This window comes from Condylura cristata, unplaced genomic scaffold (assembly GCF_000260355.1).
Source record: "Condylura cristata isolate star-nosed mole 26May11 unplaced genomic scaffold, ConCri1.0 scaffold00004, whole genome shotgun sequence".
Classification (NCBI taxonomy): Eukaryota; Metazoa; Chordata; class Mammalia; order Eulipotyphla; family Talpidae; genus Condylura; species Condylura cristata.
Genome location: NW_004567105.1, coordinates 11,992,563 through 12,064,651, shown reverse-complemented (window position 1 = coordinate 12,064,651; position 72,089 = coordinate 11,992,563). Strand labels below are relative to the sequence as shown.

The 72,089-nt window shown below is 39.1% G+C and overlaps 2 protein-coding genes across 7 annotated transcripts in view; both read left to right on the top strand.

The window, feature by feature from the left end:
• Positions 1-13,686: 13,686 nt before the first annotated feature.
• NR1H4 (nuclear receptor subfamily 1, group H, member 4) lies at positions 13,687-56,987 on the top strand. 5 transcript variants are annotated; one of them, XM_004675764.2, is made up of 9 exons: positions 13,687-13,765; positions 28,892-29,257; positions 40,188-40,328; positions 42,204-42,337; positions 44,466-44,564; positions 44,894-44,993; positions 48,673-48,819; positions 55,812-55,925; positions 56,391-56,638. In XM_004675764.2, the coding sequence occupies exons 1-9, from the start codon at positions 13,687-13,689 to the stop codon at positions 56,627-56,629; spliced, it is 1,419 nt and encodes a 472-aa protein (XP_004675821.1). In that variant the 3' UTR covers positions 56,630-56,638. The 5 variants fall into 5 exon arrangements, with proteins under 5 accessions (XP_004675821.1, XP_004675820.1, XP_004675822.1 ...); XM_004675763.2 differs by having other exon boundaries at positions 40,188-40,340; XM_004675762.1 differs by lacking the exon at positions 13,687-13,765 and adding an exon at positions 22,428-22,558 and having other exon boundaries at positions 56,391-56,987.
• Positions 56,988-63,932: 6,945 nt separating this feature from the next.
• Positions 63,933-72,089, top strand: part of GAS2L3 (growth arrest-specific 2 like 3) — a 23,169-nt gene continuing 15,012 nt past the window's right edge. The window contains exon 1 of one of the 2 annotated variants that reach the window (XM_004675760.2): positions 63,933-64,039. The gene's annotated coding sequence lies outside the window, so the exon portion shown is untranslated. Of the gene's footprint in view, positions 64,040-72,040 lie in introns of those variants that run through there. The other variant, XM_012735054.1, reaches the window with a different exon arrangement.

Below are 72,089 nucleotides of genomic sequence, written 5' to 3'. Positions count from 1 at the left end.
AAAGCAGATTGTGAGCATTTGTGGCAAAATCACTGGGATTTGGAGAGGAGGACTAGAGGCAGAATCCTCCCAGGGCTCTGAAGTTCACGTCCACCTCAGACATCAGAGTGAGTACAGAATTCCCCCGGGGGAGGGGTACCTACTTCAGGGCCACAGAAGGGAGGGAGTCATTTCAGTTTCCCTGTAACACAAGCAAGTTTTGTCAGTGAATGAATTCTAACTTAGCAGAGAGAGTTTGATGTGAAATGCTGAAAACTGAAGGAAGGAAAAGATAGAAACTCAGCACAAAAAGAAGCAGGACTTGGTGGGTCTAATAGTTGCTTATCCTATTGAAGAGTTATTTAGGAAGACCTTTCCATAGTGTGACTGCCCAGGAGCATGAATGGCTGTCACCACTGGAGAATGTTTCTATTCTGATCCATCCCTAACTTGACATGTTTAATGTCCTGTTGTGTCATTTATTAACTCTTGGGAATATTTCATCAGTTGACTTGGAAACCAGAGATAAAACAATGGTGACTATCTTTAATGGAAAAGAAATTTTTTCCTAGGAAAAGAACAGGTTTTAAAAATTTTCTCTTTTGACATTAGTTGCAAGCTCTTCTATTGCTTTCCATTTCTTAATACTAATATCAGAGGGAAATATTTTTAAAAGATGGAAGATAACAGGAAAAACTTTAATATTAAAATTGTCCAAGGTCTAAATATATAGATAGATATCTCTTTGATTCCTGCTTCATGGAATTAGGCAGCTATGAGGTGAGTCTGGGTCATCTCAAGTTTTTATTTAGAAATGTGGGCCGGGTGGATGCACTTACTCACTTTGAGTTCTTTGTTTGAGAACCTTACCTGAGCCTTAAGGAAATCCAGCGTTGCCTCAGATGTCCCTCAGCAGTATGGACAGGGAGGATAGTGACAGCTGTTGGTGGTGTGTGTTGGGGGGAAGGCAGGCATCATTGGATTGCTAGATGTGATTTTACAAAATGATAGACACCTATCTATGATATAATATAAATGATAGACATCTGTGACCACCCTTCACCCTCCAAATTCTGGAGGCATGCCATGTGCACCGTGGACTTTTCTGCTTTGCTGAGAATGTTGCAATATGACTGATGCAACTCCAAGTTAGCTGATGAATTCCTGGCCAGGAACAGTGTTCTCTTGTCCTGAGTCCCTTCCTGGAGATTTGCAGCTTTTTCCCACACCATGTACTTCTTCTACCCCTCTCTCCTGCCCCCAAATTGGAGAGGGAAAGTAGTAAAATCCTTGTCCTTCCTCTTATTTCTACACTTCTAAAATCTGACCAAATTGTAATACAGTACTCAAAAGTGAAGAGGCCCAGAGTACTCTGTAAGGAAGAGTGTGTGTTTGTGTGTGTGTATGTGTGCAGGAGTGTGTAATGGGCTCAGTTGACTGAAAGCCAGTTAAATCACCACAGGCTTTACCTAAATTGCCTGTTTCCTCCTTACAATATTACTGCCGCAAAGTGTTCTTATACTCATTTGACAAATGAGGAAACCAGTATTCAAAGAGGGCAAATAACTTGTCTCCGGTCATACAGCTCTTTCTGACGCCAGAGTTCTTCTCTTGCTTCTCCAGTGTTGTTGGAATAACTTGACATCTGGAAAGACAGGGGAGCAGGCAGAGCCTGATGGGGGTGATTCAGTAATCCCTGCACCAGGGGATTAAACCCTCAGCAGGCATGTTTTCATGTCTGCACCCTAAGTAAGGAAGCGGCAAGTACTCGGCTCTCTCTGCTGCACCACAGGGCCAGGGTGGAAGATGTCCATCAGCAGCCTCTAATTAAGGCCTCTGAAACCCTGCATGGTGCTGTGATTAGGAAGGAACTCAGTGCAAAGTCAGCAGATCACCAGGAGGATGGGTCAGGAGGCTTGCTGTCCTCAGCCTGGCGAGAAAGGAGCCATGCAAGGTGTAGGTTCTAGTCTTGACAGGGAGTTTCACGTCACCTTGCTCCCAGTCTCATCTTTCTCTTAAATCCTAGTAACATGGATCATGGAGGACATAAAAGGAATGGGTTAATTTTCTTCTTCTCAGATATTTCTTATTCTGCCAGTGGAGAGGTGGCCTCAGGGTCTTGCCGTGTGACTGTCTTAGTGCCACACTGCATGGGAGACAGGTATCTGCTGTTGTCCTCTCTCCCAACCTGCTTTTGTCTCATCCATCTCGTCCCATGTCCTAAGTCCTTTTCTCTCCACCTTCTGTTACTTTCTCCCAATTTGGGCAATAAAAGAAAGATCTGTTATTCTCACTTCTTCCTCTTGGTAAACGTGTGTCAATACAATGTTAATACAACACAGCTTGATTGCTAAGTGAATGATTGCCTAGGAAACAATGCTATGATTGAGTCTTTGTTAGGTTTAAGAATGGCAAGTGTCCTGGTGACTAAAATTAATATGCATGAATAGAAAATTATTTCTTACTAATTTTCACTTTTTCAAGATAAAATCACAAAACCTGGACATTTTGGTTCCCCCGCCTAAATAGATTGAGGTCTTTTCTAGTCTTATTGATCCTGGGATAACTTGGATCTCTTATACTTAAGTGAATGCCAGTGATGTGAAGTAAAGGAGAACGGCATAGATTCAGAGTTTGAAGCCTGGGCAGAGGTGACCTGAAGACAGGGAGGTTTTCTGGCTGGTGGAGAGAATGGTCTTACTGGGGGATGTAGTTGCTCAGAGAAAAGCCTACTGTTCTGGAGCTCAGTTGATCCCTGACTGAAACAGAATATTCTGCTGCCACTTCCCAGAAAGCTCCAGAAACTCTCACTGTAGATGCCAGCTCAGTACCAGCACACACCTTAAGGAGTAAAAGCTGGAGGTAGTCCAGGTTTGAGAGGGCAGAGCAGACAATGTCAAGCTGAAGTGGCCAGTGGGTGATCTTTGCTCTGTGGACTGAGGCCACGATGGGACTTCAAGGGGCCAGTGATGGCTTGAGGTGGACTTTAAAAGTGTGTGCCTGTTACAGAGGATTTGTAGGACTATGAAACTATCCTATGTGATACTGAAGTGGTGGGTACATGCCATGATACATTTGAATTCTCGAGCCATAGAGCATACAGCTCCAAAAGGGATGGACCTTGGTGGCTACTGATGTGTCAGTGGAGATTCATCAGTTGTAGCCTCGTACCACTCTGGCAGCGGTGGATAGTGGGAGTTGTGCATTTGTAGGATACCAGGAGTAGTATCTGGGCTCTCTTTGTATTTCCATTCAAGTTTGATGGGAACCTAAAACTGCCTTAAAAAGTAAAGTTTAGGGCCCTCCTTGGTGGCACAGCGGGTTAAAACACAGCACTAAGAAGCTAAAGCCACTTCAGCATGAGTTCAAGCCCCTGCCCCGGTGGTGACCCACATGGTGCGGCAGACCTCTCCTGACCCACCCACTGCTCCCCTCAGCAGTGTACTTTGTTGATCTGCCTGTTCTGTTCCCCACTCTGTCTTTGGTGAAGCCTCTTACCACCTCTGCATCTCTGGCTTGTACCCCAGTTCTGTATGAATAAATAAATCATTTAAAAAAAGTTAAAGTTTAACAATTTTTAAACATCTACATTTTATATTTGCTTTTCTTAGAGAAGCATATAATTCCCATTGATGTGCAAACATGCAGTCCAGTCCTAAAATTGTTGAAACAAACCTCTCACTCAGAGAACCTAAAAGTGCCTGCTTGTTGTAATCAGGCCCTTGTAAAACTAGCAAAATTGGGTTCAGGAGATGTTATCTTCAGACATTGACTTAGCTCAGTGCATTCGTCTCATAAGAAGTTAAGACATTGCCACTAATCCCAAAATCCTTTTTGAACTTTCCCTAAACCTGCTCTACTTTCCTCTCTATGTGTAAAAGTACCCCTTCTTTCAACAGCTGCCTCAGATTTGATTCTGTGGCTTGAGCAACATGCATCTGGCCATTTCACTGCTGCGGGCGTGTAGGTGGTTTCTACTTCCTCTGTTAGCAGTGATGCTAAAATGTACATCCTTGTGCACAGCCACAAAGATTTATTCAGGAAACCTATGGATGGGCAATCTAAGAATGGCGTTTTATTCTACTGCCCAAGCCTCATACGTCCCCCAAAACACTGAAATCTACTAGTGATGTGTGAGGATATATATTTCCCGATATCTTCTCCAACTTCCAGGATTCACAAAGTTAAAAAAAATGATTAGCTGGAAATATCTAATCATATTAATATGCATGTTTCAAATGATTATTTTGTATGTTTTGTATGTTTATCGGCCATTTTTATTCCCTTTTTGTTGAATTTCCTCTTTATGTCCTTTGCCAATTACTCCCTTTGCCAATTATCCTTTGTTTTTATTCATGAGAGTTATTTATGTACTGTTTGTAATAAACTTTTTACTGTTATTTATATTGCAAACATTTATTTCCCAATTTGTTTCATATATTTAGCTTTGTTATAATATCTTGATTTCTGTCTTCTTGATTTTAGTTAAATTTATTGTTTTCCTGTTTATTGCTTATTAAGTCATTACTCCCTAAGTTGATAAATATCATGAGTGTATTTGTCTATATTTTCTCACTGAGTTCATCATTTTGAAAGTCATTGATATACTGTCTTATTTTCAATAATATTGCAAGATAGTAACCTTCATTCTCCACCCTCACCCTTTGCCCCCAAATGAAGTAAAAGTTTCTCAACACTGGGATAGGTGACCCTTCTCTCTAGATGAGAGCAGGATCCATTCACCTGGGGCTTAGATTCTTGCTGCACCAACAGGCAGCCTGCTGGTCTTAGTCCTGTTGACATCCCACTGCACGCCTCGCCTCTGCCTAGGCTCATGCTGACTCCTTTAAGACTAAATTCAAAAGTCGGCCCTCCACCTTCAGGAGGATCTACTCCTTCCCTCCCTCCCCCTAGCCACACCCTGCTTAACCCAGCCCTGATTTTCCTCTAGAATAAAACCCCATATCTTAACCAGATAAGAACTTGGCAAGGCTGAGAGAGAGATGAATTAAGAAACTTTTCATTTTGGGCACATTTTGGATCAAGGTAAAGGATCCAGGGTGTGCTGTGTTATAAAATAAAGACCGTGTTGCATTTCTGGTCTTTCCATCTTACTAAGGGGTCAAAAAAAAAAAAAAAACTTAAAAGGATGTCCTGTAGATTCTTGCATGTAAGACTTCTAAAAATGTCAAGGCATGAGCCCACAGCTTTAGCTTGCCATGTCCATTGTAGAAAGAAGTCTGTCTCAAAAATAATGGGTGTGGATTTTCAGCTCTTACGTGTATTTTCTTTGTTCACTGTCATTTCAGTTCACTAATCATTCTGTGGTGCAAAATGTCTGGCTCGAAAGGTGCTTCTGATAAAGTGTATTATTCATTCATTTGTGTATTTTTATGGCATATCTAACATGTACCTGCAGTGTGGTAGGCTCTGGAGGACCATGGTAAGCTTTCTTGGAGCTGAGGGTCCAATAGGGGAAATAAATTGCTAACTCACCACAAAAACAAAGGGAGAATTACAATTGTGAGAAGCACTATGAAGAAGAGGTACCCAGCACTGCAAAACTTGATTGGAAAAATGTGCTAGTTAAGGATGTCGAGAACCAGGGCTGGGACTACTGCGAGAAATTGAAGTACACAGGATGCAAAATTCAAGGAGAATGTGCTTGCGAGTTCATGGAGTCTACCTCCTTGTGCTTAATTTACATCTAGTCAGTCATTGTTTGGGCCCCTCCCAAGAGTATAGAAACTCAAAAAGTGATAGAGCTCTGGTTAGCTTACGCATTTTGGATATACAACCCACAAAGGAAAAATACCTTTAGATGCAGATTTTAGGAATAGCAAAAGAAGTTTGAGAAGAATCAAAGCTATATAACAGCAAACCCTGTACAAGCTTATTAAATTAATTTGTGCATAGGAACAGCTAATGTTGGATGATTTAGGCAGAAGACCTTGCAGAACTCCCCATTCTGTCTCTGTAGGGGTTGGGAAGTAGCAAGTGACAGTCTCAGGGGGGACAGTTGCACTGAGCAGATATGGGTTTACACCCCCCTCTGGTTATACTAATGGTATGACTGTGAAAAGGTTACTTGACCTTTTTGAGCCTCAGTTTTCTTATCTGCCAAGTGTGTGTTTTACCATCTACATGTTTTCTTATGGAGTAAGTGAGATAACCTACTGTGACGCCTGACACATAGTATATGTACATCGTATGGTTGATATTTCAATACATCTCCAGATGGTAATGGAATGGTTACTAAGATGGTAATAAAGACCACCTTGGTTTTCATCTTTTTTTATTTTTAATTTTTTAAAAGATGTATTTGTTTATGTATATAAGAACTGGGGTTTAGGCCAGAGTTGTGAGGTGGGGGATTGAGAGGAGACCCCGGAGACAGAGTGGGAGCAGACCAGGTGGACCCACTGAGATATCCTGCTGAGGAAGCAGCAGATAAGACAGGAGAGGTCTGCTGCTCCTTGTGGGTCAGCTCCCTGAGGCTCAAATTCATGCCACAGTGACTGACATTATCTTGATAGTGCCAAGACTTTAACCCCTGCACCACCAGGGAGGCCCCATCTGGGTTTTTCAAGCACCACCTTCAGCATGATGTGGTCACACTGGTTATATTGGCTCAAAATCATCCTGCCTGACTTGTGGTCAGTACTGCCCACACACTGTCCTTTAAATCTCTCTGGATTCTAGCAAGGATTTATTTATCCTAAATATATATATTTACCTTAGACATAGAAAGCATGTTTTCCCTAGATTCCATTCCACTTTTCATTTAAGAACATTCTTCCAGTCTTTGGGCTGAATCCAGCCTTTGGACTGGGGATAAAATGATCAAGACTTGCTTGCCTTTAAGAGTGGAATATATTGATGCCTATACACAGTGTATGCTCATCATGAACAACTGGATCCATCTGAGAAAATGTCACCAAACACATTACTACTGGGTGCAAAGAATTCACAGGGCACCAGCCCATGTAACCTGTTTTTGATCTTCATCTTTTGAGAGCTGAGATTCCTTTAGGTCAGAGTCCCAGTGATTTAATTGGAGCTGGGTCTTACCAAGGCCCCTATGTGCAAGTGGTTTATGCTAAATCAGAGACGGTCCACACACCATGAACTTTCTATGACACACAATATCTAAACAAGTAAAAACTGATAACCAGAAAGTGGGAGTCTGAGCTGCCGTGTGTCTTATCACATTAAAAACAAACAGTGCATACCATTTCTGAAATTATTCCTGGGTCCTTAAATTAAGGGTTTGGTTAGAGCATCATCTAAATAAACATAAAGTAAAACAAACATTTTGTCCTTTCTTACCAAATACTCAAGACTTAAACTTGGCATCATCAGGCTTCTTCCTCTTTCCCCCTCCTGTATGTAAGCCCCACTCAGCCCCTTCCTTTCCATATCTGCAGATACCATCCTGCGGTGTGCCTGGCTTTGCTCACGACAGCAATAAATTTCCTAAATGTTTCTCCACCTTTAACTGCTTACTCTTCCACCTCCCTTTCTCCTTAGAACAACCTTTTTGGATGTAGATCTCACTATGTCACTGAAAATGTGTGGTGGTACCTCCTTGGCCAGGCAGCTTATGGAAAGGACTTACTTTCTTCTCAAAGCCTGAAGAATGTGTATGTGCGAGGCCTCTCTGGGTGGTGCAAGGGGTTAAAGTGCATCACCGTGAAGCTATCAGTAGCCACTGCAATATGAGTTCGGTCTCCAGCCCTGGAGCTGACCCACATGGTGCACTTTTCTGTCTTGCTTGCTGCTTTCCTCAGCAGTGTGTTTCAGTTGATCTGCCTGTTCTGCTCCCCACTCTACTATGTGGTGAATCCTCTTACGCCCCACACCTCTAGCCTACACCCCAATTCTTATATTCATAAATAAATAAATATTTTTTTAAAAATGTGCATGTGTGACAGCATGATAGTTTGTACGAGACACAGAATCCCTGTGTGAACTTGCATACCTTTACAGGTGAGGCAGATTTTTATCTATACAATTTCCTTCTATCTTTTCCATTGTGAAATATTTCCAACATGGAAAAACAAAACAAAACAAAACAAAACAAAACAAAACAAAACAAAACAAAACAAAACAAAAACAAAACCAAAAAACTGAGTACTGCAATCACTCCCCTGTATTTATTCTTCAGTTTCACTAGGAGAACATTACAGATGCTGTGGGAACTCCCCGGATTCCTACCCAGTCACATGCTGCACCCGTTTTCTAAATGCAGGTTCATCATTTCCACACCTGTCTCTTGATTGGAGCAGGAGTCACAGGCTGTTTCTAGAAAAGCTACAGTGTGAATATTTTTAGATGCTGCACTCATTGTGACAACCACTTAACTGCCATTGCTATGTGGTAACAGCCATAGACAGTATACACACAAAAGAGCACACCTGGCTCTGAAAGGTGGGCTTGGCTTGTCAGCCATAATTGGCTCCTGTCTGCATTAGAGTAGCAAAGATCGTATGTAGCAATGTTGGCATATCTTTAAAGGCGAAAATTTTATAAAACTGCATTCTGCCATCTGATTCTTTTGTTCAGTGTATCTTTCAATTTATCCATATGAACTTCTCCATCCTTGCCTCATCGCCTTCCCATGCCTCATCCTCTGTGGCATTTTCTTTCTGACTGTTGTTTCTCTGTACGCACAACACAGCTCTGAGGGGGACACAGGAAAAGTAACGTAAACTATGGCTCCTACATCTAGGAGTTCACAACCTCATGATCTAGGGGAAGGCAAAATGATGAATTGAAATCATTGTCTAATGGGATGAAGGAGAAAAAAATGAGAGGCTACATCCAAGGAGAAATTGAGACATACATGGAGAAAAATCATCAAACTTAGTGTTATAAAAGCCCATTTGAGTAAATGGAGACATACTTTCTTCTGCAAGGCAAAAAATGGAATACAATTGAATTGTAAAAATTAACTATTTATACCTCAATATATAGGTTTGGTACTATCTCAATTTCCCAAAGAAGCTTTTTTTTTTTGTGAGGAATGCAATGTCAGATGTGGTCATTTATCATAGAGAATAAGTGAATGAGACCATCTTGGGAAATGGTGAGAAATAATGAACAATGATAGGAAAAAACAATATTGGTTCAAGATAGAACTGCATGATCAATGGAAACTAACTTCAGTTTCAATAAAAGAAGGATGGTAAATCGATTGGGAAGAGTAAAACAAGCAATTTTGAGAAGATTCACCTTGTACTATAAGATAAAAATAGAAAACAATGAATAAGCTTAAAAAAAAAAAACTAATACAATCCCCAGCAACAATGAAAACAAAAGAGAAAATAAATAACCTGGAGTTTATCAAACTAAAAAGCTTCTGCACAAAGAAACTGTAACTAATATGCAAAGACATATGACTGAGTGGAAGAAAATATTTGCACACCATACATCCACAAGAGACTGATAGTAAACATCTATGAAGAACCCATGTAACTCAACAAAGGGAAAACAAATAACACATTTAAAACAATGAGCAACAGAAGCTCTCCAAAGAAGACACACAGCCTGCCAACAGGCAAATGAATGTGTGTCAATAAAACTTTATTTATGAACATTTAAATTTGAATTTTATATTTCATGTGTATTTCTTTTGCCTTTTCCAATCCTGTGAAGATGCAGAACGCTTCTCAGCTTACAGGCTGTACAAAAACACACAGTGGGTCAGCTTTGGTCTATAGACAAACATGCCAAACCCACTTAAGGTGTTAAAGTTGCTAGGGAGGGCAAAGAATCTGAAGGTTACCTAAGAAACTGGCCATTACAACTGTATTTTGTAAGGGAAATGGGAGACAGAGAAGGAAGGAAGACCTTTTTCAGTATATTTGCTTGATATACTGTGCTTGTTTGATTTGTATGTGCTTGTGTTACCGTTTCAAGCATTAAAAGTTCATTTGTTAAAAGTCCTTTCAGAAACTATAATCCCAACACTGACTTCAGTACCCTACCAACTGCCTGTATTCTGAAGCACTCTGTCACTAGCTAATCAGGGGCACAACACCAGGGTGCTTGTCAGGGTTTGGGCTTTCATTTGGGTAAGTGATAAATTATGTCCTAGACCTTTGTGTCAATAAGAGAATGAAATTCTTATCTTGTGCCATTTCTCCAGAAAGAGTATGCCAAATGTCAGGGAATTTGGCAGAACTAAGCAGGAAAAATATTAATACAAATCATTCAATTCAGACAACATTTCCCTCAGGGCCTATTGTGTCCTAGACACTTTAATGGGGGTGCCAAGGTTATATGAACATATAAAATAAAATATATGATATGAATCCAAAATGAAGAGAATATATCTGGAATATATTAGAAAGTTTTAATGTGCTATAGAAATACAGGGGAGCTTGATAAAATAACTGTAAATTTTTAAGACATGTGAAAAGACTATAGAGGAAAACTCTAAGGAGTCACAGAATGAAAAACTTCTGTTTTGTAAAAGACCAGAGAAACTGGGTCTTAAGTGACAGAGGTAAAAATTGGTTTGCATATTAGGTAAAATTCCTGATTCTGGATATTGTGAATTTCTGGAAATTATGAGTAACTATGAAATTTATGATTCCAAAGACAGTAATATAATAGTTTCCTGAATTTGGTGTGTGTGTGGAGGGGGTGGGGGGAGGCATCTCCTCAACCCATTTATTATACAGTATTCAGACACACATACATGGATTATTATCATCATGATATATATACCACCACATATATTAACGTGCACAGTGAATCTGTACAGACACACTTCCTATACACATATTAAAACCTCAATCACTGGTGATGGGAAACCCATGGGGATTACAATTGAGATGAAAAATAAACTTTTATTATTAAAAAAAACCTCAGTCGCCCAAGTCCTCAAAATAGCTTGGGTATAGGGCCTTCCCTGGTGGCGCAGCAGGTTAAAGCGCTGCACTAGGAAGCTTAAGCCAATTCCGCATGAGTTCGATCCCCGCCTGCCCCGGAGGAGATCCACATGGCGCGGCAGACCTCTCCTGACCTGCCCGCTGCTCCCCTCAGCAGTGTACTTCATCGATCTGCCTGTTCTACTCCCTACTCTGTTCCTGGTGAATCCTCTCACCCTCTGCATCTCTGGCCTGAACCCCCGTTTTTTTTTTTAAATCTTAAAAAAAAAAAAAAAAGCTTGAGTATAAATGAGGTCCCATTCATAGCAACAGCTCAACTTTACTTATTCCTTAGCATCTGCAGATCCTTCCTTTCCTCCAGCATGTTGGGAATGCTTTGGGGTTGCCATGTTTTTTCTACTCAGGTGGCTCTGATTTTTCCCACTGCTCTGGTTCCTGTGGGAGAAAGCACGGGCTTCTCACAACTGCCGACAGCTTCTCCTTGGGCACTTTTCCATGTGCTGTGGCAATGCTTGGGCACTGCTATGATTTCACAACTGCCCCAGATAGACCTGAGTCCTCTTGGGATCAAAGTTCCGATGGGACATGTAGCAGCTGTTTGAGGTTGAGGGTAGAATTGAAATATGGTCTCGCCTACTTAGACATCCTGTTAGGAGGGTCTACCTTCTATGTCAGTGTTTTCAGACCTGATTTTTATTTATAACCATCTCCTTTCTCATCTCAGATGATGGAAAAGTTTCTTGAATCTAACAAGGGGCATTCAGACCTTGTGCTACATTAAGAATTAAGCATTCCTCTGATGACTGGGGTGAGGGTTATGGTTCCTGGGTTCTGGCCCTCTGACTTTATAAGGGACCTTCTTCCAGTAAGTTTCTCCGGTTCTGGACATCAGGTGTTGGTGGAGCCATGCTGATGGCTCACGGGTGAACCCAGATGTATCTGCATTTCCCCTGTGGACATGAGTTGGTTTCCTTTCATGGGAGGTTCTCTCTCTCTTGCTTCTTCAATCTCTGTTGTCTTTTTTTTCAATGTAGACATGCCCTAGTACTCTCTGTCTTTAAAACTGCACTTGAGACATACCCTGCATCAGCTACTTCCCTCTTTCTTCACAATTTTCAAATCCAAACCTCTATTGTAGCATCCTGATCTTCATCTTCTACAGCTTCCATAGCAACAGGTGATCATCTATATTTTGTATGTTTTTTTTAAAGGTTTATTTATTTATTCATACAGAATTGGGGTACAGGCCAGAGATGCAGAGGGTGAGAGGATTCACCAGGGACAGAGTGGGGAGCAGAACAGGCAGATCGATGAAGCACACTGCTGAGGGGAGCAGCGGGCGGGTCAGGAGAGGTCTGCCATGCCATGTGGATCTCCTCTGGGGCAGGCGGGGATTGAACTCATGCGGAATTGGCTTAAGCTTCTTAGTGCTGTGCTTTAACCTGCTGCGCCACCAGGAGGACATTGTATGATTATTTTTAATGTCTATTTCCCATTAAGCTGTTGTCATGGATCATGGATGGTGGATGATTTTTTTTCCCCATTTCACTATTGTATCTCAAAGACTTAGCCCAGAGCTTAATGTAGAATAACTGCTCAATAAATGTTTATTAAAAACAGCTTGTAGCAGTGACAGTATTGTAGCCAAGAAGGTTATCCAGGGGTGTGATAATTGCTCATTGAAAACATTTACCAAATATTTAATAAATGCATGAATAAATGAATGAATGCAATCTGGTGGGTTACTTTACCTGGAGCCAAATATATCTGAAATTTACATCTGCTTAAGCTGAAACATTCTGTTGAGTGAAAGAGAAAGAATCAGAGATACAAATCGTAGGGAACTTCTAATGAAATAAATATTTGTACAACAAAAACTATATTCTCTTCTTGAGCAATACATAGAAATATTTATTTGTAAACAGAATGATTTCTTGGTGGACACAGGATAAAAATGTTTCAAAATCATCCTCAGAAAACAGCCTAAGAATTTACACATTTTCATTATTTACTTTTTAAATGACCTCTTTGGGGGAGGTAGGAGGCATACTGAAAGGAAGGCAGGAAAGGAAGAAGAGAAGACCTAGAGACAGAACTGAAGGCAAACACTGCTTTCCCCGGGTTTTTGGATTCATTGTGGGCATCTCAGGATGAAACTGCATTTTGGTAATGTTTGCCATTTTCCCTATCACCTTTTCACTCCGGGTAAATATATTACCAAGAGTGGAAGAACAAGCCTTTGAAAATGTCCCTAAAAGAAAAAAAGTAATAATCTTGGAAGACCACATTTTGAATTTGTGATTTGCTGACATGTTGTTACTCAACTTAGGAAAATTCCAGAGGTTATTATGAAGACCCATTCAACGTTAGAATAAAGTTTAAGACAATAAATCATTGATTCTTACTATTTTTAATTCAATACATTGGTTTTGGGTTTTTTCCTAGGTGTTAAAGAAATGAAGATGTAACCAACATATCATCATGTCTTACCCAGTGTCCCAAGTACCGAAATTTAAATGAAATCATATAAATGTTTTTCCAGATAAATTAGAGAATATCTTCTGAAAACGTAGCTTGAATATCGGTAAGTTCCCAGTGAGATATAAAAATGATAAATATTGAGAGCAAACAGGTAGAGAAGGGCTATGGCAAAATACCCCCAAAGGACACTTTAATATTTTTGTAAATTGGCTTGCTCCTTCCTCCCACCCCCTTCCCCATCATCCTACCTCTCTTTATTTATTTGCCTTTCAGGGTTTTTCTGCGAAGTTCACCATAACAAAGGTGCATTCTCAAATAGAAAAGTTGGATGGGATCCAAAATGAATCTCATTGAACACTCCCACTTACCTGGCATGGATGAGTTCTCCCTTCCTGACAGTTTTTTTGGTAAGTTTTCAAGTTCATCTGGACATAAGTAAAAGCAAAATGCAATTTAGAAATACATGAGAAAAAAAAATCCCAGATGATAAATGCAACAGAAGATATTCTTGTCCCTTCTAAGTACTCCATAAGCATTAGTTACTATGCAAGGCACGAGGTGGATCGGACCTTGGATTCACTGAGCTTATTAGTCTTCTTTTTTTATAGATGAGGACTGCAAGACTCAGAGCTTTGTGACTCGTCCAAGGCCATGAGGCTAGATAATTAACAGATCTGGGAGTAGAAACGAATTCCTGCTTGAGGGCTAGTTCTGATATTATTATAGCATGTACTAAAGTATGAAATCATGGTTCTTATGGCTTAATAGTATACCTATTAAAAATTGAAATGACTTAGGTTATAGCTTTACAGTAGCTTTCTTTTCTACTATCCTTCTAGTGCTGGGGGAGTATGAAGCATGTGTCAGGATTAGTCATTTGAGCTGGATTGGGCACAAAATGTACTAAGGTCTTTTCAGTAGATCTGTAACTAGATGACACTATAAAATGATATATTGCTCCACTTTATGCATTTATTAAAAACCATCTCATTATAAAGCGTTCCAATTGGGAACATCAGCAAAGAGAGCAAGGGCAATATTTGGGGTGGGGCAGGAACATTTTCTGCCACTCTTAAAATATTCCCTTCTGTATCGTAGCCCTGCTGGGAGAATGGGGTGCTTCCAGATTTTCATGTTAGACTGACATGTGAACCATGATAAACTATGACTGTGAAAAATCAAACACTTGAAATTTTACAAAATTCATTATGTTAAGGTATGACTCCTTATTTTGCCACAGACATTCCTGGGGGAGATTAATTAACAGCTTATGCTACTATCTACTAGTCATTAACATCTCAGTGTGTCGTGGTTCATCAGGTCATTTTAAAAAAAGAGATCATTATATTTATTACCTGTTTACAGGATTACCTGTCCTTCTACAATGTAATAGCATTCAAGGCCATTGGCCATATTTTATTAATCCTTAATGCACTTGATCAATAGAATCAAGTAACAAATAAAATACAGGAAGGAGAAATGAGATGTGTTGGGGGGGGTGAGAGATGCTTATCAGTAACTCTTGGGGAAACTAAAAGCAGCAGTAATTATTTATCTGAAATACCTGTTCCTAAACATACTTGCTATATTCTATTTCCTCATTGGCCTTTCTTCATTTCTGTAGATGCTGTGAAGTGCAGTTCTCCATTTTGAGCCACTTGACCACCATCTTTTGGTGTGCCCTTCCAATAGTCCTTAAAAATATTTTTATAGTTTTTATTCTACCGATCAGAAATAACATTAGGAATGTTGGTGCATATGAGAGACTAAGGAAAATTCTATCTAAGATTTTCTTTTCCACATGTAAACTTCATTTCCTGCTTGAGAATTTTGATTGCATGTTAAGATTCCAAAAATGAATTTTGTGTCACCGTTATGAAACTAATCCATTTAGTTCCACTTTGTAAGAAGGGAGAAAATTGTTAAGTTTTTCAACACAGACCAGCTCACTGAAAGCCTGTGCATCAGATGAAGGTTGATCTTCAGCCAAGAGGGGGCAAGATATAAGTAGACAGATAAAAAGTTGTGATGGTACTGTCAAGTAAGATGCATCTGAAAATGATTGCTGAGGAAGCACCATGACTCAGGTTTTCTTTGTTGCTTTTCCTCATCTCTCCTGTGCTGACTCGTATTCTTGTCCACTTTCCTAACACTTCATTTAAGTGTCCTGAGAATATGTAGTACAAGATATATGAGCTGCCATGCACAGTTGCTATTCCTGCTGGAGAATTTCCTCAGTTCTTCATCAGTTCCCTCTCCTGCTAAACTAATCTGAATCGTGTGAGACAGGAGGACTCCTTTAACTTCCCCACATTAGCTTTTAGAGTCAGGTTGAAGCAATTTGTTTCCATCTCTTTCCTCTTTATTTTATTTCATTCAGTATATCTGAGTTAAAGTTATGTCATAGTAGAGGATGAAGAACATGTTGACTCCTCCTCCCCATCTTTTTGTGTATCCTGAAGACACTGATAGACTCTGTGGAACTTCTACCCCGTGCTTAGGGTAGAGAGTACCAGTGAGAAGATGGTGGCCCCTTGATGAGTAGCTCACAAGCTTTAAGTCACTATTCCTGAAAATGGATATACCAGAGTATTATAAGTGTTAACTTAATGGGCTTAACTAGCTGGAAGAGCTGGACTCTTTTCCAGGGGTCTAACCTTGTAATCCAAGAGACATTCTGATGTTACAACAAAGGCAAGTGAGGTTTATGTCTTGGTATACGGGTAGCTATAACTTCTTCTATCCAATTGTTAATCACTAACTTTATGTAGAAGATAGCATTGGAATGAAGCAACAAATGAGACAGGCAAGATCCCAGTAGAGGGGAATCTCATAACAAATATGCAAATATGTAAACAAAATAATATCAGATAGTATAAGTGCTATGAAATCAATAAAAAAGATGATGTCAGAATAACTGGAAAGATGAGATTGTTGTAACTAGTGAAGTGAGAAGGTCTCTGAGTAGTTAACAATTGAGTCAAGACCCAAAGACAAGAAGCCAAGGAACATATTCTAGATAGAGCAAATAGCAAGTCAAAGGTGCAAAATCTGAATGGACTTGAAAAGACCGTGTCTTTTAATTTTATTTACTTTTGAGAAAGTGCCTAGAGAACTGGCTCTGAACCTTCATTCTCCTTGACCAGCCTTGGTAATAGGAGACTACCAGAATGGAAATTCTAGGATCCTCATCCAGTTTTAACATTTGAGTCCACAAATTGATAACATTGTCATAAAAGGGAGTGGTGACTTGGCTTTATGTCACCTGGGACATGATGTGACTTTTTTTTTTTTTTTTTTTTAAAGATTTATTTATTTGTGCATACAGAACTGGGGTACAGGCCAGAGGCTCAGGGGCGGTGAGAGGCTTCACCAGAGACAGAGTGGGGAGCAGAACAGGCAGATCGACGAAGTACACTGCTGAGGGGAGCAGCGGGCGGGTCAGGAGAGGTCTGGCTCGCCATGTGGTCTCCTCCAGGGCAGGCGGCAGGCGGGAATCGAACTCATGCGGAAGTGGCTTCAGATTCTCAGCGGTGCTTTAACCCGCTGCGCCACCAGGGAGGGCCTGATGTGACTTTTTAAGTGGCCCAGGTAGGTCCCTGTCCCTGTATAGACCATAAATAAATCTCAAATGTAAGATACTAGGAAAGTGATACAAATATCAGTCAACAAATATGGATGAACACTCACTGATTTGTACTGGAAACACTAATGACCTCTTGAGGCTTTTCAACTTCTAGAAAGGATTGTAAACCCCTCACTTTACAAAGACTTTGCTTAAAGGAAGAGGAGGCATTTTCCTTCATAAAATGGTTACTATAAAAAGCAGAGGCTTATGCAAGGAATTATAACAGGCTGTTTGAGTGACAGGCACTCCAAGAAGCAGAAGCAAAGGACCAGGACAGCGATTCAGGGAAAGAGGGAAAACCATGATGAGATGAGTTCATATATCATCTAGTCAACAGGAGCTTAATGACACTGGGTATAGAGTAGAATCTTCTACAGAGGGGCTGGGCACTGGAAGAGTTACTAACTGGTCTTTGGGTTCCATTGGTTGAGAGCAATCCTTGGGGTCATTAACTACCCTGAACTCCTGGGTTGTAAATTTGCTATATCAGGTGAAATCATACCAGGTGGTCTCCTGAGATATTGAAGAACACGAGCAGCATGATGCTAAATGACAGACTCACATAAGTAAGTGACACTCACATATGTTCAATTGAGAGATGGGCTGAAGGACTGGCAGCCTCCTGGGAGGGACCTGCCACATAGTACAAATGTGCTTTCCCCTTAAGATGAAGTGGAATACTCAAAGGAAGGCTCAGTTGTATGTGGGGAGATGGGGTTGAGGAGGGGTGGTGGCATGGCTTTATTCTGTTTTCTTAGGCTAATCCTTATAGGAAAGAAGGAAAGAAGTGTGGACAGAATGGAATTATAGACATGGGGCTGGAGTCACCTCATGAGGCTCTTTAATTCATTGGCTGTGGTATATCCCTAACACTGGCTCATGGGACTACAGCCCATTGGTCCACACATACAAAGGGCATGGTGACCTAGCAGAGACAGGTCTCTTTCCTGTGGGTGATTCTGCATGCCAGGAAACTTGGTCAAAGATTAATATAGTGGATTAAGAAAGACTTCGCTAATGAATGAAAAAGGCAGGGTCTTTGTGTAATTAGTGCATAATAAAAGGTAATAATGACAAAGTCCACAGCTCCCCGCAGTTTGACATAGTGAATAGGGTAGGAGGTGGTTATCAAATAAAATCTGAGTCTATTTTAGCAAGGGATGAAAAACACAAATCACAGAATTTCAAAAAACAATCACAGAATGTCAAAAACCAAGTAAATAGAGAAGTATTCTAGCAGACAAAATAAACAGGACAAGGCCCAGCCTCTTGTTCCCATACCTGATGTCAGTGCAGTGAGTCCCTGCTCACCTCACTCGGGGACACTGGGAAAAGCTCCCTGAGTGTCAGAGAATATAAGCAATTAAATTGAAAAAGGAGACCTGGGAGGCCACTGAGATTCTCTGAACTTCAGTCTTCTCTGCTGTAAAATGGGATTGTAATGACATTCACTTCACAGCCATTTGGGAGGATCGAATGGGCTGTGTGTGAAAGTGTTCTGTAAACTTCAAGGCATCAAAAAACATTATAACTAACCCAGAGTTTGTGATGTAGTTGCTTCAATTTAAATCATTAAATGACTAGACACTACTCTACTCATCAAAGGGAAGGAACTTCTTTTTATCTTAACATTGGTGAGTGTAAAGAATTTTCAAGTAGTCAACAAATCCCAACAGTATATATATGAATTTCTAGATTGTCTGAGGGAGGAAACATGTTTTATCTCATCTTGGCACAATAGCATTGCTAGCAACAGCTATGGGGTCCACATTTTTATATTATTTTTAATTATTGTGTCTAATAGTGTTTCTGGAGGTCTATTCTGGATGAGACCCAATGTGACAAGCAAGAGGTGTATCCCATGGAGTTCCATATTCCATTCCCTTTAGTTATTTCTCTTTGTGTTCGGTTTCTCTCAGATGTTTTTTGCTCACTTTCTCACATAGCTTTATTGTAATTAGAAGATACTCACTTTGGAATCTGTTTATTACCTGTGTCTTTTGCTTATATAGAAAGTGTCTCCCAGATGTTACAGAACTGGCCAGGCATATTAAAATACAATCAAAAGTCTTGGAGATTCAGTTTTATGGAATATTTCTCTGACATTTAACTTTAGGTATTTTCCCGTCACTAAAATCAACTCCAGTGGATAGAGTTCTGGCTTGGTGGGTGAATCAAAGGGAAACATTTTTTGAAGATGGAAAGATAACTATTGGCTCATATTTTAAATATTTTGTCATTGCATTTCTTATCCACAGCTCTTACATGTATTTAAGATGTATTTAAGCAATCTCTAAGATTTTTACTAATTTACTCTGGCTCTGGATTTAGCTCTCCCTAGACTCCCAGATCTAGTACTTTTGTTAGTGGCGTTAAGAGATGGAGAGGGAGTATACTGAAGGAGTTTTTCCTTATTACAAAATAGATTGCTGCTTCTTTTACAGAGGACCTACATTGTTTGGAAGAGGCATGCAATGATCCAGAGAATTGCAGGCATGCTGGACAGTTGGTGGGCAAATCCTCTGTCATTTATGACCTGACTCTCAACTTTCAGGCTAAGAAACAGATCTTGTGTACTCATAATAACCAAGCTGAGAAAGGTTAACGATAAAGTCATATTGAAAATCTATACATGTATAGTGATAAGGGAATTGTGATAAAGATAAGAGCTATTATTTCTTGACTGTTTTCTACATATCAGGCTTCGTGTTAAGTAATTTTAGATTTGTTACTAGAATTCCTGTGGTCAGTCCCATCCAGCCATTAGTTGGTATGTGGCCTTAGGCAAATTCCTTAACTTTATACACATTGTAACTTTATTTAATAAATTTCTGAGAAGAATGCTTAGCACATCCTAATACTTTATATCTGCTTGCATTAATAATCATTCTCACAACACTCCTATAAGCAGATGCCCTTATAAGGTAGATCCCCTTAGAGGAGTGCCATGTCATTCTCCTTTTACTGGTGAGAAAAATGAAGGTTTAAATATGATAAATATTGTATTTATGGTTCCACAGGTAGTAAGTAAACCATCATAATATCACTAGGACAAGAAATCAAAATTGAATAATTAAGGTTCTTGGCTAAGAGAACACTCAGTGCTCCCTCTCTCAGTAGAGAAGTCTTTTCCAGTGTGGTTATATCACTCCAAGTTTGTTGGGCAAGTCTTTCTTAATGAAAATTTGTAATACAGTGCTGCCAACGTTTGCTCTGGGGTATTTTTTTCTTTTTGGTTCATAATTGACACCCCCACTTGCTATGATTGACAAGTCATTCACATTGTTCCCAAATACCACCTAAACAGCACTGTCAATAGAACTTTCTAGACCTAGTTTGTTGAGCCACAATTTCCATACGTGGCTATTGAACCAATTCTATTTCTTTTTAATTAAAAAATTTAAATTTAAATATCTACATGGGACTAGTAGCTCGCATTTCAAATAGCACAGATCATCAGGGAAGAGATCGATTTTTAGAAAATAAATGAGGCTGTTGGTCACCACTGAAAGAGAAGGAAAAGGATCCCAATCATAATCCAATGATTATGGAGTAAGTGAAAATTAATCTAGTGGGATCCATAAAATCGAATCTTATTATGATAATATCTTCACTCAGCAACAAAGGTTTCCTGGTTCGGCTAACCAGGAATGCTCATTGCCATTTTAGTACAGAAGTCTCTGGGGGAAGCAGATATTCTCCTTTCTTTTGAACCATAAAAGAGTTAGTAGAGAATTCTTGAAACAAGAAAATTCAGATCTCGGTAGTCCTGGTTCATATCCTTTGGATAGCTCTTCCACCTAAGATCCTCTCCAGGCAAGAACAGTTCTGCGATTGTGAAGAGAAGAGATGTGAAGTCGGGAGAACTGAGGATTGAGGACAACTTTGCAAATGGTAACCTTGATTGAACAATTCAAACTGCAATACACACACAGACCATTACTCATGACCTCTTTCTTGGCAGTGAGGACATGTGTGCCTAAGGTTTTCCATTTGTTTGAGTCAGAAGACATGGGTTAGGTCCTAGCCTCACTCCTTACTAACTAGAAAAGCGCACTGAGTTGCATTTCTGTGTCTATTAAATAGTAAAGAAGATGGGGGACATCATAAATTAATACCTTGCTTAAAGGGTGTGAGGATAACTCAAGATAATGCACAGAAAAGTACTTTGAAAACTGATAAAGGTTGTAGAAATGTCTTAGCTGTGGTTATTATTTTATAGAGCTCACTTTTGCCTTTTAAAACTACTTTCATATTTACTATTTGTCACCTTATCTTCACAACAGGCCTATGAAAGCAGGAATTACTATCTATGTTTTACCATCTGTCGATGTAGACAAACAAGGCCCAGGCAAGCTGAGAGATTGGCCTCGGGTTATCCAGTGTATCTAGGCCTGAGTTCAACCCTGGGCTGCTGAATCCTATGCTATAGCTAATAGTCATTAGCTCCATATCCATAATTTTATGCTTCAGGAATTACTCCTCAATAAGCAAGCCAGCCTGTAGCATGAGTCCAACGCTGAGGAGTCCTCATGCTGGTGAGTGATCACCCTCTGTGTTAAGCTTATATAAATATTATTTTACTCTACAAGGCTGGGTGATTCTTGGTTCCCTTTTGAGATGACAAAATTGAGGCAGAAAAATGGTTCAGGATTTGCCTATGGTTCAAGGGATATATTCATTTGTTAGGGCTACTGTAACAAATCATAAATTGGGTGATAACAGAAATTTATTAAACAACAGAAACTTATTTTGCCACTCTGGGGAGTCCAAAATCAAGGTGAAATTGGCAGGGCCAATTGGCCTGGGCACTGAAAGAAGGGTCAGTGCAGGTCGCTCCCCTTGCTTTGTGGGTGACTGCCTTTTCCCTATACATGTATGTCTCCGTGTCATCGTTTCTTGTTTATATAAGGACAGTACCCTAAAGAACACAATTTGACGTGATCCTATTGCATTAACATGAGATGGGTGTAAAGACCCTGTCTCCAAAGAGCATCACATTCGAAGGTACTGGGGTCAGGACTTCAACATAACAATTTTGGGGGGATACAATTCAACTTATAACACTAGATATAATCCTCCAGACTAGGTTTCTATCTATTTCTATACTGCTAAGTATTGTCCTTTAATGCTTCCTGACATTTTAAAACTACACTATTTTGTTGCTTTTGCCAGGAACAAATGTCAAGATGAAGAACATAGTACTTGACCCCCAAACCCATTTTTAGAGTCACTGAACAGAAGTCTACCCTCTAAAAGTTCCTAACCTGGATAAACGCTCCCCAAAATGTTTATCTAAGGGACTGGTTTCCAGCTTACTAGGCACTTTGGCATCGAGGACTTTTCTCATAAACATTCACAAATATTCTGCTCTGTAATGAAGTTAATCAGTAAACTGCACAACCTCTGTCCTCTGTCACTCCCTACCTATTCTCATTTTCAATCACTGTGAATAAGCTAAGAATGGTGATGCAGTTTCAGGAGTTAGAAAACCCAGTTCACATTAGCCCTTGCCACAGCTATACAGCCTCAGGATTTCTCATGGAAATGATGAGCATGAAGCCAGCTAAAGGTAGGATTCTGTTTCACTCTGCCCCAAGCTTCTGCAGTTTGAGGAAATATGGGGGACTTTGGTTTGAGGTTGTAATAGAGATTTCTGTCAAAGGTGGTTCAGCTTGAGCCAAAAGACAGGTGGGATGTTGGGAGGGATGGTTTTTATAGGCATGTGAGCACCTCTTTAGCGTTAAATCTATTTTCCCTAACACTCTTCATTGGACATTATATCAAATTAGCACCATTTTTTCCAATATAAACCCTAAGTAGTTCTAACATTAATGCCTGTGGACCCTAGAAGAAATATTTAAAATAAATATGTTAATGCAGTGTTTTAAAAATGGCAACCTTCACATCCCAGAGGGTTGTGAAGACTGATTTGTGGTTTGTGACCATAGTAAAAACTAGGACAGAATGGAGTGGAGTGGAGAAGAGCAGAGTAGAATAGAAGTGTCAGCACACATCCCAAGAAGCGAGGGTGATTGCTATTTCATGGAAATTTTGTTTCAAATAATTTTACATTGTGTGAATTAAGGGACCATGATATATGATGCATTTCAAACTATGGGTTGTTATGACAAAAATAAAGAGATCAAAATACTATTTTTTTGAACTATTTCCTGGTAAGTTCCCCCCCAAATCTATGCAAAAGCACATGAGTACAGAGTTGGGAATTAGGCTAATTGTTTTCTGAGAAGTAAAACAGAGTGTAATGAAAACAGGCAGTGTTGTCTGTTTTGACATTTTCCACAAAACAGAATGATACCTTTTAAATTTCCAGATAATAATTTTTATCATGATCACAATTTTGGAAGTATTTCTGATTGTAGACTTGGTAGCACACCATTTTAGTTAAATGTGATGTCTAAGAGTGACTTCCACTGTGTTTAGAAATGGAAATTAGTTGGAAGACTGGGGAAGCAAATTTTCCATTCTTTTCAATTCATCATTTATTAAACATTTACACTGTGTCAGGCTTTGCATAAGTTGCCAGGAAAGATAAGAAAAAGGGAATATAATGGAATCTATTTCCAGAGTTCATAGATCAACCACAGCAATGTATTGGATGTTGCTGCTGTATCAGGTGCTCGGCAGTTTACATTCCTTGTCTTAGTTTATCTTCACTACAGCCTCTCAGTAGGTCCTATGTCATTCCAGTTTTATAGCAGGAGGAAAAGAAACTTCAAGAATCTCAGGGTCTTTCCCATGCTCATACATCTAGCTACTTGCAGTGAACTTATGTATGCACAGCAGGTCCTGGGAGCCAGTACGTCACATTACTTCAAGTTTAGCTGCGAGAGACACCTGTGAACACACAAGAACCCTTGCGCATGTGTCTGGCTGGTGCTGGAGTGGAGCTGTAGCCAGAGGTTGAGGGAAACTAATTCCAGCCAGGGAAACTGGGACAGGCCTCACAGAGGAGGTCAGCTGACAATCTGAGAGAGGCACCAGCGTCACAAGGGCCTGGCACTTGGAATGACAAACAACTTCACAAAAGAAGCCGTATCATCTAGTGAAGAAATCCTGGGTTAGGAAATAAAGGAAGGCAGAGGAGGCAGTTTTTCAATTCATGAGACATTTCAACACACGTTCATGAAACATTTACTATGGTCATCTTGGTGCCAGGGATGAGCAACTGGTCAGAATTCCAGTTCTTTCTCAGGCTCATCAGAAACTGTGAGAAATTGAGCAAGTGCATTGTTCTTTCATGGACCCGCTTCTTCCTCTTGGGCACACACTGGTTCTGATGACAGTCTGCTTAGAGCTGCTGCGTCTGATGTGGCTGTCGTTGGCCACATGTGCTGCTTAATTTTAAATTGTATTTAAATTAAATTCAATTTTTCACTATTTCCCCTACATGTCAAGTATTTATTATTCCCATGTGGTTAGTGGCTACCTATTGGAAGGGAGACAGCAGTTTCATCATCTCAGAAAGTTACCTGAGATGGCACTGCTTTGGAAATACTATTAAGTGCTAGAGACATGTTACCCAGAATCTTGCTTCCTTTCTCTTGCAGGGAGCCCTGGACTCTCTTGGAGCCCACACTCCCATTTAAGAATTCTTCTCTAAACTTTCATGGAAAAATCCCTGCTACAGAGACATTCAGATTATCCCATTCCTTGAAAGACTGGTTCAAAAAACTACTTACAAATCTCAATGTTTATAAATGCATGTACATTCCCTTTAAATTGTAGTAAAGTAGAAATAAATTTACCTTTTCAGAAAGCATACGCTGAAGTGGACGTAACTCCACCCCTCCCACCTCCTGTTCTCCACTGGAAAATTCTGTATGTGTTTACTTGGTTTTGTCCCAACTTGACATTCCGTGTGGCATGCCCCACCTCCACCCCACACTCTTCCCAACACACTCACAGATGTGAGAAAGTACGGGTCTTTTTCTATTGTTTTATCTGTCTTATCCACTGTTGTATCTGCAAAGCCGAGCACAATGTCCAACAAATGACAAATGTTCAGTCTATATTTATAAACAAAAGAAGAATCCTGTCAGTCATCAAGCATCCTGCTGTTAATAAATATTAATTAGCTGTCAATGAACCTCATTAAAATTAGGAGCTTGCTAGGTTCTTTTATGGTATTTGACTTTGCAAAATTGAATTTTATGCTCAGAAATATAAAATAGCATGACTGGGTATTAACAGTCAGGTTTTACAGAAGAAATTGTTACAGAAAAATATTGGGCAGTTCTTCCAAGTCTCATACTCAATTCATTATGGAAATTGTTCTATTAGACCCTTTTAGGATTTTTGGCTCTGGTAGATTTTGATTGTAAGTTGCCTGTATATTTATTGTCTGTATTCTATGGTGATTTGGTGGGGATGTGTAATGTACTAGGGGTAGGTTTGCTTTGGGAATCGAAGCATTATTCAATGATATTGTGCACTGTTTTCATATTCTTACCATATTTTGTTTTCATGTAATATTGGTGTATTTGTGAGCACTTTCTATTTTAATAGAGATGATTCCAGAGATTAATATCATTATCTGAGATGGGACTCCCTTGTGTTTCCTGATAATGAAAAGATTCTTCTGTTGAAACCATGCTCAGAGATCATGGGAACAGAAAAAATTACACATTTCCTTGGACTCCACAGAATCCAGATTCTGTCATTAATTAATTGACCTTTGTGAAATTGCTTAATTTTCCTGGATCTGTAGGTGGAAAGAATTGGGCCACGGGGTGGAGACAGAAGTTAAGTAGGAATAAGCTCTATTGGACAATGAAGTCAAGATATAACTGGGAATGAATCTAATGCTTTCAGTGCTTTTTAGTTCTTTTCAGTCCTATTCATCCCAGAAATATTAATCATGTCTAGTTATGAAATAGATTAGAGTTTTGCTTATGTCGTTATCTTTTGTCTGTAATATCCCATGCATTTAAAGTCTTTCACTTTGTGGTCCATTGCCAAAACTTTTTGTCTGTCAGATATACAGATTTGATGTGGTTTTATATGGATAAGTCATGTATGGAGGAGAGGAAATTAGTTTTTTTTGCAACGGTATAATATACTTTGTGCTCTGTCAATCATTTTAAGCTAATACAGGAAGCATTCTTTTCAACAATTATTCAATATGCATATATCAGAGTATCTGTTATCTTTTTAGCCTGAGAATACTACAAGTATTGATGTATAGATCTACAATCTTTAGTGTACAATTCTAAATCACAGAAGCTCTGAAAATGAAATGTTTTCCCCAAAGTTGGGCATAAACATTTTTTTTTTTATTTTAAAGATTTACTTATTGTATTTATACATGCAAACAATAACTGGGGTATAGGCCAGAGATGTAGGAGTTGGGAAGGGGGAGTGAGAAGATTTGCCAGAGACAGAGTGGGGAGTAGAACAGAAGACTAGCTGAAATACACTGCTGAGGGGAGCAGCTAGCAAGATAGGAGAAGTCTGCTGTGCCATGTGGGTCAGCTCCCTGGCCAGGGTTCAAACTCATGCCTCAGTGGCTGGCGAGAGCTTCATAATGTTGAGACTTTTTAACCCCTTGTGCCACCGGGGAGGCCCATCATTTATTTTTCTTTTTTCTTTCTTTTTTTTTTTTTTTAGCAAAAACAAAAATCTGATCTGTATGGACATAAATATATGTATAATCTTTTAAAATTGCTTTTGGTGTGAATATTCATACCATGGAAAATAGTACCTTGTTTGATTCTGGGTTCTGTTCCAGACTCTGCTAGGAGAAATTGTACTGTGTCCTGTTATAAAATCCCCCAAATTTTGAATTCCAAAATACATGTTTCTCTGGGAATTTCAGATCAGAAACTGTGCATCTAAGATTTTTTTTTATTCTTCAGCATAAACCTTGATGAAATATTTTTATCTCAAGTTTGCTGCTGCAAATATTTGGGTTTATCAATAGTCTATAAATAATTTGCTTGAAGTCCCACTATCCATAAGAGGAAGGGTTGAAGTTTTGGTCACATTTGCCTGACTCTGCTTTGAAGAATCAGACATATATATATATGCTCCCATATATTATTTATGTCTGTTCTTTAGTGATTAGTTTAGTCTTGGGGCTATAATGTACAGCATTGGTGGCTGTAGTTGATAATACTATGTTGCATATTACCAAGAGAATAAATCTTAAAAGTTCTCATCACAAAGGAAAAAAAATTGTAGCTATGTGTGGTGATGGTTGTTAACTGGACTTTTCCTGGTAATCTATCACAGTATGTGCACATAGTAAATCATGTTCCATAACTAAAACTCCCTATAATGTTCTATGTCAGTTATATCTCAGTTTATAAAGAGAAAAAAGGAAGCCTTTCCGGTTTAAAAAAAAAATGCCGTTGGCATGCATTATCTCGTTTAATCTTTATATCAACCTAATGAAGTGGTGATTATACCCCAGATTTTAAAGAGAAAATCGGGACTTCAGCAAATTCCCAATGTGAAATTTACTGAGACTGGAATCCAGGAATTGCATTTTTGTTCCCAAGTTCTTTTAAGTTCTTGTTTTATAAGGATTAAGGTAATACATGTACATGGGAAAATTGCAAATATCAAAAAAATTATGCCACCTGCCACCCCCAAAAATAATGTACCATCTCACTTTCCATCCTCACCATCATCCATTTTTGTTTGTATTCTGCAAAAAATTTCCTTGCAGTGTTTTTTTAATATCACATAAATATACACATTATTTTATAACTTAACTTTTTCAGATAGCACCAAATCATAACCTTTCTGTATCAGCACACATATGTCCAAATCACTGTTTAATAGCTACATAGAATTTCAGTATATGGGCAGAATATGATTTATTTAACCAGACTTTTATTGGTGGGTATTTAAATTGCTTCCAATTTATGGTTCTTAAAAATGTTGCTACAAATGAATATTTTCATACAAACATTTTTTCATACCTATGCTTTATACAAACACAGCTTCAAAATAAATTTTGTAGCAGTGGAATTACTACATTAAAACAGTGTTTGAATTTTAAATACTGAAAGATTTTGACAAACATTTCTCCCAGAATGTTTCCTTTCCCAAGTGTGTTTTAAATCTTTATATATCTAAATCTTTACATATTTGAGAATGAAACTGTTATATTTTATTTTATAATTTCAATTTACCTATTTAATTTAGGTATTGGTAAGGATGAGCACATTTTTTGTATTTTTATAGAGCACATGTTGATATTACTAAGTAATGTACATGTCCTTTACTCTGTTCCCCATGTTAATGTTGAATATTTTCTGTTGCATTTTTTTAACATTCCTTTTCATTTTCCTTTTTAAAAATTTGAACATTCCTGTTTGTTCTCCTATCTTACATGTTGAATATTTCTAATTGTATTTGCAAGAATTCTTTATATATTAGTGATATATGTATCTGGTCCTCATTGAGGCCAATATTTTTGGAGCTTTTACTTGCCCTTTAACTTTTTTAATAGTTTTTTTTTCTGTGAAAAAGTCTTTTTTTTTTTTTTTTTTTAAGATTTATTTGTGTTACAGAACTGGGTTACAGGCCAGAGGTGTGGTGAGTGAGAGGATTCACCAGAGACCCAGTGGGGAGCAGAACAGACAGATTGACAAAGTACACTGCTGAGGGGAGCAGCGGGTGGGTCAGGAGAGGTCTGCCACACCATGTGGGTCAGCTCCCTAGCAGGGGATCGAATTCGTGCTGCAGTGGCTTTGGAGAGCTTCATAATGCTGTGCTTTAACCCGTTGTGCCACCAGGGATAGCCCCAAAAACTTGCTAGTTTTTATATAGTTAAATATTTCAGTCATTCCTCTATCACTCCTAACAATAGACCAAGCTACCCTTTTAATTTATAAAATGATGATAACTCCAGTTTGTTGTCGCTTTCATTCAGGTGTGCTGACAGAACAGGCATCATGTCCTCTGGGACAGACTCTAGAAGTGGAGCCGTACTCCCATTATAACAGTGTGCAGTTTCCCCAAGTTCAACCACAGATTTCGTCGTCGTCCTATTATTCCAACCTGGGTTTCTACCCACAGCAGCATGAAGAGTGGTACTCTCCCGGATTATATGAACTCCGGCGAATGCCAACTGAGACTCTCTACCAGGGGGAGAGTGAGGTAGCAGAGATTCCTATAGCAAAGAAGGCACGAATGGGCACATCCACGGGGAGAATAAAAGGGGATGAGCTATGTGTTGTTTGTGGAGACAGAGCATCTGGATACCATTACAATGCACTGACCTGCGAGGGCTGCAAAGGTAAGCATCCGTGACTAGCAGCTTTCCCCTTAAGGTTTTACTATATTGGAAAACCCCAGTTGAAATCCTCCAAGTGGGTTCTTCCCTCTCCCCAGATAAACTGCTGTTTTCCTCCTTTGCCATACCTCTTCCTATTTCCACACCTTTGTTGAGATGTTGTAGATCTCTAGAAGTCTTACAGAATTTACCTTGGATATCAGTACATTTTTCCTATTCATGAGCTCACACATGAATAGAAATTTATGATTGTGTGTTTGTTTTTGTTGTTTTTTTTAAAGAAAGAGAAACTGTTGAGGTTATCACTTTTAAAATTGAGGTCAAGGAGTAGAACACGTCATTCAATAAATATTTTTAACTGTTTTCATGTTTAGTTAATTGAGGATGACACAGGAAGGGAAACAAAGGGAGAGAAGGCCAGTTTTCAAAAAAGATTTCATCTGATGGGACCATAGATGGTGAGAGAGTTTGGGGGAAAATCAGTGAAATGAAATTCATTTAGAATGGATAGACTTCCTCTGGGGACAGTCTGGGAGAGCTGCCTGTGTGGCCTCAGTTCTTGCCTTTTCCCTGGTTGGTATCACAGTACAGGCTAAGACTGGCAACTAGAATGGATCAAAAATGACCCAACCTGAAATTATTGGTATTACTCTCCTAATGTTGGCATAGATTAAGATATTATACAATGTTATATAATTGTAAATAAATATAATAATAAATGTAAGATTTTAGAGGAAAGCACAGAATTTATTTGCAGGGCTCCTCTGTTTTTCTTTGTGCTTATTCATTCAGCAGTATCTAAGGAATGCTTACCACGTGGTAGGAACTCTGTTCACTTCTAAGACTTTGAAAGCTGGGTCAGAGCTGTCCCTTGAACAGAATCTGTTGGCTGGCAGGCCACCTCGGGATTCCCCAATGCCAGTGATTGCCATAAAAACAAACAGAGGACCCAGTCACATAGTAGATCAAGGACATTTCCAATCTTTGCAAGTTCAAATGATCAAATTGTGTAACACTCTATTAGTCACTCTTAAAGAGCTGCTGTGATTTCATCAGATTTTTTAAAAATAGTTGTTCTCCAAACTTAAAAATGAAAACATCACTAAAGAAAGTTAGAAGATCTCATTTATGATGCTCAAAAAAATGACTTTATTCTATTTGTGGAGGCTCAAATTTGTATAGGTTAAAAAAATTATATGAACGGTTTAGGGCATAAATTAGGTTTTTTTAGTTAGGTTACCTGTTGGGTCTACTACTCTGGCAGACCAAATGAGGACCAAAAGATAAAGTTTATTGGATAGCAGGTTTGGGGGAATTCTGAATTTATAGTAGCATCATTGGTAATATTGAAATTAGTTCGTAACAACTTGTCTTCTGAACTTGTTTTTAAATTTCATAGGTATAAACATCTCTGTAGTTACCTTGCCCCTTCTATTTGCTATGAGCTGTTAAAAGAAAGATACTTCAGACTTTCTGAACTCCCACTGTTGATATTTTGGGTCAGATAACTCTTGTTGGTGGTAGCATGTCTTAAATACATAGGATAGAAGAGCATCTCTAATGGTGACACCTTTTATCGAATACTTTTTGCTATTTTTAACACAATCCCAAATTTCTATATAAAGAAGAAAAACAATTTTACAATATCAAACGCAAACAAAACTGGGTCATGTGCTTTGTTATTCAAAAAGTTACTACAGCAAACACTTGTTTACTCTGCTGGACTCATCTCAAACTCCACTGCTTTTCTCTGTTCAAACAATTGTTTCTTTTAAACCTTAGTTCATCTAGAGCTTCATCCAGCCACTCCAAAACATACTTATATGCACATTTCACATGAATATTTTTATCTTGCCATTTTCTCATATCTCTTAACAAATAAATCACACTTCTTGCTTTGATGAGATCATGGGCACAAACAAAAATGAGGGCAAGTATTTTGCACAGCAGTATAAGATAGTGAGAGAATACTATTGATTTTTAAAAACAGCCATAATTATAAAATGCCAAAATAAGTTTACTATGTGTAAAGAAATTAGGAAAAATGTGGTACTTAGTCAAAACTCAGTATTATTATTATTATTGTTATGGCCTTAGAGTCCTTTCACACAGAGCAGCCAGGTGGCTTACACTGAGAGGTTTATTGGTGCTGAATTGCTTGGCAAGACTCATTCTAGCTAACATTGACATAAAGGACCAAAAGCTTCTTCACTAGGTCTTTGTCGACCAGTGCTGTTAAAAGTGTTGTCCCTGGACCATCAGTATCTGCATGATTTGGGAATTTATAGGAAATGCAAGGTTGGGGTCCTACTCCAGATCTACCAAGTTGGAAATTTTGAGACCCAAGAATCTGTGGCTTAACAATTCTTTGCCTCGATGCAAAAGTTTGAGACCTACTGGCATAAATCTTGTTGGAAGGCACCTGAGGGGACTCCTCTGACCAGACAGCGTGGGTGTGTGTTGTGATAGTGAAATTCTCAAGCGTGGGACCAGAGAACAGAGCACTTCTGTCCATTGGGTCATCAAAAGGACAGCTCAAGAGTTTCAAATGTAGGATAGAAATCCAGACTGGAAAGACACAGTCATGTTTCCTTGGAGAGAAAGAAATGGAAAAGAACATGCATAATTTATCCTGAAACTCTGAGTTAAAAGAAAAACCTCATTATAAATACTGTTAAACCTACAAATTTCAGTGCCAGTGACTTTCCAGTTCTGCAGGAATCCTGTACATACTTTCTCTGTTCCTGACTGCAAGTGTAGAAAGGTTTTACTGTGCTTCAGTTAAAGGTGCGAAGTAAACACTGCATTTCAAAAGAACCTGAGATTTAGTCATCACTAATAGCTTATGTGATGTTTTTAATACACTTATCAATTCTCACACCTTTTCTCTGTTTTATAGCTGAAGAAAGGGAAGCACAAGAGACTAAACAACTTAGTCAAGGCTTCCCAGCTAATAAGGGAAAGTGCGTCACTTTGATAGTTTATAAATCTAACTCCATAACCTCCACTATTCACCAATATGCAATGATGTCCTTCAGAGCCGGCCCTCTAAGTGGCCATTCTTCTCTTGAGCTCTTTGCTCAAGGTTAATATTGACTAATTCAGTGAGCAAAGGAAGAAATCAAGTGTTCCATTCTTGTGTGAAGGTATCAGTGTTTTCTGAGCCAAGGGACTAACACCTCTAAAATCAGTAACCTGGGCTGACTTACCTCCTTTCGGGTGAATGTTTTTGAAATCTGGTGTCCTGTGAAGAATTTGAGCGTGGTAAGGTGAATACATGGGATCAGTGGGTTGAGGACAAGCCTAGGGAATAACTGACTATAAAGACAGGCAGAGAAGAGAAGCCCACATGGAAGAGGTAAGACGTCAGAGGCAGGAGGCGACCAGGAGGGTGCTGGGCACAGGAACCAAGGGGACAGAGCGTGGCCCAAGGAGAACCCATCCTTGATCTTCTGGAAGTTCAAGAAGGAACTTAGATGTAGGTACATTTTCAAGAGCAGGAAATTGCAGTGTTTCTATCTTGCAACCTCACCAATCCCAGAACTCAGCCTGGGGAAGTGGGTGGGAAAGGTGGAATTGAGGACCCTCTCAGGTATTTAGTATCTCTTGGCTCTCTTCCTTCATCTTCTGCCCTTCCATCCTGGGGAAATTTTGTCTCTGGGACCTTGGGGTTTTGATGACCAAAAGGCCAAAGTTAGCCACTTTGTGCTTTATTATGAGAAAACAATTGAAAATTGTCCTACCATAATGAATGGGGAAGATGACTATAGGAGAAAGAACAAGAAGGAACCTGGGCTTCGTGCATGGCAGGTATGACAGGCCAACATGGTCCCCCACTCCAGATCACACCCTTGGGACATACGCATTTACCAGGTGCAAAACAATTTTTAACTCCACAACTTAAGAGTTAAAGGGAGGGAGTGGGGTCTGACAGGCAGACACTGAATCCAGACTCAGCACTTCTTAGCTGAGTAAGCAAGTTACTTAATGTATCTGAGATCAGTGAAATAAAACAGAGATCAAATTTCATGCAGAAAAGAATGAGCGGAAGTTAAAGGAGCAGCTTCTGTGCTGTGGTGCCAGGAGACTGCTCAGAACCACACTGACAGAACTGCCCCTACTCCCCCAGGGCACTTAGTCAGGAAGGTGAAATCAGAGAGCAAACACTGGGATTGTTGAGTCCCTGGAAGACACCACCTCAGCCACTACCCAGGGACCAGGAAGCTGCCTTTACTGCAGCTACTGGCTCCAGAGTCGTGACTTCCTGACTAAATCTGCACATACAAAAGAGGACACCCTGGGTCTTGCCTTTCAGTGCCCTGAAAACCAAAATGCCACCACAGAAAAATATACTGCCTGCCAGTCAGCTTGTTTTCCAAATAGCCCAAGTAGGGGCTTCTCTTGGGCTGAGCTTAACGACTAGCCACTGCGTAGTAGCAGAGTAGCTAAACACCTCTTAGTTTACAGAATATGTAACTCTGAGTTTCCAGTCTGCGAAACAGGGATAAAGTCTGTTTCACATCACTTTGTGATGGTTGCTTTGGATTTTTATGTGTAAAGATCCTGTCAGTGTCCTTGCTTGAGGACTTCCCTGCAGACCTGTCAGATACAGGATACTTTGAAACCTCACAGGTATGGAAACGTTTTAGAACTTAGGAACAAAACAAAGACAGTTCCCTGGTCTTTATTTCACTAAAAATATTTCAATTTTTCTGAATGTTTTACTTGTGGATATTTGTGACATCGGTGAGAGAAATGCCATATATGTTCTTGCAGAACACAAGAACAATGCAGAGTGACAGTGACAGAACTCTTGCCCCTGTTATCAACAGAGCCTATGAAATGTGCTAATGTTTGAATGAATTTTGATTGAAACCTTCAAAACCTCAACTAACATCTGCATCTGATTGGAAAGCTCAGTGACCATTTTCCAAATAGGTCAATGTCAGTCACATTCACCACCATGTTAGAGAAGTCTACACCTAACAGTGAAAGACTGGTAGAATTCTTTTTTATGTTTCCTTTTTTTTAAAAATAAGTTTATTTTTACATCATTTTGTACATTTTTTTTCCATCTCAATTGTAATCCCCGCGGGTTATTTTTCCAATTTTTATAGCAGTAAAATGGGTTTATAACTCTGTATAGATTTCAGGTGACCAGCTTTATATTTGACATCTGTATATAATGTGTATATACATTATGCTCATCACCAAAAGCCTGGTTTCCATCTATCACTATCAAATCAGTCTCCTTTACCTGTTTGCCCACCCTCCTGTTCCTTCTAAGAGTGATACACTTTTGAAAAGGCATTTTATGAGCAAATGAGTGATCCAATTGTTGTTTTGAATATATTTTTACATAAGCTAGAGAGCCAGCATCAGGCTTAGTGCTGAAGATTTAGAAAAGCTTCCAGAATTGTTGAAACTATCCTGGTTCGTAGACTACATATATTTGCAGTGGGCATTTATAAAAATGAGGCATCCTGACCCCCACAGGAACTTAGTGAAATCCTACTTGAGATCAAATGAGTCTGAACCTATAGCATTTAGAAATGGACCCAGAGAATTAAGAACTAGAGTTATCCTAGATTATGATGCAATGTGGAATTCCAAACTGTCCCTCTGCTTTGGAAACCATTTGTAATCAGTTATGAAAATCACGGGAAGGGTAGAACTCTGAAGGGAGACAACTTAGATTTCAACCCTAGGGGATTTTCTTTCCAGTTGTTCCAACTTACTTCCATGGCCAGGCTTCAGGCTCCTCGCTGGAGGTAGTGAGGTATCTAGGGGTGCCATGAAGGTTGAAGAAGTTTCAAGAAGCATTAGCTATTGTTGATGAACTCTCATTATGTTATCATTATTATTTGACTTGTTATCATACAGCTTCCTTAATTTGAATTCTAGATTATCTTCAGAACTATCTCATTTCCTGTTAATTAACTAATTAATGAAGGCTTTAGTTCCTGGGGGTGTGAATTAATTCAACTCTTGGTTCAGCAAATAATATGTACCAACTATATGGCAGGCGCTATCCTAAGCATAAGAGATACAGTGGTGAGCAAGATAGACTGAATGACTGCTTGCATAATAACTACTTAAAGTAAAACAGAAAAACAGTTTACATAACTAAGCTAAAATAGACAAAATGAAAACCCAGTAACACAAAATTAAAAATATAAAGGCAATAAAATAATAGCTAAAAGAACATATAAATATTAAATAATAAAAATAAGATAAAATATTTAAAAAAATATTTCAAATAAGTATATAGCAATGGTACAAGACAAACCAAAAGAAAAAAATAGGTTTAACCAAGAAAAAAATGTATGAACTAAATATATAAGCAGTATGGGAATATCGAAGTACTGAGTAAAAGAAACTCTAGTTGTGTTAGCCTCCATATCCTGGGAGTTTGTCATATGCAAAACCACGCTCACACAGGGCATCATACCCTACTCACTCCTGCCTTCCCTACAGACGCCCTGAAGGGATGAAGGTATAAATGGACTTTTGCTTTTAACTCCTTTGGATTACATCATCATTTAATAAACATTTTGTCAAGCAATGAATAAACATGACTCAAAAATCAAACGTTAATGACATACTTGGGACCAGCCCGGTTCTCTTCATCTAAAGTCCAACTCCCCACAGGCAACTACTAATAATCACTTTTATTTTTTGTATTTTGGACAGTCTGTTTATTTCTCCAGAGCCATCTCTCCCCAACTCAAAAGGAAATGAAAAAGCAGAGTGTTTATTCATAATACTTCATTCATTGTCCTTTTCAGTGTCTATGGGATTAGTAGCAATGGCCCGTTTTCATTTCTGACAAGTAATTTGTATCTCTTTCTCTTTTTCTGATTATAAGACCGCTTTTGGTTACAGGAGAATGAGGAGTGTGTGTTCCTTAACATTTGCATGTACCTTCTGCCAAAGGCCCTCCTGCCCACAGACCTTTCTCAGTCTTCTCCGAGCAGCAGTAGCACCAGAATGGGGTTATGGTTAGAACAGTCTTACTTCCCTTCACCTTCTAGTCCAGACCTTACTTACCTTGAGGTGCTTGCTTCTGGTGCCAGGGCCCAGATGCTTTAAGTTCTGGTTACAGATCATTTGCATCCCTAGATATACTTTGGCCCTGAGCAGGGGAGCAGGAGTTGTACATAACCCAGCTGTAGACAGAAGCTGCTTTTTTAGGGACAGATGAGGCCAACTAGCCTCCCACCAGTTAAATATGGCACCATATCTTCTCTATCTACAAAATCTCAAAAATTCCCTATTCCCCCTCTCTTACCCAAGGTGGGATTTGGGCAAATTATTGTTGAAAGCCAATTGTTAGGAACGTAAGCTCCTGAATAGCAAGACAGCTCAATGCAGAGGTTAAGAACATCCTAGAGTCTGGAACTGAGATGGCCAATGCTCAGAAGGGAGCTTCCTTCACTTTGTGCGCCCTCAATCTCTGTGTTAATTCTCTGTCTCCTTATCTGTTCAAGGAAGATGGTAATCGATGAACAACAAAGGATTGTTAGGGACAGTAAATGCATCTCCATATCCTAAATGGATCAAACAGTGCCTGACCCAAAGCAAAATCTCACAAGTAGGTGGGAGTGTCCTTAATTCTACAGTGTGTTGAAACTGACTGGAAAACTGTCTCATTTAGGGCTTATTGGATAGAAAGATTTCAAATTGCTCAGCTCAGTAAAAAAGCACAGAGATCTTTAAAATGATCTGTCAACCAGCATTTTATTGATTTCCTACTGGTAGTCCACTGTGGCCTACTGGAGCTCGGTGTGCTTGTGTGAGTGTGCCTGCCTGCGTGTGTGCAGGTGTGTGTCTGTGTGTGGGCTGGAAGTAGGGCTTGTATGTGTGTGCCATCTGTGGGCTCCAGATTATCTTCCGGTAGTGCTTCACCTGCCACCTCCAGGAGGCCACCTAAGCTGGGCCTTCCTCAGATGGCTATGCCTGCCCCACCCCATCTTTATTATCAGGGAGCCTGTTTCTCAGTGAACTTCCTTTCCATTCATTTTCAAATGACTTTCTGATATGGGCCTTGTTGAATATGCACAAGATAGAGGTCTAGGTATGGTTATGGATGGATTTGCATAAGTATAAATACAGTATATGTACCCATATTTAAGTGATATAATGATAATATTGTGTTGCCACCTCTGAGTGAAAGCTAATTAATTCAGCTATTGAGATGATAATAATTTCTTTCTCAACTAATACCAGAGTAAAAAAAAAAAAAAAAAAGTGCAGCATTGTCCTAGCTCTGTTCCTTTGACTGACTCATCTTACAATAAAGAGTTTTATTTCTGTTAACTATTAAGCTATCAGTATTTCTGGCTATATTTTAAAGGGAATGTTCCTGGGAGAGTCTGAAGATTAGTGGGAAGATTGACTCAAGCAGGCTAAAATAGGTGGTCACTGAACTTAATCATTTGGTGCTAAGAAAAAATATTTTTGCCTTTTTTCTTTTAAAATGCACATTTTGTCCTTGCAGTGTCATTATCAACACTAATATAAAGCACAATCATTTTTTAGATGATGTGATTAGATTCAACATTTAGGAGAAAGTTCAGGTCTTTATGGTAGTTGACAAGTTTAGGGGCAAGTCTGTGACTTGTTAAATCTTTACTCTGACGCCTCTTCCTCTGTTTTTAAGTTGACTTCACTCCCAAACCTGAATGCTCCTAAGTGTTCGCCTTGGTATTCTCACCGTCCCCCTCTAGTCCACCTCTCTGCTGGCGGGGTCTTCTGCCTCTAGTCGTCCTGTTCAGTTGTTCTTTGCATGCCCCAGGGAGTCTCCCCAGCATGTGAGTTTGGTCTGACCCTCCTCTGCCCCAATCTGTTGGCACCTTCTTTGTGTACAGTAAAGGATCCACTGTTTGCTTGGCATTAAAGGGCATTTAACTGTTTCTGTCCCATTACCTACCCTCAGCCATGACCCACCAATTCTCGCCCCTGGGCTACTAGGTTAGCCACTTTTTATGGTTTTTTCTTTCTAGGTTGGGAGGGTTCCTTCTCAATTATATAAGCCTTGCTCCCATTATTCCTCCCACTGCCCAGAATTTGAATCTCCTTTTCCCCTTTTTGAATCCCTGGGCATAACCACCATGACAGTTTAACCTCATATGTGAAATCTCAAGATTTACCTTGTAGTTCGAGGTACTTAGAGGTTGGGAAAAGATAACTGTGCCAGACCTTGATAGATCAGGGATGTTAAAGATGGAGATTCAGCCTAGGCTTATCCCCGATATTACCTGGTCTTTGAAACAACATGTTGGGACAGTCAAAATTTAGAGTGTGAGAACTCTCCCGGGGATGTGTGTTAGGGGGTCCCCTTTCTATCTGTCTAACAGAGGTGTGTTGCCAAGTTCCTAGATGCTCAAGAAGAACAAGTCCTGGGCTAGAATAGCCATATGTTGCCCTCACCAAGGAATTGCAGAGCAAAGTGTACCACCCATGGGAGGCATTCTGTAAAGAGCCGCCTCAAGGGGGAAAGCATCTTATTTTAGAAACTTGATAGACATAAGCTGACTTTTAACAATACCAGGTAGGTAGGGATGAGAGCATAAAAGACATCCCCACCCCATATGTGTTCTTTTCTGATGAACAAACTAACATCAGACAAATTGGGAGGAAAAAGATCAAAATGTAGTAATATGTAAGGGAATGTGTATGGTTGTAAATGCTAAATAAGGGAACAGACTAGAGGTACTTGTCCTATAGTAGGGACTTGAGGCATCAAGAATTAGAGCAAGGTCTTGTCTTCTATGACAGACAAGAAAGATATCACCTCATTGTCACTCTGAGAATAAAGATGAGATTCTTAGAAATGACATGTTCACTGATAAACCTACAACTGGATGAGAACTCTCTCTCTAACTACCTCCTAGGTCATAAAAAGGGGAAGCTGTAATTGCTTCATCCATTAGGAAAAGAGGAAGAGTTAAGTATGTGACAGTCTTTTCTTCGATTATGGAAGGATTTCTGCAAGGACAGAAGCTTCTCACATTAAGGCATTTCTTTGCTCTCAGATGATGACAAGACTCTGCATACCTTTGGGGTGTCTGGAGGAGACCAGTTCTGAGACTCTTGATTTGGGCTCCATCAAAGGCTACTAAATGCTTTTCCTTCCCCTGCCTCCTGCAATCATCTCCGTATCCACTCTGCATCTCCAGAAGAGTCAAATGCGGTGGACAGCCAGGTGGAGGATGAGCAGTAGAAGCAAGTAGGGAAAAGGAGGAGCAGAAGAGAAGCAGTCACACCCCAGCTGCCCCTAAACAGCTTCACTAGAGCCAGCTGTGGCTGGGTGACACCTTCTCTGGGGAGATGTTTACTTTTAAATCAAAGTTGATTAAAAAAAGTTACCACTACACCAGGCTGGACACAGTAAGAACAGCATTGAAATCTTGAAGGTGACCTCACCCTCCCTGCCTGGTAAACCGAAACTCATTTTGCAGGACTTAGCTTATTTCTGAGTCTGACCTCCTCATCTGGACCTGACCAGTCTCCTCCATCCCACCCCAGCCCAGGGGCAGCTTGGAGGTCAGCCTGGTCTTGCCTTCCATCAACCTGGAAGCGGGGTGGGAATGACCTCTTTGCCTTTGTACCATCCGCAGCTGAAACTCACTGGCATATTATCCCCCCAAAAAGAGCTAGTAAAAGCAATGTCTTTAAGAACATACTAACATCTTTCCTAATTGAAACTGCATAACTCAAAAGTGTCTTTCTTTTTGAACAAGAAATTAAAAACAGCAGCCTTCTGGACAACACAGTCTGTTGAAAGCACCTCTGTCCCCAACGTCCTCAAGGATGCCCTGGGGGCTGGGCTGAGCCTGGGTCCCCAGGGAGTGCGAGGCTTCTCTCTACCCTAATGTGTCCTGGAGTAGCAGCTGTTCTTCTTTTACTCCCTCCTGTGTTTGTTCCACAGGTTTCTTCAGGAGAAGCATTACCAAAAACGCTGTGTACAAGTGCAAAAACGGGGGCAACTGTGTGATGGACATGTACATGCGCAGAAAGTGCCAAGAGTGCCGGCTCAGGAAGTGCAAAGAGATGGGAATGTTGGCTGAATGTATGTATACAGGTATTTGCATCATGCAGTTAAATTCCACTAGAAATCTCTCAAGGCAGATGGCAGGTAACTCATTTGATTAGAATGGTACTTGCTGTGTTTAAGAAGGGGCTTACTAAATTATCCACGCTCCTGAAAAAAGTAATTAACACCCCCCCCCCAAATTGTCCATATTGCCAGCTAAAGAGCATTCATTCATCTGAGGGAAGCAATGGCGCTTTGTTCATTGTTGCAGTGACTTAAGTGTGAAGTGGTGTGAACCTACAGTTTCAGTAGTGTGCCTTGAAAAGCTACAAATAACAATAGTCTGAAAGTTTTCTCCAAATTTAATTTAATATCCTTCTTATTCTTTAGTTAACATAAAAATTCACAATTGTAGGAAAAAATAAGAATGCTTTATAAGCTATAACTGCCTCGAAACTGTCTAAATAGAGTTTTAAACCAAGTCCTTTATTAAGATTCTTTCTTCTCATAGTTCAGCTTGGAACCAATTTGTATAGGTTTACACAGGAAATTAACTACTCCAACTTTTAATACAATTTGGCCCTGGGATCTGATAAAGAGACACTGTATTAACTGTTGATTTTGCGAGGAAGCATAATTTTCATTGAAATTTGCAAAGCATGTGAGTATAGAACATGTTAATTCTTCATTCTGCAAACTATAGCCCACTCAAATTCTGAGATATATCCTGTTCATCCTCAAAACACACATGGACAAACAACTGTGGCCGAGGGGATGGAGACATTCAGAAATAAAAGACATAAAAGCCTTGGAAGGTGATTCCGGCCCTGCTAGCCCGAAACTACACAAGCAGTTGGGAAAGACTCAGATAGGGTGGATGCGGGAGGGAGAAAAAACAGGTCAGTGTAAATAATCCAGACCTGGCTGGATAAAAGTTTTATAGAGGCTGATCACAATCTCCTCCTAGCATATATGAAACAAGACACTGCAGCGGAGGGGCTTCTGAAATCCAAGCTGAAATGACACTGGGCAGCTCATATTGCTCATCACTTAAATATGAACTTGTTCCAACAAGCATCGAGGGCATTTTTCAAGACTCCAGCTACAGGAGTTTCCAATATTACATATGAACACAAGCTCATCAACAACAGAGGCAGAGCTTCCCTATGATCCTATTAAATCACCTAGACAAAGAAATTCTTAGAACTTAGTTTCATTAACATTAGAGGGTAAGGAAGTCGAATGAGAATATGGCTGATTTACATTATTTTCACAGCTGTTTGAATATAAATGAAGGATGCTATTGTATGATTATTCATAAGAAAATTTCAGATTCCCCATGCATTCTTTTTACTTTTGGCGATGTGCTCAATAAGTTCTGATTTGTTAACAGGGGTAGTCATTTGAAAAATTAACAGGATTTAAATCTTTGCCCGAAAGTATGTTTACTTACGTGTTTTAGGTAAAGTTGGTTATTACTTCATATGACAATTAGGTGAAAAATCATAGGTGAAAAATATAATTAACACTATGTTTTGAAATATTAACATTCAAGATCCCCTAGACCAGGAATAGGGAGTGTCATTCACTTTTTTGTTGACTGAGTAGCTTGCATTTGTACAATGCTTTGGTGTTACAAATTCTTAATATAAATCTCATTTTTAACAATGATCTGATAATATTTAATCTACAGAAAACCTTCTCAGGCTGATCTTAATCCCATTTTACAAGTGAAGAAAAGGAGTGATGGAGGATAAATTTCTTGTTTAAGGCCAAGTCTTACAGCCTTAGAAGGTGTAGACTTTGGTCTGGTGAGTTGCATGAAAGCACTGAGAGCACATCAACCGTCACATGACACATACCCGCCAGTACTTTCCGAGCTTGGTGAAGCCACTGTGTTTATTTTTTCAGGCTTGTTAACTGAAATTCAGTGTAAATCTAAACGATTGAGAAAAAACGTGAAGCAGCATGCAGATCAGACCATTAATGAAGACAGTGAAGGACGTGACTTGCGACAAGTGACTTCAACGACTAAGTCATGCAGGGTAATAACATGCAATGGTGTCTGCCAAGCCCAGAAGCTGATCTTAGTGACCTGGCTAGGAAAATTCAAATTAGGAACACAAGCAGAATTTCACTCCAGCTGTGCAAAAAAAAAAAAAATGTGTTTCATCAGGAGCATAATACTTGCTTTGGTTTAAAAACTTATGAAATAATGTCAAGCAAGCAAACTTAAAAGTAGAAATTCCATTCCATTTCTACTACTAAGAGTTTATCAGTGGGAATAGTTTGGTGTGTAAAATGAATTTTCCAATCTGAGTTTTATCTCTTTTTATTGAGGTAACATTAGTTTGGAATTCCTTATAGGCATTGTATTTACAACTTCTCATTTCAGTAATTATTTTTATTACAGTGTGTCACACATCAAATGTCCCATCACCATCCACCACTAACCAATTGCCCCTACTATCTATTTTCTCCTCCCTCCTTCTCTTCTATTAACCACTCTGTGTTATCAGAGTCTAGGGGTTTGTTTTGTATTAGACTTATTTTTCATTTGCTATTTTAACTTTTAAATTCCGCAAAAGTGAAATAATATGGTTTTTGTCCTTTCCCTTCTGACTTATTTTACTTAGCATAATCTCAGAGTCCATCCATGTGGTCACAAGTAGTAGCATTTCATCTTTTTTATGACTGAATAGAAGAAGTTCATTCTGGATACATGTTCATTGTTGTTTTGGGCAATAGGTTCTCAAACTAAGCTTTGATGACCATTTATTCCCTGTTGTTGAGAAGGGGGCTTTAACAAGGAAGAATGTTGACTCAATAGAGACTTAATACATTAGTCCTTATCGGGTAAAATACAAGTTGTAGACCAATAGAGAAAAGTCTTTCCTATTAAGGTCATAGATTACTCAAGAAATCCATTGAACCACTTGATACAAAAGAGAGGAGGGGTGTCTTGGGTGATTAGTCAAACACTTCATAATAATACGTAGGACTTTTGGAGTAAACCAATAATCCATGATTATTCAAGTCATGTCCTTCTCAATATTTATTATACTGCAGAAAAAGAAAACTTCATATACACTTAGCTTTTCGAGTTTATTATTTTGTATTCAGAAAAAATAGTTTTTTTTTTTAAAGATTTATTTATTTATTCATACAGAACTGGGGTACAGGCCTGAGTTGCAGGGACAGTGAGAGGATTCACCAGAGACAGAGTGGGGGGCAGAACAGGCAGATCAACGAAGTACACTGCTGCAGGGAGCAGGAGACAGTGAGAGGATTCACCAGAGACAGAGTGGGGGGCAGAACAGGCAGATCAACGAAGTACACTGCTGCAGGGGTGTCAGGAGAGGTCTGCCTTGCCATGTGGTCACACCCCCCCCCCCCCCCCCCCCCGTGCCACCAGGGAGGGCCAGAAAAAATAGTTTTAAAGTATTGTTTTGTCATAGTGCCTCCTCAGTAACACTTTGGTATAAGGAAGTGAAGAACTGACAATTTACACTCTTTAAGAGATACTAATATTGGAGAAAGATGTTTGGCATTTGAATTATCTAAATTGATGATTCTGCTTGAGGAATTGGCAGGTCTGTTTTGTTTGTTTGTTTGTTTTTTGTAAAGAGCCAGATATTTTAGGCCTTGGACACACAGTCTCTAACACACTACTCAAATCTGATGTTTTAATGCAAAAACAGCACAGTTCTTACATAAATAAACTATTATTATTGTGTTCTAATAGATTTTTTTTTAAAGGTGGATTTGATCATCGGGCCAGAGTTTGTTGAACCTGCTCTATATGGATATTCTTAAATGAATCCTCTATTTTACATGTGGAAACTTTTCCTTAGTTATGATTAAAGGCTGAACATTCAAAGAACTCTATGAATAAATTCAGTAAGCTTCATATTCAGAGTAAAGTTTGTTCTAGGAAATATATGTAAAGAATATTTTATTGTCCTTATTTTTCAGACAGAGATTTGGAACAGATTTATTGAAAGATGATATGACTCACCTAAGAACCCTGAGAAATATCTAAGCTAATAGGTCCTACATAACTAGGACATTTTCAACAAGTCCTATTAGTGGTTTCTTCCAGGTGAATTCACAGCTACAAAAAACATCTTATACCCACCCTCCCTAATACCTTTTATTTTTTTGTCAGTGTAGGAGAAAACTGAACTTACCCCAGATCAACAGAATCTTCTATATTATATTATGGATTCCTATAGCAAACAGAGGATGCCTCAAGAAATAACAAATAAAATTGTATGTATATCTGAAAATACAATAGATTAGAAGTTAACATTTTCTGGAGATTTTACTACCTTGGGGGAATGCATTTATATATTAATAAGTTATTTGGAATTTATTAGAGTTGAGAATTTAAGTTACATATTTAAACTTTAAGTACACTAAACAATTAAAGATTAAGAAGTTTTATAGCTATCTTGATCATTCTTTCCAAAGATCTAAAACATGGGAGCTATTAAATTTTTAAATTTTATGTTCAAAGTCTGGTTCTTTAGTCTAATAATTTTGTGTTGATTTACATTCTTATTTACTTATTAATCGTTTTCTTTTTTCTTAAAATTTAGTTAAAAGAAGAATTCAGTGCCGAAGAAAATTTTCTCATTTTAACTGAAATGGCTACCAGTCATGTACAGATTCTCGTAGAATTCACAAAAAAACTGCCAGGTATTGTTACATGTAGTTATTTCTTTGCTATACTGTGCAATGGCGTTATAGCATTAAGAGAGAGACTCTATTCATTGTAAAATGGAAATCACCTCACATCTGACCTGAACTACCATAAACATGAAATGCTAGAGCCAGATATTTCAAATCTTTTATTATAATTCTTCCAAAATTGACAGAATAAGAAATTGAAAGTTTGTAAAGTTGTTATTCATCCATTTACTCATTGATTAAACATTTATTGATGATCTAATCTCTACTTAGCACCTAGGATTACCTCCAAAGAGTGATTAAAGGCTACTTTACATACACATACAGCTACATATATCTATATATGTGTGTATGTGTATGTATGTATATGTATCTATATATGTGTGTATGTGTGTGTGAATAGTTGTTAATTATATCTGAGAAAGACAGGGAGACTTCAGAATCATATTTCAGTTGGGTCTAAAAGAAAAAAGGAGTTTACCAGACATAAGTAAAAGGAGCATTCCAACTTGAGTAATCTCCTTGTGAAATGTAACAAGGCATGAATAATAATAGGGTTGTTAGAGCTGGAAATAAAAACTCATTGTAGCTATAGCATAATGTCTATGGTGGGTTCCTTGACTTAGATGTAAGGTATGTTGGTACCATACTGATAAAAGTTGAATTGAGGGATGGAATCCTTGTGCTGTAGAATGTAATGAACTCTTTGTGACTTTTTTTGTTGAAAGAGGAGCAATGAGACTTATGTAGTAGAGACATGACTGTTTTATAAGATAAATTTGATTGGGGGGAGTGGAGGCAAAGCACATGGCTGGTGTGCTGTTGCCCACCAGAGAGAAGAGGCAGGACTTGAATAAAACAGTAGTAGTGGGGGAGAGATGAAAAAACAGATTAAAAAATTGATAGAACTTCATAAGTAAATTCAGGATGAGGGAGAAGGTCTTTTTTTTTTTTAATTAATTTATTTATGCATACGGTACCAGGATATAGGCCAGAGGAGCAGGGGCAGTGAGAGGGTTCACCAGAGGCAGAGTGGGAAGCAGAACAGGCAGATTGAGAAGTACACTGCTGAGGGGAGCAGTGGGCCGGTCAGAAGAGGTCTGCCACCTCATTTGTATCACCTCCAGGGCAGGGAATCGAACTCATGCTGAAGTGGCTTTAGCTTCTTAGTGCTGTGCTTTAACCTGCTGTGCCACCAGAGAGGGCTGAGGGAGAAGTATTTTTATCCAGTTATTCTGTCAGTGGCAAGACAGAAACTAGAATGCAAGATTTTTACTTATCAGCCCCAAATCCTCTCAGCCATATTGCCAATATGATCTTAGTCAATAGGTTTAAGTTGTTTTGGTGTTTTAAAAATATATCAGGATATTAGAATCTTCAGATCTGGAAATGTAAATAGTGAGGTGACACTGTAATATTAAATTACAGAAAATATCTTCTGACATAGCATTTTAGCTTGTTATATTAATTTGCCCTTGCTGTTACTTTGTTACTGTACCATAGATAGACATCAAACTACATAAAACTCATAATGTAGGGGGAGAAAGTCTTCGTTATCACTGTACCATTAATATTCTTTCATTTCTTAATTAATAATGAAAGAGGAAGTTATTTAGTATATGCTAATTAATCTTAAGATAGTTTTGATCAGAAACAAGATTGTATGAGAATAAAAACCAGTGGTGGGCCAGAAAAGGGAGAGAAATATTATATTTATATATATTTTACTTTAAAGGTTACTTGGTCTTGACTAAGAAGTAACTGAAAACAAAAGCAAGGGTAACACCTCACACAGCACTTCATTTCACTGCTCGGGGCACAATCAATGCTCAATTAGTAAAGTAGAAGGAAAAAATATAGAAGAAAATAAAAGACAAAAAAAACCCTTGAGGTGAAAAAAAATTAATTCAATATTTATAGAAATAACATTATTACAAACAATGATACTAATAAATATCCAGAATGAATGGGTGTTTTCTGAAAGGTCTAGCTGATTCATTTCATTCTGCAATTGATCATAACCTGTATGAGGCACCGTCCAGGGTGCTAGACACTTGGCAAGTCTCCTGCCCTCAAAGGAGTCTTACATTCTATGAAATAGTGATGTTTAATCTTAGCATTGCTCTCTTCTATAAACTCCCATCATTATTTAGTCATTTCCCAAGCCACTGAGACCCTCAAGGCATTAGTTTATTTCTGTTGTGTTTGTACATACCTGTGCCCTGAGCTTGGTTTTTTCTGTTTGTTTTTTTGTTTGTTTTGCCCATTCATTGTAATTTAGTCATTCAACAAATAATTTGGGGTATCATATGTACTAGACACACAGATATAAGTCAGTCAATCATAAAAGTCAATCAAAGTCTCTGCCTCCAAGAAGTTTACAGTCTAATAGAGGTGTCCGACAACTAACAGATATGTAAATAGATCAATAATATATCAGTAGAGGAAAGTTGTATGATTAATAATAAAGCCATAGGGACTAGTGAGCACTGGAGAGTACTATTTTAGATAGTGTCACCTAGTCTCACACCCACATACAATGAGGGTGTGAGACATGGGGCACATTTGCTTCTTATGATGATAAAGTAGGTTTGTGTGTTCACAGCGGAGCCAGAGGTCATAAGGTGGAGTACAATGAATAAGGGGAAAAGGAAGAGGACACGAGGTCAGAGCAGCTTCTGAAGACTATAGCATATAAGTCTGGATTAAGAACTTCGAATTTTCCGGGCAGTGTTATATTTCTCTAGGTCATTGATTCTGAGTATCGCTACTTTGCACAGTGTAGTGTTGAGCTCAGAGAAGGTATCTCAACATGACCTTGATTAGTTTTTTGGGTGGAGGAAATACTACCCATTACCCAGAACCCAGATTGACTAGAATCATAAGTCAAATATTCCTTTAAATCTCTGGATACATGTAAAGATTTTCTGATTTATGAATACTTCATTTCTGCAGAAGTGACCTGAAATACCAGAGGTCACTAAAATTATTTCCCAATGAATATCTGTTTGCCTGTTATTTCTGAGGGTTCCTTCATAAGATGAAGGATACATATATGTGTATATACATGTATGCATGTACATACATATATGTGTATATACATGTATGCATGTACATACATTCATGTACATAGATGTACATACATATACACGTATCTAGATACAGTATGAACTTGATCTCTTTTACTCAACATGTTCAATAAATCCTCCTCAATGAAAATAAAAGCCAACTTCTGTTGAGGGGGAATATAATACATATTACTGGTACTACTAGATTACCCAATCTTAAAAAAAAAAGAAAATAATTTTATGGAAATGTTTTATAAGTGGGAGGATGATAGAGGTGCTAAAATGTTGTTCTAAAACATTCACAGCTTTTTCTTTAAAAAAAAAAGATTTTATTTATCACATAGAAATGGGGTACAGGTCAGAGATGCAGAGGGTGAGAGGATTCACCAGAGACAGAGCCGGGAGCAGAACAGGCAGATAGATGCAGTACATTGCTGCGGGGAGCAGCAGGCAGGTCAGGAGAGGTCTGCCACGCCATGTGGATCTCCTCTGGGGCAGGCAGGAATCAAACTCCTCCGGAAGTGACTTTAGCTTCTTAGTGCAGCGCTTTAACCCGCTGAGCCACCAGGGAGGGCCATTCACAGCTTTTTCTTAATGATTTCATTATCACCTTAATTCAGGATTTCAGACATTGGACCACGAAGATCAGATTGCTTTGCTGAAGGGGTCTGCAGTTGAAGCAATGTTCCTTCGTTCAGCTGAAATTTTCAATAAGAAACTTCCAGCTGGACATGCTGACCTATTGGAGGAAAGAATTAGAAAGAGTGGTAAGTGGTAAAAAGTGGTTAATGGTGAAAAGAGTTTATTTCTGCACGTAAGAATTTGCATGCCATATAAAGACATGCCTCTTACCTATTTTATGCAACATTATATCACCATTGTGACTAGCATGGAGGATAATTTGAAAAAAATATGTGTCGAATAGATGAGATTTTTAAAGCATTGATTAAAAAACCTAAAAAACAAAACAACTAAAAAATACTCTTTTTATTTCACTAAGGATGAATTTTTAAGACTGGAAGATTAGTCTGATAAGAAAAATAGCATTAAAAATCTGGGATTATTCATTAAAAATCTGGGAATCATTTATTCAAAACCTTCAGATGTGAATGACAATGTGTCAAACGGTTATCCCTCTCTCTCCAGCAAGATAAGAAAAAAATAATAGCAGCCACATTTATACATCATTTATTAGGTTTCAGACACTGTTCTCAATACACATATGATTTCGTTAAATTCTTGAAAAAAAAATCCTAGGAAATAAGTATAGCTATTGTTCCAGTTTTATAGGCAAGGAAATTAAGTCTCATAGTGGCTAAATAACTTCTCACAGACAGAAAGGAAGTCTTACTTCAAGAGCATTTGTTTAACCATTGTCCTACACTACATCTCAGAATAGCTCCCCATATTTCTCAGGCTGGTAGCTCATTGACAGTCTTCCTCCTCTCCCTTCATGAATAGAAATCCTGATTAGAATTATGTCATTCTCAATTGACTCTGGCAATGTGGTAACTGACCAAAAACAATGGAAGTCAATTTTCACAAGACTTTTATTTGTTTATATCTTCTCTCATTAGCTTCCAACAAACTGCTCAATGAACAATATTCACAGGAGACACGAAGATGATAATATAAAGTCTCAGCTCTCAAGGACTTCATCTTCTAAGAGGAATAGATATACATTAAAAAAAAGTCACAATAGTGTCAAGTACAAATTAAGTTGAAGACTGGCTGCTATTAAAGGGAACTTAAACAAGACAGAATCTTATTTCAGTCCTAGAATAGACCGCATATTAGGAAATGGTTTTAGAGCAGACAGTACCCCTCTATCTTTTTGCCCATCCAGTCATTCAATGTTGACTTTGGTCTAGAATGGTTCACTATTATACCCGCATGCCAGGCTGTTGGGAGGGCAAACAGGCAAAGAACAGCACACCCTCCCAGTAAGGAAATGATTCAGAGGTGCTACACACAACTGCTACTCATATCCCATTGAGAACTTGACTTCCTCATCACACCTAGATTCAAAATAGCCCGGTGTCAGCTAAAGCACTGTATCTACACTAAAAAGTGAATATCTTAACTGGGGAACATTTGTCAGTTTCTGGAGGAATTTTTAATTATCACAACAAAGGAAGATGACACTACTGATATTGGGTGGGTAGAGCCCAGAGATGCCATAAGCATCCTACAGTGCCCAGGACGGCCCCTACAACAAGGGATTCTTTCGCCCAAATGTCAATAGTGCCAAGATTGAGAGATCCTTCTCTAGAAAAGGGAGAGAATGAACATTGGAGAACAACTAATAGTGTCCTATATGTAATCAATCCTGCTGTGAAGCTTTGTGAAATGTGCAGTAAAGTGGACTTTATAGCCGATCTTTCTGTTCAACAGATATACTTTAAGTACTTGTTCTGTGCCAGGTACTGTATAGTTATTGAGGGGTGGAAATGAAACTATACAGTCTATCCTCTAAGAATTCAGTCTGGTGAGGGAGAGATACAATTAAGTCAGTGTGCAACAAAATAAGGGCTATCAGGAAGGTATGTGTGCAGTGAAATCAGAGATAAGGAGTGCCTGCAGTCCTGGGTGAGCACGTGGTGAGTCAGAAAAACTGGCAAAGTGGACAGTTGAATCATGAAGGACGATTAGGTACTTTTCAAGCCATGAATATCTAAGAAAGACATTCTGGGACATAGACTCATCATATTACATTAATATAGAAATGCCAGTAGGAAGAGGAATGAGAGAATAGCCAGGTATAGGGTTTACAGGTAAGTTGATATTGTCAGAACATAATATTTACAAATCTGAAGAAGTAAGTGCTAGATTATTAAAATCACTGACTGCCACAAAAGTAGTTTAATTTAATTCTCATAAAATGTGGAGCTTTTCTAATACTCTGTGCAGATGTGACAGGTATCACAGCTATGCTGTGGAAAGATCTTTATAGCAGGAAGAATTGATAAGCAGGAAGGTCAGTGAAGATATCAGTGTAATAACTAGGTGAGAAATGGTAAAGACCTCTTAGGTTAAAAGTATGTAATTTTGCTGGCTAAATCTCAGAATTTGTGATTCTGCAAGTTTCAGAGAAGTTCAAGTTTTCCAGAACATGATCTGCATAAATAAATATCTATGCCTCTAGTTTAAAATAAGATACTTGCCCAAACATCAGCCACATATTGTGACAATAAAACCCATCCAAACTGACATGCTGCTTAGTATTTTGTAATGATGGTTCCATTTATTAACATTTATGAATTTGTTTTTCCCAGTAAATGTTCAGAACATTGCCTCTTCTACACATCACAAAAAACCTGATCTTGCAAGATGACCTTTCAGAATAACTTTTCATTCTTATGCAAATAAAGCATATTCTTATTTCTATTGTACATTTAATTCCAGAATAAAATAATGTCTCCAGATACCCTGTTTATGCCTACAGGACTCTTTAAGGAATATATTTCTTTTCTGCTCTTCAAATTCATAGTCTTTGTTTCCTATTATTAAATTCCAAGTACACAAAGATACTGTCTCCTGAGATAAATTTACTTAATGGGGGTTACAGTGTGTATTTGTGTTAATTGAAGCTTCAGAACTTGTATCTGATATGACCTGTGGTTGAGCTATTTCTACATAATTCTTGTGCATCATTTTTAAAAACCGATATTGTTCTATCTCAACTAGTTGTTTGAACTGGAATTTTTAATAAAATAGAAATGATCATACAATACCACGACAGTCGTATAAGCACTGAAATAGGCTTGCTGGACGAGTTCACATTTTAACATTAAGGAAATTGACAGTAATCTTTTGCAGACCAAAGCATTTTGTTTTCCACTTTCTAAAATTTATATATTTTTTGGATGTTTTATTTCTGTCTTGAATTCAAAACAGAAATAAAAAAATATTCAATTCAGTGCATGTATATGAGGATGACATTGTATTTTGATTTCCCTTCCCTTTGGTTTTACATGCATTGTCTTGTTAGCTTCACAGCGACCCCTAAAGGAGGATGCTTTGCTCCTATTTTATAGGTGGAAAAATGGTCTTGGAGGGCTAAAGAGCTGCCTGAGGTCATACTGCTCTTCAGCAGATTGCCAGGAGATAAACGGGTGCTCTGACTCAAAGTCCAGCACTTACTGCTTGTTGCCCTTGGCACTCACCACGGTCTGCTTGCCCACCTTTTGGCTGGTAGGGAATCTAAAGACCCAGTCAAACATGGTTGCTGCCCTTTGAGAAATAAAGCATTAGCAGGAGCTAGAAATTTGACTTTGCTTTTAAGTATGTAATAAAATGAATAGAGACAATGAGCTCAGAAATTCTTATTAACTAGTTTATAATAACACAGTAAATTCTACACTATGTAGTGTGTATTGTGCTTATTTTTCTGCTCTTTAAATATACATCTGACCGCAGTGCTTTTAAACTTGATAACTTGTGTAGAATGAAAACAGCTGTAAGAATTATCAAAATACTTTCTAATGAAGTAAATGTAAGTCAGTCAGTAAAGGACTGTCTTTGCAGGATAAGTTGTGAATATAAACAAATACATTAGAAAATATAAGAAAAGTAAGCATTCAAGTTTACAATTCTTAATTCCTCTCATTTTCATTTTCACACTGGTCACTTGATAATTTTGGCATGGATAAATTTGAAGCTCCATTGTTGGATGAATGTAACTTCAAAGTGTTAAAGGAATATTAAAAAACGACATTTTCATTTCCCGTGGGCAGTACTCATTATCCCTCAACTGTGTTCACCGAGCCTTTTATATTTGTTCAGTTTTAGACATCATGTTTGTAATTGTGTATGGGCAGCATCCATTAGTCTATTCTGACATATAAGCTATCTACCAAAATGGGTGAATTTTATTGAGATGAATCTGGAAGTTGACAGTCCTGAGTCCTGGTGAGATCTAATCTAGTTAGACAATTTTCTGAGGGTTCACAGAAAATGTTATTTCTTCAATATTATATATTGAAAGTTTTCATTTTTTGAGTTGCCAATTTGATTTTGTTTTTTATTTAAGGTGAACAGTATGGCACAAATGACTCACTGAACAGTTTTGCAGTGGAAGTAGAAGCAAGAGTCCACCTTAGTACCCAGCTAAGGGGCGGGGCACAGTGGGCTGGGTAGGTCATATAGATAACAGATAGTGGGCTTCAGGATCCAAGGACAGTTCGGTGCAGAGGGTGAGAGGATTCACCAGAGACAGAACAGGCAGAATGACTGAAATATGCTGCTGAGGGGAGCAATGCGTGGGTCAGGTGAGATCTGTGGCACCATGTGGGTCCCCTCCCCGGCGAGGAATCAAACTCTTGAGTTTCAGTGGCTGCAGATAGCTTCATAGTGCTGTGCTTTAATCTGCTACACCGCAAGGGAGAGCCCAGCACCAGAGTAATCTAAAAAAATGTCACATTTAGTGGTTTTGACCAAATAGGAAACAAGATACTTAGTCTGAATATCACTTTTTAATATGTTTTTTAAATACTTATTTATGCATACAGAACTGGGGTACAGGCCAGAGGTATAAGGGGCAATGAGAAGATTAACCAGAGACAGAGTGGGGAGCAGAACAGATTGAAGTTCACTGCTGAGGGGAGCAGCGGGTGGGTCAGGAGAGGTCTGCCACAACATGTGGGTCACCTCTGGGGTTGGAGATTGAATTCATGCTGAAGTGGCTTTAGCTTCTTAGTGCTGTGCTTTTAACCCGCTGCACCACGAGGGCCCTGACATCACTTTTAATAAATCTTATTAAAGTGTTCAAAGTGACAGGTAGTGTGTCTTGTATAATATGCACACATATATAACTCACACATACATAAATCTGCTGTATTTTTGTCCTTAGTTCAAACTAGAAAGTTAATTAACCAATAAAAGATATTTACATTTAAAATTAAAACTTAAAACAATATAGCATTAATTCTAATACATTATTGTTCTCTCAAAGAAAATTTCTCATTACTGAACAATTAGTTATCAGTGATAACTCCTTTTTTTTTTTTTTTTTAGAAAAACTAATAAGAACAGAAACTTTTTTTTTTTTTTTTACAACTGAACAGTTCTTTGGTAGTCTGTATGGTTAAGTGAGAAAATAGCCCCCCCTTGTGACCAAAAATCAGCTATTTGTGCTTAAGAGCGAACGTGAAGCAAACCTTAAGCAAGACTCCAGAAAGGAGGAAGCAGGAAAACAGGAAGGCTCTAGGTCTGATTTAGGATGGAAGAGAACAGTCTGTTCTATTTACCAGTCCTGGGAAACTCACCCTCTTCTTTTTCATTCATCAGTCACATCACAGTCTTCTCTTTTTCCCATCCTGCTTCCACAATCCCCCAGTCAGAGCTCTTCTGGAATAGAGCCACGTGCAGAACAGGCACCAAACTGATACTTGTTGAGTGAGTGGAGGGGGGTGACACAAAGAGACCTTAAATTGCAAAGAGGAGTAAGCTAGATAAGGAGAAGGAGGGTATTGGAAGTAGAGAGAACGTGTACAAAATCCAGGCAGTGTGAATTGTTGAGGAGACTCCAGGTGACTGACTGTGGCTGGAGGAAAGGTTGCATGATGAAAAGACTACACAGCTTCCATCTCTGGAATCTGCCAGTTTTGGTTTGAATCCTGGTTGCGTGTCTCACCAGCTCTATGTTTTTGTACGGTTATAAAACCTCTCTGCATCTTTCTCAGGGGGTGTTAGATTAAATTAATTATAATGTAAGAAGTACTTTGGAGCAGTGCATAATTCATAACAAGTACCTAATAATTGTGAACTCATTATTATGTGGGTACGTAGCAGGAGGTGGGGTGGGCAGGGCCAGGTCCCACAGTTTCCTATATAAAACAGAAGAAAAACTATACCAAAAGTTATAGAGAGTTTTAGAAGCCTTGCACAAACTGTGGAACTTTGAATTTTAGAAAGGTTATTCTCAGATGGGTTGGAGGGAACCAACCTGAAGACCAAGAGACCAGTGAGGAGGCAATTGCCGTGATCCAGAGGAAGAGAGAGGCCCAAACGGAGTCTATGCCAGGTGCATTGAAGAGGAGCGGGAAGGCCCAGTGAGAGTTAGCGGGTCAAATCCACAGTAGTCAACACTTATGTTAAATAGGGGTCCAAATCGCATTTGTCAGGTGGGACCAACTATGTGCCAAGGGTATAATTTACTGAGAATGGAAACACCAGGCAAGGGGAAGATTTAGAGGAAAATGGGGAGTTGAGTCTACTTTGTGTTGCCTTTGATTTTACATGTATTGAGTCTGATGCGAACAGCTACGTACCAATTTAAGTGGGAAATGTATAGGCCTAGTTCTTGAGGGAAGGATTGCAAGGCTTTGATAAGAATCTTAGCCAGTTGCTGAGAATTATTTATACTTCTTGACTGAATAACAGTAATTTTTGCTGGCTGTTTAAAATGCTAACTATATCTTCATTATAGAAAGTAAATTTTAAAAGATTAATTAAACCCCATGAAGTTCAAAGATTCTTTTGACAATGCAAGAACATTATCATTTATTGACAGACAGTGGTGGGTGAAACAAAATCAAAGACAAGCGAACCACTGAAATGACTAAATTTTGAGGGTTTTGTTCATTGAACATCTTCACAATGCCTACATATGGCTGGGACATATTATTTGAATGTATATATATGGGTATACCTGTCAATGTGTGTGTGTATGTGTATATGTAATATATTTTAGTTTTACACTTTTCAGACATTCAACAATGTTATTAAGCCTCTGCAATATTTTAACTTTCCTCCATAGGTATCTCTGATGAATATATAACACCTATGTTTAGTTTTTACAAAAGTGTTGGAGAACTAAAAATGACTCAAGAAGAGTATGCTCTGCTTACAGCAATTGTCATCTTCTCTCCAGGTAATTTCAGTGTTACATTTTTATCCCATTCCCATGCACACATTCCCACAGTGTGACAATAATCTTATTTATTAAAGAAAAATTAGAAAAACACAGAAGGTAGATGACCCCTCCACTCAAACTGAGCCATCATTCATATTTCAGTGTAGTTTTTCTCAGCTTTTCCCCTTACACCCACTGAAACTGATGTGTATGTGGGCCTTTGGGGCTATTGATTGGGAGGAGGATTTAGGGAAGCTTCTGGGCTTAGCAATCAGTGTACTATACCTGATCTAGTTGTGATTGCATGTGTACCAGTTTTCTGTGTATATTTGGGTGCAAAACAGATCACACTGAATACTTAATTTACATATTTTAAGTTTAAGTTTATACATTTTGTAAGTTCTATTTCCAGAAAGTTAGCACCATTCTAGTTACACCAAGTTAATGCTTTTCCATTTTTTGTCATGTTATATTTCAAAACAGACAGACAGTACATAAAAGATAGAGAAGCTGTGGAGAAGCTTCAGGAACCACTGCTTGATGTGCTACAAAAGTTGTGCAAGATTCATCAGCCTGAAAACCCTCAGCATTTTGCCTGTCTCCTGGGTCGCCTGACTGAGTTGCGGACGTTTAATCACCACCATGCAGAGATGTTGATGTCTTGGAGAGTGAATGACCACAAGTTTACCCCCCTTCTCTGTGAAATCTGGGATGTTCAATGAGGAGTGTCACAGAGCAGGGCCAGCACTTCACTTTCATTGTATAAATTTGATGTATAACTTTCCTTAGTTTCATTTGTACCTGGCTTCACAAAGGAATTTTCATGGATATTTATGTAGTAATTATATAACTGCCACAATTGTAAATAGGGGGCTAGCTAGAATTACTTTCTCTATATTTTATAAAGCTTTAGGGAATCTTTCACTTTAATTGGCATGCCCTGTTTGCCAAGGTAAATTGTTCTTTATTTCAGTTCCATTGAAGTTGGGAAATTTTCTCTCTTCATCTTACCTTATTATGTGTATTTTATTAAAGAATTGTGTTCGGTTTTGGTAATAAACCCAACATAAAGGCAACGGGCTTTTCTTTAGGAACACAATATGAAAAATATTCAAATTTGTGTTTCTTTAAATGGTGAATGACATCCTATTGAACCCAGGGGGATAATTTACAAAAAGTAAATTCTCACCATAAGTGTCACTTTTCTCATCCCTGGAGTAGCCTTGGTGAATTTACATTCATTTTTAAAAGCCCTAGATGATTTAATTTTCTTTGAAGTTCAAATAGAATAGCATATAGAAAAGTTAATGATTCTCACCATACAATATACCCTCGAGGAATCTCTTTTCCTAGTTAAGAGTATGGAGACTGCTCTACAGCAGCAGAGTATGTCTATAATTCCAGAGCTGAGATAGTCCCCCGTAAGGAGGGGGACTGTTCACTGTTGGCATCAGTGCTTATCATTCATCTTTAGTTGTTGTTCTGTTTCATTGGTGGTTTTGGTTTTGGTGATTTTTTTTGTTTGTTTTGTTTTGTTTTGTTTTTTGCTTTTGGAAAGCACTCCCACAGCTGGGGGCACAGCTGTTGTCTACTTCCCCAAAGCAGGAATTAGTTCATTTCCTTCTTTCATTGTTACACTGTTGTGTCCTTCTTCCCATTATCCTTTGGTGAATACAAGAAAACACCTTCTATAAGGAATGGGCTTTTATCTCCCTTGCCCTTGAAGTCAGCCAAAGTGGAGCTTGCTTAGCCTGCAAAGAAAGGGTTTTTGTATTAAAACAGTAGGACACCCCTGAAATCCTAAAAAAAAATATTACAGTAGGAAGAGGAGTGAGTTAGGCTAGCCTTAGTTGGATTCCATTTGCTGCAACAAGAATGTCCTAAATCCCCACTGAGTACAGGAAGTTTTTCTCTAGACTCCACAGGACATACAAAGTTGGTTAACATAGCAACTACCTGGCGGGACTTCAGAGAAGTGCCTAGGAGAAAATGTGGGCTCAGCTGGGAATTTTCAAGGAGAAGGTGACATCACATCCCCTCCCCTAGTTCAGAAGGAAAACAGGGACCTGTGAGGGATTCGAGGTGAAAGAGGAAGTGGTCTCAAAAGGAGGGATTGGCAGTGGTGCAAATGTTAAAGACCACATCTGGGAGAGAGAGGATGCACAAAGCCTTTGAAGAACTTAGTGCTACTACTGTAAATGAAAACATCAGTGCCTACCATCAAAGGGGATGTAGCTGATGAATGAGGAGCCAAGTGGGAAGCTGCAGACCTCCAGGGGAGGGGGGCAGTGAAAAAGGATGCCTAAAGCATAGAAGTGAAAGTCTGAGCCTGAAGGAGTAAATCAGTGTAGGGAACTGAGTGTGGTTTAGTCTCTTGGATGTTTCAGGATGGGGGATGTTTGCAGAGAAACCAACATTGGGATGAGAGGTTGAAACTTTCAGTACCACATGCAGCTTCCAGCATGCTGGTCAGTGTGCATCACCAATGGCCAATGATGTAGTCGTGTCTGTGGGATGCGACTTCTAATAAAGCCCTCTGCATGACAGGCTTTGGAGAGCTTCTGGGTGTACAGGTCAGCGGCTGGCATGCCCAGAGCAGGCATGAAGCCACATGCCCTTCCCCACCTGTGCTCCATCCATAGTTTGCCCTGTGCCATTTGCATGGGCTGTTCCTCAGTTGTGTTCTGTAAAGTGAACTGACAGTAGTGGTAAACTGGTTTGGGGTTGTTTGTTTTGTGAGTTCTATGAGCCATACCCACAAATTACTGATGTTGAAGAGAGGGTGATGGAAACTCCCCTGCAATCATCAGTTGATCAGTAGAGGCCACAGCCTCTACTTTGGGCTCAGAGAATCTTTGAGACTAAGCCCCTAACTTTAGGTCTGCATGAACTCCAGGTAGTTAGTGTCAGAAGTGAACTGAAGACTTCAGCTGGTATCAGAACTGGTGTGTGTGTGTGTGTGTGTGTGTGTGTAGAAAACCCCATGTATTTGGTGCTAAGCTTGAGTATAATCAACTCACTAATGGGTCTTTTTTTTTTTCCATAATTTTTGTAAGATTTTTAACAAAAAGCCAAAGAATAAGGGAAAGGGTAAAAGCATAGTAAATACTTTTTTTTTTTTTTTTTAAGATTTATTTGTGCAGGCCAGAGGCTCAGGGGCGGTGAGAGGCTTCACCAGAGATAGAGTGGGGAACAGAACAGGCAGATCGACGAAGTATACTGCTGAGGGGAGCAGCGGGCGGGTCAGGAGAGGTCTGCCACGCCATGTGGTCACCTCCGGGGCAGGCGGGAATCGAATACATGTGGAAGTGACTTTAGATTCTCAGTGCTGTGCTTTAACCCGCTGCGCCACCAGGGAGGGCCGTAAATACTTTTTATTGGACATCATATCTATAAATAAAATGGCAGAATCAGGCATTAAGGTCATAAAATGCACAACATTAAGGGGAATATCACAGAAGAGGATCTGCAAGTGCTTGGCTTGTGACCCTGGGAAAACTTATTAACACTGAAGCCTTTTTCAAATCTCTTTTAAAAAACCTTTTAAAACTCTCTAAACCTCAGTTTTCTCATATATACGATGTGGACAATATGCTATTTTACCACACAGGGTTGAGTGAGGATTAAACGTGTTTAAAAAATAAACAATAATTTGGTGACTCATGCCAATTTGGTGACTAAGGCCCCCATGGTAGCTATTACTACTACTACTACTATTATTAATAAAACTGTCATAAGCTGATATTGCTTGTGGTTTATTTCAAAATACCTTTTTAGCTTTGATGAAATGGAGTGATGGTAGTGAACAAAACAGGAATGGGTGCCTGATCTCATGCAATTTACAACCTAGTAAGTGAGAAAGAAATAAGTATATAAAAATATCAAAATATTAAAAGTAGATCTAGCACATAACCTAGCAATTCCATTCCTATTTACCTGAAGAAAGTAAACACTAACTTGAAGGGCCATCTTCAATCCTGTGTTCATTGCAGCACTATTTATAATAGCCAAGTTAGGGAAACAGTCTAAGTGCCTACATAAATCTCTGTCACAACCCTGCCAACATTTGTCCTTTTATTTCTTATTGATACGGGCCATTGTGTGATGCGGGATGGTCTCACTGTGGCACTTCCTGGATGATGGTGATAATGACCATTTTTCCAGGTGCCTATTGACCCTCTGTCTATCTTTGGGCAAGCGTCTATTTAGGCAAGCAACTATTTTTGAAGCTTTGAAAATAGTTGCTTGAACATCAGAAACTGACTTCATTAAATTACTTTAGTAAATGAACATGTATCACATTGGGGAGTTTGTTACTGTAGTGGGTAGCTGTTGTTTTTTTGGACACCCAAAATCTTTTCTTTGTGGTAAAAGTATTCTGTTTTCTCTTCTCATAGTCCTTGAGGATGGAGTTTATCCCACCCCCAGATTCAGAGTTGGAAATATGACATAGCCAGAGAGCCATAAATCATTGTACATCTTAAGTCAGCGATTGGTTTAGGGATAGATCTATGATCCAATTAGAGGAAATGAGATATTTTGCTTGGAACATTTTTAGGACGTAGTCAGTTCTAGTATTTACTTTTGTGCATTTTGTATTACTGTTCCCAATTCTTCCTACTCTCCCTATCATAAAATTATATGCCCAGGGCTTTTGCCTTTGTAGTACCCCTCACAAGAGTGGCAGAATATATGTCCTGGGCCACTGATGTTGGGCATGATCATGTGATTTGCCTTGCGCAATGTAATGTGGGTGGAAGAGAGTGTGACAGCTAAGGCTGTCTTTGAGAGACATCACATGCTTCTGTTTGCTGCTCTTGCACTTTGCTATCTGCCACGAGGAAAGCATGTCCTGGATAGTTTCAAATCCCAGAATGAGAACTAGAAGGAATAGACCTAAACCCAATTTACAGCTTGAAGCACTGCCCCCTCCCTTCCACAATGTGTTAACTTGCAGGTCCACAGCAAGAAAAACCAATGTTTGTTACTGTAAGCCACTAAGAGTTGAGAATTGTGATATAGCATTGTCACCACAAAAATTTAATGTATCTTATCTGTGTTCATATCAATCATCCCCGCCAGCCTCTGCACATATTAGCAGAGAGGCTAATCCTGCCTTTTATATGTTCCCCTGTGAGCTGGTTCAGGCAGGTTACATCAGTGGAAGGCACTACTGGAACATTGGAGGAGACAGAGGGAAAAGTCAGGGTATTTCTCCCCCACCCTCTGTGTCAATGATTACATCTCCTACTGGGAAAGTCCTAGCCCAGCACTGAAAGCTTCAGCTTCTAGACTCTCTTTTGAGTGAAATTAAATTAATTAAACTACTGAATGAGTAGTTTAATTGAATGAATTAAGATCTTTGTTGCCCAAAGATTCCATCCAGTACTTCAGAGAAGGCATAGTCTATGGATTGATGGTCAATAATGTCAAGACATCGAAAACAAAAAGTAGCAATTACAAAATGCAAAACAAAGCAACAAATAAACCAAATTGAGCAAAATAAATAAATAAATAAAAATCAACAACTATAAGCAATAGCATACTGTGGAAAAGCAAACCGTATCAATGTCCAAGGGTTATACGACTATGAGAGAGACTTCTGTATTCTGTGGAGTTGTGTAGTCAGACAAATGATTATTCCTAATGTAATAACATAAAGGCTTTAGATTTCCAAGCACTGTGCTTCCTTAAAGTGGGACATGTTTACAATTCTGGGAAGTTCAGAATAGAATAGACTTGGTCATCTGTTGAAAGCAAACTGGCGAGGCTTGCTCTGCATGTTACAACCATGCCAATTTCAAGTAAAGGGGACCCTCTAAAATATGGTTATTAACCTAACCACCAATTAGAAAATATCTACACATGAAAGTAGATTGTAGCTCATTAGGTGGAACCCTTAATTACTAATTATAGTGTTAAAATCAAGATAGGTAAGAGGGCTAGTACGCTTAGAGAGTGGGTACTAACTGGAGTTAATGAAATGTGAGGTTGAGGAAACAAAAAGGACTTTTTCTTTTTATACAGAAGGGAAAAGCAAACAAGAATCAAGAGAAGAACTCTTCACCAATTCCACACCTTTAACCAGTAAGGCATGTGGACTTACAAAGAATTGGCACAGATTTCCTGACAGAGTATACTTTCTACCAATCTTTATAAGCTAGAGGCATTTCCAAGACAAACCAAATGAAAATAGAAAAGGAAAAGTAATCTGCTGAAGTTTCTGTGAATGAGTTAGAACTATTAAATGCTGTGTATGTACATCACATAGCATAATTTCACTTTATAACAAGTAGAGTTCACTTGATACTCCACTTGATACCCAGCACTTCGCTGTCTAAAACAGAAACCAAAGAGTAACAACTAGTGATTCTTCAAATGAGACCTGTATAACACAACTGATCATAAGATTGTGTTGAGAAGCATACAACTTTTGATGTTAAGATTCAATAATCCTAATTTAAAGCTGTAACTTGACTCAAAATGTGTCTAAATGATTGGTATGGCAAACTGCTCTTAGTTTTAAATAGAAACATTAAAAAACATTGGCCCATTTGAACAATAGGTCCTCGGAAGACCAATCTAGTGAGTCATGGGCAGCAGGATGCTCTAGGATCTACTTCAGTTGATAAAAAGGAGCAACTACTAAAGATATTAGGGTCAACATTTTGATGACCATTGTCACCCATCCATCCACCCCAGAATGTAAGCTCTGGGAAAGCTAGACCCAACCTATGTGTAAGAGCTTAGTGCAGAGCCAGTGCCCAACATTTGTTGAATAGTCTCCACCAATCTTATGTGGACCACCCAATTTAAACAGCGTCAAATCTAACTTTCCAATTATCTCTGAACACTCATGGTGCTTCCACATCTCTGGAACCTTCTTGTTTCCTCTGCCTGGCAAACTCCTTGAGTCTCTTGGCAGATGTCTATTCATGCTTCAGAGCTCAGTTCCTTTCAACCCTCTTCCCTGCTCCCCCCTGCTGTTATGTGTTCCCTCTGCTAGGCCTCCAGACTTCCTCTTAGGCCCATGCTGCTGAGCTCATTGAACGCAGGGGTTGTTTTCTTCCTTTGATTCACTTCAGCAAGCAGCACTGCTGAACAGAAATAATATTTCTGTTGAGTGAGTGAAGAAATACATGTTAAAGAGAACCCATTTTTCCAGGTTATTCCAATCAATCGGCACACCTTACAGATGGGGAAACAGAGGCCCAGAGAGGTGATGTGATTTGCAAAAACTGGTGGAACTAGAAGGGCAGGGCCTGGGCCTCCTAGTTTTCAGCCCCTCCTGATTCCACCCCCTGACCCTACCACCTACCCCTTCATTAACAAATCACATCCACAGTTATCACTGGCCCGCCTATTTTTACATGCTCCAGTCTATTTTATCTCTGAGCTGGTAAGCAATCACTCCTTGTGTTGTGGTAATTTCCCCCACTTCCCCTGGCGCTTGTGTTTCCTGCAGGAAACATCAACATCCTCCTTTGTGGCCTGGGAGTACAGGATTCCTCTTGCTCCCTCACGCTAACCCCTCAGGGCAGGGCAGGGGCCCTCTCTGCAAGTTTCTGCTTAGAGCGCCCCTTCCTGCTGCGTGACCCTGTCTCCAAAACCCAAGGCTTTTTCGGATCAGTCCCCGAGGGATGTCAGAGTGGGGACCCGGCACTTTGCAGATCAGGACAAAACTGTTGGCAGCGCCTGGCAACATTCCAGGGTACCAAGAGGTGGTCCTACCAGGCCAGATGGGGAAATCCGAGAGAGGCCGTTGCTGTCCCTGACTGGCCCCAACGGGGCCTCTTTTCTGCCGTCAAGTCACTTTGCTTTTCAGTGAAAAGGGGGTCGGCTCCTGCAGTGGGGACTTGCAGCCCTGGCAGACGGGCGTTTCCAGCTGACAGCGAAGCGCGCGCTGGTCGCGTGCTCCCGCGGCCCGGGGCGTGGCCGGGGCGTGGCCGGAGACCACGCCCCCGGATTTTGATTGGTTCCTTCGAAACAGGCGGCGGTTAACTGCCGCGAGCCCCAAGGCCAAGGAGGCGGCGGCGGCGGCGGCAGCGGCCGGTCAGGGGCTTGACGGACCCGCACAGATTGGACCGAGATGTCGCCCCGCCGGGAGTAGTGACCCTCCAGCGCCCAGACTGGTTAGTACTTCCCTGTCTTCCCTGTTTGCCGACTCTTCGCGAACTTTTACGTGTCTCCTCTGGGCTGCGGCGCCTCGGAGAGTCCCCGGGCGCCGGAGAGTCCTGGCTCGAGGTTTCGTGTGTCCTCGAGCTGCGGGTCCGAGACGCGCCGCGATTGGCCCGCAGCGGCCGTCGCGGGCTCCGATTGGCTCCCGGGCGGGAGGTGAAGTCACGCGGGCGCTCGGCAGCCCACCGTGGGGCAGTGGAGTGGCCGCGGGGGGCGGGGGCGGCAGGTGCCTGCGCGTGGGGCTCCGGAGGCGGCGGCGAGGAGGCAGCGATGTTTGTTCACCCATCCACACCCCTCCATTTGGAGGGCTGCGCGGTGGAGGCCGGGGGGCCGCCCTGGGAGCCGAAGTAAAGTTCTGGAGGCTGTTCCCCAGGCAGTCACCCCTCGTTCCTAGAGAATCTAGGTTGAATCAGACCAAGAAATCGTGCGCAAGTGGGGTGCTTTGCGCAGACTCGGGCCAGCTAGGTGGAAGTTTGGTTGTTGCTGGGTGGTGTGGACAGCGCTAGCAGCTGCCCTCTGATCGCCTCTTGTGGCACGTCCATGACTAGAAATCGCAGTTCTCCACACTTTCAGGCTCCGTTTGGGGAGGAGATTGCGGTTGGTTTGAAAGAAAACGTGGAAACTGGCGAGAATTGTCTGGCGTAGATCCTGATTCATGTTGTCTGACTCACTTGTTTCAAAAATTCATGGAGAACCAGTGGACTTTGAATAGTAGGCGTCTCCGCTATTTTTACATCACTGAACTAGACGTTTCATTTCTTTTTTGGTGTAGAGTTGCTGTCATGTAAGCTTTGGAATCAGACTAAGCTGGGGTGTGGCCCCAGGCAAGGTTTTAAAGTGCCGAACCCTGTACTTTCTGATCTGTACAGAAGGCGAGTGATAGTATCTATTTTATTGACACCAGGGTTGTGGTAAGGTTTAAACGTGAAATAATCCATATAACTAGTGTAGTACAGTGCCCGACGCATAGCTTTCTGTCTGGATTCAGATTTGAACGATCCCCACCGGTGGAAAGTGAAGGCAGTGCCGATGGTAGTTATCATTCATTAAGCTAATGCATGTACAACACTGAAAACAGTGTCTGACACATACTAAATACACAAATGCAGCTTTACCTAGTGGGGCCAGGTACAGTATTCTAGATGCTTATCTTACTGTCAGACTGCTGTTTTTACTCCTGGAAGACAGTTTGTCTTATTTCCTTTGTATAGGTGAGGCAGCTAAAACTCAGAGAGAATTCCTGACTTAGCTCTACCCGGAATTCAGCCCATAGATCACATTTCATCATCCATTCACCTTTTGTCTCACTACCGTTGCGTTTATATTCCTAGCATAAGCTCTGAATAGAGTTGTTTGTATGACCCAGATTTATTTCTGCCATGTTATGGGTTTAAGTATAGATCATAAAACAATGAGAAATAAATTGTGGTGGTAAGCCAAAGTGTGTGATGCGAGAATGTTGTCAATAATGTGTATGTTATTAGTAAAACTAAGTCCAGTGATGTTTGCAGAATCGGTCAGCTCAGAAATAATGCTTCCTAATTTGTATTTTTTCTCTTTAGGTTTTGCTTACTCATTATTCTGTTTTGTCCGGTAAATCTCAATTTAAGCTTGGCGATAAGCGCAGAAGTTTCGTTTATTTCAAATGTTTTATCCTGAAGGTAATGGGACCCACTAGGGTTTAAGTGTACTGGGTCCTCACATTATAGTGTGTGAATGGTCATAGGGGCTGCAGTACGTGAAAAGCAGTTCCGACACTGGAGAAATGGTGACAGGTTGAGGCTGTTTCAGTAAGCTCGAAGAAAGAGAGTGATTTGAAGTAGTCCAGTGACTTGAGAGTAGTACCTACGGGTGAAAAGAAAATTTGTAGGTAGAAGTTAACAAGAGGTGGTCATTGATTATTTTGACTGAGCTGAGATAGGAACCTGGGGAGGAGGTAGAGGTAAAAGGAAGGAAGGAATCAAGGATTTCCTGATAGCATGGGGAATCTTGGTGCCTTTCCCTACAATAGTAAATACAGGCCTTCCCTACAATAGTAAATTACAGCCTTTGTAAATATGTATGAGTGAATGAATGAATAAATGATCACAGATACACAAAGGCAAGCCATTTGATGCTGGAAGTGATAATGATAACAATCACCACTGCACAAAGTTTGTATTTGCACTTTTTTTTTAAAGAATACTATAAAACAGTTAAAACTTTTCCTCATTTCTTCAACATGTTATTCTTGCTCCATCTTCCAGTCATGTTTTGGATACAATTTGCTTTCTCTCAGTCAGTGTCCTAACCCTCTAGGCAAACCCTCCTTTTCAGTAAAGATGTGTATTAGTTTCCCATTACTGCTAGAATAAATGACTACAGTGGTTTAAAACAATACACACTTAATTATCTTACCACTTGGAAGTTAAAAAAACAAACCCTGAAATGAGCTAAACTTAAAGAGATATAGGTAGGGTTCCATTCCTCCTGGAGCTCTACGGGATCATCCATTTCTCTAGCTTTCTCTGCTTCTAGAAGGCACCTGCATTGCTTGATTCCTTCTATCTTCAAAGCCAGCAGCCTAAAAACTCATACATTAGTTTCTTTCTCCCTTCTTTCTACCCTTCTCTACTTCTCTTCCTCTTCCTCTCCTTCCATTTTGATATCTCTTTTTCTTTCTGCTTCTTTCTCATATGGCTGACTCTGATCTTTCTGCATCCCCATATGAGAACTCATATCATTACATTGGCTCTACGAGATAATCTCCATTTAGGTGTCAATAATTCCTTACTCTGCAAGGGCCGCAAAGGTAGCATTTTCACAGGTTCTCGAGATTAGGATGTAGAAATCTTTTGGAGATCATTATTTTGTTTACCAAAATAGATTTAAGATGTAATAAAAATATGCGGTCCACTGGGGCAGCCCTGTGAATTCCTACTTGGCCCAGCTGTTCTGTTTTGCCCATTTCGACCCTCTGCCTACATACCAGTCATTTTTTCCCTTAGTTATTCCTCTTATATATCAGGTACCTCACTTACTCTGCTGGTAGTTTCATAGTAATCTACATATGTTTGGCTTGTTCTTCTTGGGTAAGAGGCCAACTTATTAATTCAGGTCACATCATAAAAATAATAAATAACAATGGCAACAACAACAGACTCAAAGAACTCCTGTCAGACATTTGCCTACTGTGTGTCTGTTTCCAAGGTTGGCTGCCACATTTCCTCTACAGCAGAATCACTCTGGAGAAGAGACAACTCAGTTTTCTTGAAGATTTTGTCATTTTTCTCATCAGATTTGTTTTCTAAACTTTGTTTGAATACATCTGTCAGCATTATTTCCAAATGCAATACAGGAACTTTTACTTGGTCAAACAACAGAAACAATTAAAAACAGGGTATCCTATATAGAAAATGATTGGGAGAAATGCTATGTGAGTTTGATAACTAGAAAGATAGTGCTATGTGATAACTAGAGAGATTATCAAGTACATGGTGACTAATTCATACTGTTTTATCTACTTGAAAGTTCCTAAGAGAATATATCTTAAGAGTTCTTATCACAGGGAAAAAGGTGTAGCTTTCCAGTATGGTGGATGTTAACTAGCTTATTGTATTAACTGGCATTTTGCAATATATACAAATGTATTATTCTGTTATACCTGAAACCTTCAGAGTGTCAGTTCCATTACAATGAAAAAGGATCTAGTCAATCAATTTTGTCCAATCAGGAAAGGGCTACTGGGAAAAGATAAATCCAAAAAGTGTAAGCCTAGACTGATTGAGATAGTGAGGAATTTCTTCAGTTATTCCTTCTCTTCTATCCTGATTTCCTCTCATGTCTAAATGTTACATTTTCATAGAACTTGCTCTTAGATTCTAATCACTTCTCCATTTTCTTGTCAGATGACCTCATTCTTTCCAGTGGCTTTACTTCTCAAGTATTTGCTGACAATTTCTATCTCCTCCTGAACTTTAAGATTAGTATTTCCAATTGCCTTCCTGACATTTCCACATCACTTTTCACCTACCTTTGCTGTCTTTCTCTGCTTCAGTCTGTTCAGACTCAAATTTATCTCACGAAGTGCTACCACTATCTGTTTGCTCAGTAGCACAAGTCTACTAGGAGTCATTCTGGACACGTCCTCTGCCCTTATATCCCTTTCCTTCACAAATCCTCCATCTCTAAACATTATGAAGTCTTGATTCTAAATACAAAATAGATATTGTATCTGTCCACTTTTCTCCACTGGAGACATTGTTAGCATTCTAGCTCAGTTACCATCATTTGTCACTGGCCTCTGGCAGTAGATTCTTAACTCTTCCCTTTCCTGCCTGTTTTTCACATCATTTTCTATATGCCTTGTTTTTGTTGTTCTCATTGTTTCTACCTGCCTGTATCCTATCTTCTCTCTCTCTCTCTCTCATTTTCCCTACTAATTCTCCCCCCCATTTCCTTCTTTGATAAACCCATCATTATTTCATTCCTCTGTTTCTCCTTACAGCTATTTTAAAATGATGAATTAAGTTATGCCACTCCTTTGACATAAAACTTTCCTCATTGTATTTAGAATAAAAATCTACTTTCCTTAACTTGCTGCTAATGAGTAATAGGACCACTGCCTAACTCTTTTACCCCATATTCTTCTTGCTTCAGCCATACTCACTTATTTCAGTCTTGGAATGTGCCAAACACTTTCACTATTTAGGCTATGCAAAAATTATTCTCTATGTATGGAAGAACTCTATCTTCTCTCCTTCCCTGGCCAGTTTCTACTACTAGTCGTCATTTTTTTTTTTTTTTCCTCCAGCATTCATTTCCAATCACTTAATTTGAGTCTGAAGGACACTCCTGATGTTTCTTTTATTTTTTTCTTCAAAACAATAATGATTTACCATTGCATGTTCATTTGTGTATTTAACTCTTTTCAGTCTTCCCAACTGGTGTACTAGCTCCAATAGAGCACACAGGTGTTCTGTCAGTCACTTTGTCTCTTGCCTATAGTCCTTCGTTTGGTAAAGGATGTGAATAAGTGTTTGTTGAAAAAGTGAATGTGTGCATGCTACCTGAGAAGCTTATTACCTAAACAATGAAGTAGCCACAGAAATGAGCAAAACTGATAGGGATGAGAAGACAGATTGAGTGGGGCAAAAGGTGTGCGTTAGGTGGAGTCCTGAAGACTTTTATTGTAGCAAAGAGAATATTTAAGTCACAAATTCATATCTGAATATTTTCCCAATTGTGACGTGGGCATTTTAAAGCTTTTATTTTTACCTTATAGATTATTATTATTATTATTATTAAAGATTTTATTTATTTATGCTTACAGAACTGGGTTACAGGCCAGAAGTGCAGGGGCTGTGAGAGGATTCTCCAGAGACAGAGAGGGAAGCAGAACGGGCAGATTGACAAAGTACACTGCTGAGGGGAGCAGCAGGTGGGTCAGAAGAGGTCTGCTGCGCCATGTGGGTCAGCTCCCTGGCTGAGATCAAACTGGTGCTCCAGTGGCTTCAGAGAGTTTCAGGTGATTTAACCTGTTGTGCCACCAGGAAGAGCCCTATTTTCAACTTATAGCCATATTATTTTTCTTAGTAAAAGAAACTTTCCAAATTATGTTCAATGGCTTGAGTACTATTAACCTTGTTTCCTTATCTTTTTTAATTTGATTAATTATATTAAAGAACTAATTATATCACATTATTAATCATAACAACTCTTGTTAAATACTAACAATGTATCAGGTACTTTATATGTATCATCTTACTTAATCTTTACATCAATCAAAGGGCATAAGGGAGCTGGTGGTATACTACTTTACAGATGAGAACTCTGACATTCAGATAAGTTAACTGGAATTTAAAGCAGATGTGTCTGCAGATGTGCAATTTTTATTAGTATCATTGTGCCAGGTGATTTTAGTACTGATGTAAAAATTGAAATGAGTTGGGTATAGACTTAACATTTCTGTTTCCCTTTTAGGCAACTAGGGTCTTCAAAATTTTAAAATAGAATAAATTTTTAGTGAACAAATCAGAAAGGAGGTCTTCAACTGTTTTTCTAAATAAAAAACAATGAAATGAATTTTGACATGTAGAAAGGCATGAGACTAGCATAATAACACCTGTGTTCTAGCCACTTATCATGAAAGAAAAAACATAACAGCACAGTTGAAAGCCTCTGTGCATTCCTTCCCAGTCTCATCTTTCTCCTGCTCCTCTGTAGTAGCCACTGTACATACTTTGGCATTTATCATATTTCTGCAGTTTGTGTAACTTACCATTCATCTGGTGGCTCAGTGCTAAATGTATATGTGATGGTGTGCAGTTCATACTGTTTTTCTGGAGAAACTTAGCTTATTTCTTCACCTTTTTAAAACATTCTTTTCAAAATTTACCTTTTAGTAATACCAAAGTACTAATCAATGCTAATCAAAGTACTAATAGTGTGGCTGAGCATGTCACACTATTCTCTTCCCACCAGGGCTTATAATGTGGTTGAGAAATAAAACTGTCCTCAGTTTTCAGGGTTATAGCTGTAGAACTGAAATGCCAGCAGGTATGGTTGACATTTCTTTCATCGTGATCTGAAATCAAATTGATATGAAGAATCTTGTCACAGATAATCTCGTAGATCTTATAACTGAAATATTCTTAAAAGAGTGAGTTATTAGACCCAAATCCTGTTTATGTTTCAGGTGGAGGAGAAATCTTCTGACTTTCTAACATTTTCCCTAGACTTTAAAAGTTAAAGTTATATTTTTCACTTGTAATGTCTGTTTAAGCTCTTTGTCTACTGAAATATTCTTAGCACAATTAAAATATAAGTTGGACTTGGTGCTGAGATGCCTATTTTGGACTAAATCTAAATGGAAAGACTTCCCTTAAAGTAGCAAATAATTGAAATAGACTTTTCCAAAGAGACCACAAAGCAAAGACAAAACTAAAATAAAGCGACTATGTTTCTGATCAAGATGCAGCTCCAAGGCCGAGGTGTTGATGGGCTATATGAAAGAATTAGGGACACTTAGGGATAGATTAAAAAAAAAGAAAATAGTCAAATGAATAAGAAACAAAATTGTGAGTGTGATGCAGATTGGGTACTAGAGCTACCTGTGACAAAGAAGCTCTAAATGCCTGAGACATAAAAATGTTTTAAAAAAAAGAAGTGGTGAATAATATTTGGGACATAATGAGTATTCATTAATTGATGAATTATTGATATATTCTCATTAGCTTATAAGTTTTTTTTCAATGAAAGCATATATTTTGTGTACATGGTAGCCTTTCATATGAGGACAAATTATAACTCAGCTTAGTATTATTGTATTAAAGAATTTCTTTTTCAAGGCAATCTGGATGATTATATTTTGTCATCTTAAAAGTAGTTCTTCCCATTACAAGAGAATAATAATTACTATATGTATCCACATACATAAAATATTCTGCTGAAATTCAACTGAGTGAAGGTTGTGCACAAATTCTTCATTTCTTTCATAAAACTAGTTTTGTTGAATTTTCCATTAAAAAGTGCAACTACTAAACATTTTTGTGATAGCTTCTTTGTGAATATGTCACTGTTCTTGATTTGCACACGCCTTATAATTTAGGCCTTCTTTTGTTTTGGGTTGGCAGTTCCAACTGTTAAGGCTCTTGTCTGATTATGTGGGACTCCTTATTTTAATGGGACCAGCTTCTTTGCTGCATTTTTAAAAAATGGTCTTGGAAGCTTCTTACTGTGGATCTTTGTTGGGCACAAAAGGTTATTTATGCTAAAGGAAAATGTATTCCCTGCTGGATTTGCTCGTGGGAAGCATAACAAGCTCATTAGTAATGCTCAATTGTACTTTGGCCTTTTGCTATGGTAGAAAGAAGGAAAAATGACATCAAAAGGGACATTCTGCTGTTCTTTGCCTGCCGGTAAAAGTATATGATGTAATATTAGACTTTTCCATTAGTTTTTAGATCAAGTTCAACTTTAGTACTAGGAAGAGAAATGTTTCCGAAAGTAAAGTTGTATGTGTTG

Bases quoted from the DNA above. Each gene is read 5' to 3' on its own strand.
- NR1H4 (XM_004675761.1), top strand. From the start codon at position 22,450: ATGGTGATGCAGTTTCAGGAGTTAGAAAACCCAGTTCACATTAGCCCT. The intron at 44,565-44,893 runs GTATGTATATCT...CTTAAAATTTAG, and splicing joins AAGAAATAACAAATAAAATT to TTAAAAGAAGAATTCAGTGC. The intron at 55,926-56,390 runs GTAATTTCAGTG...ATTTCAAAACAG, and splicing joins AATTGTCATCTTCTCTCCAG to ACAGACAGTACATAAAAGAT.